The sequence below is a fragment of the Ornithorhynchus anatinus genome, chromosome 1, assembly GCF_004115215.2.
Source record: "Ornithorhynchus anatinus isolate Pmale09 chromosome 1, mOrnAna1.pri.v4, whole genome shotgun sequence".
NCBI lineage: Eukaryota > Metazoa > Chordata > Mammalia > Monotremata > Ornithorhynchidae > Ornithorhynchus > Ornithorhynchus anatinus.
The window spans coordinates 29,341,559-29,413,647 of NC_041728.1; the positions used below are offsets into that span (position 1 = coordinate 29,341,559).

The following is a 72,089-nucleotide window of genomic DNA, read 5'->3' on the forward strand; positions in this document are numbered from 1 at the left end:
CACATCTTCTCTAGAGGCCTTCCCTGACTAAGCCCACCTTTCCTCTTCTCTTAGAGAAGCAGCATGGCTTACTAGGAAAGAGCACGAACTTGGGAGTCGGAGGTTGTGGGTTCTAATCCCTGCTCTGCCATTTGCTTAACTTCTCTGAGCCTCAGTTACCTCATCTGGGAAATGGAGATGAAGACTGCGAGCCCCATGTAGGACAACCTGATTACCTTGTATCTACCCCAGCGCTTAGAACAGTGCTTGGAACATAGTATGCGCTTCATAAATACCATTATTATTATTATTCTCCCACTCCCGTCTGTATTACCCTGACTTGCTCTCTTCATTCATTCCCCTCCCAGCCCCATAGCACTTATGCACATATCTGTAATTTATTTGTTTATATTCATTTCTCTCCCCCTCTAGACTATAAGCTCAATATGAGCAGGGAAAATGTCTATTATATTCTTATAGTGTACTCTCCCAAGTGCTTAGTTCAGTGTTCTGCACAGAGTAAGCTCTCAGTAAATATGACTGACTGACAGACTGACGATAAATATCCTTGACCGATTGTTCTTGCCTTCCAGGGCTTTACCCCGTCTCCAAGCTGAGACCGTCCTAGATGATAGCTACCATTTTGTTGGGTCTGGCTAACAGGCTCGGCCTGTCAACGGTCAAGATCTTGGTCGTTCAGTACCTTGGTCCAACTCACATCGCCTTTCCGGTTGAGGAGGCTGACATGCCCTTGCCCCTGAGACTCTCTCAATTTGTCAGAGCGCTCCAACTGGGCGAATGCTACTATTCCTGGAGTACCTCTTCACCTTCTGAGTCCCGAGCTCATTCAGTCGCATTTATTGAATGCTTACTGTGTTCAGAATACTGTATTAAGCACTTGGGCGAGTACAATTCAGCTATAAACCGGACACATTCCCTGCCCACAATGAGCTTACAGTCTAGTTGCAGGGAGGACATCAATCCAAATAAATGACAGATGTGTACATCAATGCTGTAGGGCTGGGAGGGGGGAAGAGCAGAGGGAGCAAGTCAGGGTGACGCAGAAGGAAGTGGGAGAGGAGGAAAGGGGGGTTTAATCTGGGAAGACCTCTTGGAGGAAATGTACCTTTAATAAGGCTTTGAGGGAGGGAGAATAATTGTCTGTCAGATTTGAGGAGGGAGGACATTCCAGGGCAGAGGCAGGACGTGGGCTAGGGGTGAGCGGTGAGATAGGTGATACTGAGGAACAGTGAGGTTAGCGTTAGATTGAATGAAAGGCCTAAGCGAGGCCACAGGCAAGAAGCAAAAGAATCTTCAAACCCAGATGTCTGTCAAAATAAACAGGAAAATCCTCTCTCGGACTCCCCGGAGCAAGCGGCTTGCCAGAGAGTCGGTGTCCAGGGTTCCAGTTCTGGGAAAGCGTGGTTCCCGCCAAACTCTTCCAGTGAACGTTTCAAGGGGCTGCATTTTTCTCCTCGGGACCCATCCCTGGATGATTCGGGAAGACTGAGGGAGCTGAAGAGCTTCCCACTAAACTCCTCCCCCCTCCCCCAACTCCACCTCCCCTCCCTATCCATCCTGATGAGAGATTAGATTTCATATCAATCCGGCTTTTTTATCGAGCACTTACTGTGCGCAGAGACCTGTATTAACGTTTGGGAGGGTACTGTGCAGAAGAGGTGGCAGACATGTTCCCAGCCCACAAGGAGATGGCCGGGTGGGAATCTGAATTCAGAGATTGCTGCCTTAACAGAAGCCCCGTCCTCGGCGGGGGCCGATTCCCCCGGCCCCCGCCGAGAGCAGAAGGGTTAGGGCACGAGCTGCCCTTTCCCTTCCTCGTATTTAAAGTGAGGGTAGCCAAGGGCAACAAGAGGGGCCAGGACAGCATCCTTCTTCCCCAGCCTGATAGCAGAGCTCTCTTCCTTCCTTCTGCTCATACTCAAAACAAATCCTGCCTCAGAACAATAGCGCGAGGGGGAGCCCGGCCGGGAATTTATGATGTCGTCCTGTGGCCCGAGCCCTGCTTGACATTATCTGACACCGACGTCTGAGTGAGAGGAAATTTGGCAAGGCCTTGGGCCTGTTGGTCTTCCCACCCGGGCAGCTGGGCCTGTTCCCCCTCTTTGGCGGACAGGGCGAGAAGGGGCTCGGAATGGACGGGGATGAAGTGAGCTGGAGTTTCATCGCGCTGATGGACCCCGCTATCCTCCTGTGGTCCACGGGCTGGCACCCTGGTGCTCGCTAATCCAACCGGCTGTTCCTCCGAAGGACAGCAGAGTGGTCTACTGGAAAGATCACGGACCTGGGAGTCAGGAGACCTGAGTTCTAATCCCGACTCCTCCACTTCTCTGCTGTGCCATCTTGGACAAGTCCCTTCACTTCTCTGTACCTCAGTTACCTCATCTGTAAAATGGGGATTAAGACCTTGTCCAATCTGATTAGCTTGTATCTACCCCAGGGTTTAGTACGGTGACTGTTGAATTATACTCTCCCAAGTGCTTAGTACAGGCTCTCCACCTAGTAATTGCTCAAAAAATACAATTGATTGATCGACATCTTATTCTACATTTCCACCCCTGATCACTCACTCACTTTCTCCGCAGTCTCGCGTTTCTACCTGCCTTTGGGACATCTCTCACTTGGATGTCCTCCTGACACCTCAAACTTAACATGTCAAAAGCAGAGCGCCTTATCTTCCCTCCTAAACTCTGCCCTCCCCTTGACTTTCACATGACTGCAGACGGCACCATCATCCTTCCTGTCTCACAAGCCCATAACCTTGGCTTTATCACCCTCTCATCTCTCTCATTCAACTCACATATTCAATCTGTCACTAAATCCTGTCAGTTCAACCTTCACAACACTGCCAAATTCCACCCTTTCCTCTCCGACCAAACGGCTGCCACGTTAATCCAAGCACTTATCCTATCCGGCCTTGATTACTGTATCGGCTTCCTGGCTGATCTCCCTGCCTTCTGTCTCTCCCCGTTCCAGTCCATACTGCACTCGGCTGACCAGCTCATTTTTCTACAGAAAGGTTCGGTCCTTGTTTCCCCCCCTCCTCAAGAACCTCCAGTGGTTGCCCATCCACCTCCGCATCAAACAGAAACTCCTTACTATCTGCTTTGAAGAAGTCAATCACCCTGCTACCTCGCCTCACTGTTCTCCTACTACAACCCAGCCCGCACACTTTGCTCCTCTAATGCCAACGTGCTCACTCCTCTAATGCCGACGTGCTCACTGTACCTCGATCTTGTCTACCTCACCACCACCTCTCACCCACATCCTGCCTCTAGTCTGAAATACCCTCCTTCATTTCCAACCGACAATGGCTCTCCCCACCTTCAAAGCCTCATTGAAGGCACATCTCCTCGGACAGCTCTTCCCTGTCTAAGCCCTCATTTCCTCTTCTCCCCCTCCCTTCTGCCTCACCACTGCCCTTGGATTTGCTCCTTTTATTCACTTCTCCCTCAGCCCCACAGCATTTATGTACATATCTATTTACACTAATGTCTGTCTACCCCCCTAGACTGCATGCTCGTTGTGGGTAGGCAAGACGTCTACTAACTCTGTTGCATTCTCCCAAGTGCTTGGTATGGTGTCTGCACAGTAAGCACTCAATAAATATGATTGATTGGTTAATTGGCTAACAAATACCACTGAAAAATGCTGAAGGCTTGAACAAGGAAACAAAATCCCTTTCCGATGATTGGTCTCGACTGGTGAGAGGGGCTCAGGCCGAGGCATAGGGAGGCTAGGGGGTCACCCACAGTGAGGGGGTCTGGAGGCCCCGCTCATCAGCAAGAAGGCACATCTCCTCCAAGAAGCCTTCCCTGACTAAGACCTCCTTTCCTCTTCTCCCACTCCCTTCTGTGTCACCCTGACTTGCTCCCTTTATTCATCCCCCCTCCCGGCCCCACAGCACTTATGCACATAACTGTCATTTATTTATTCATATTAATGTCCATCTCCCCCTCTGGACTGCAAGCTCCCTGTGGGCAAGGACTGTGTCTGTTATATCGTACTCTCCCAAGCTCTTAGTACAGTGCTCTGCACACAGTAAGTGTTCCATAAGTACAACTGATCGATCAATTGATTACGCAAAGCTGAGGCACCACTGATTGGGTGGGGCACGGTCCAAGGCGGAGAAGGGGAACGGAGACATCACTCTGTCAGGCTGTGGTTGCCGTCTACTCTCATCCTGGACTCTGTGTGCCTGAGGATGCTTTTTCAGGTCTGTTGGGGCAACTCTGAGTGGGTCCCAGTGCTGGTAGGGCCGGACGTGGCCACCCGGATGGTCAGGGGAGAGCCGGAAGTGGCCGGGCCTTTCTGGTGCTGCTGATGGGTCGGTGAACACACTCAGTTCTTAGTGCGGCCACGGGCCCAAGAATGGCCAGTCGTCCATCAATGTTCTTGAGACTCGTTATTCTGGAACCGGGAGAGGGACGGTGTCCAACCTGATTAACTTGTATCTCCCCCAGGGCTTAGTGTGACCCAGAGTAAATGCTTAACAAATACCACAGTAAAAATAATAATAATAAATAGGAACATTCATTCATTCAATCGTATTTACCAAGCGATTCCCGTGTGCAGAGCACCGAACTAAGTGCTTGGAAAGTACAATTTGGCAACAGATAGAGACAATCCCTACCCAACAACGGGCTTGCCTCCGTCGGGGAAAAAGGTGATGGTGGTGGCCAACCGCAGGCTGGAAACCTTTAGCAGGGAGGTTATCAGACAGTTGAACTGAAGAAGCTGGTGCGGCTGGCTGGAGTGAGAGACCACTACATCTGTGAGTGCCCCCGCCCCAATCCGACCCGTCAACTGTAGGCTTAGATCCTTAAGGAACCAGGTCCCTTCCTTCAGAGGGCAGGCGCGACCCGTCTGAGGAGCAGAAGCGGCCTACACACGCTGCTGGGGACAACAGTCTTTGCGACATGGCATTTTCCTTAACCGAGGGCTTCCTTTGCAAGATAGCAACCCACGCTTCACACCCAGGTCTTTTGTAACCCAAGCCTTCTTCCTCCCTCCCCTGCTTCCCCTTCCCCTGTTCTCTGTCTCCACGCTTCTCTCCCATCCCCCTACCTGCCTCAAGCTCATTAGACAGATTCTGCACAAACTCCCCCCACCACACAAGCACACACACACGGTATGGAAACGGGAGGTAGCGTCCACAGAAGACTCTCCAAAGGCGCGGTCGGAAAATACGCCAATCTGCTCATTTCCCAGAATGTCTTGGGGCCAGACGAGCGTTCTCAGAGTGGGCAGCCTCTCATCATGCGTCTCGTCCTTTTCACTTCCCGGTTCTCGGGGCTCTGCCCAGTGCTGCCGTTCATGTTTTCCTTCCTAATTTAAACTACGACGTGTCATTTCCTTGTGCGAGGTCTGCTTCCTGGTCAGGTCTCATTGCCTTCCTCCCCCCAACCTTTGCCAGGGTACAGTAAACACGCCGGGACTCTCAGTCTGAAGGGAACTCGAGTCCTAGTTTTCTGACCTGGTGAAGACGGAAGAGTCTGAGTTCTGCACATGCCACCCGTCAACATCTGCAAATCATGAAGAGAATGGAGGGCCTCTTTCCAGAGAATCAATCAATCAGTGGCATTTACTGAATAATAATTTGGTATTTGTTAAGCGCTTACTATGTGCAGAGCACTGTTCTAAGCGCTGGGGTATACAGGGTAATCAGGTTGTCCCACGTGAGGCTCACAGTCTTAATTCTCCTTTTACAGATGAGGTAACTGAGGCACAGAGAAGTTAAGTGACTTGCCCACAGTCACACAGCTGACAAGTGGCAGATGTAGGATTCGAACCCATGACCTCTGACTCCCTAGCCCGTGCTCTTTCCACTGAGCCACGCTGCTTCCCATACTGAATGCTTATTGTGCGCAGAGCACTGTACCAAGCGCTTGGCAGAGCGTGGTACAACACAATTTGTAGATAGTTTGGAGAATTCCAGCACGGCCTAGTGGATAGAGCAGGGGCCTGGGAGTCAGAAGGACCTGGGTTCTAATCCCGGCTCTGCCTCTTGTCTGCCGTGTGACCTCTTACGCAGACTGTGAGTCTCATGTGGAGCCTGATTAACTTGTTTCTACCTCAGCACTTAATACAGTGTATATAGTAAGCGATTAACAAGAACCACAATTATTATTATTATTATTGTTGGAAGGAGGAGGAGGATTCCCTTCTCAGGGTCACACCTGGAGAATTTCCAGTCCTCTACAGTATCAACTACGGGACGGAGAGTCAAACAGAGGCATATCCATGCCATTCCTAGCTTGGCCACTGGCTAGTCAGTGGAAGGCAATCTGCTACAAGTCAAATATCACCTGTTCTGGACGGCAGCAGCACGGGAGAGCGTCGAGGGTGGAGACTCAAGTTCATTCATTCATTCAATAGTATTTATTGAGCGCTTACTATGTGCAGAGCACTGTACTAAGCGCTTGGGATGAACAAGTCGGCAACGGATAGAGACGGTCTCTGCCGTTTGACGGGCTTACGGTCTGATCGGGGGAGATGGACAGACGAGAATAATGGCGATAAACAGCGTCGAGGGGAAGAACATCTCGTAAAAACCGATGGCAACTAAATAGAATCGAGGCAATGTTCAATTCATTAACAAAATAAATAGGGTAATGAAAATATATACAGTCGAGCGGACGAGTACAGTGCCGTGGGGATGGGAAGGGAGAGGTGGAGGAGCAGAGGGAAAAGGGGAAAATGAGGCTTTAGCTGCGGAGGGGTAAAGGGGGGGTGGCAGAGGGAGTAGAGGGAGAAGAGGGGCTCAGTCTGGGAAGGCCTCTCGGAGGAGGTGAGTTTTAAGTAGGGTTTCGAAGAGGGAAAGAGAATCAGTTTGGCGGAGGTGAGGAGGGAGGGCATTCCGGGACCGCGGGAGGACGCGGCCCGGGGGTCGACGGCGGGACGGGCGAGACCGAGGGACGGCGAGGAGGTGGGCGGCGGAGGAGCGGAGCGTGCGGGGTGGGCGGTAGAAAGAGAGAAGGGAGGAGAGGTAGGAAGGGGCAAGGTGACGGAGAGCCTCGAAGCCTAGAGTGAGGAGTTTTTGTTTGGAGTGGAGGTCGATAGGCAACCACTGGAGTTGTTTAAGAAGGGGAGTGACATGCCTAGATCGTTTCTGCGGGAAGATGAGCCGGGCGGCGGAGTGAAGAATAGACGGGAGCGGGGCGAGAGAGGAGGAAGGGAGGTCAGAGAGAAGGCCGACACAGTAGTCTAGCCGGGATATAACGAGAGCCCGTAACAGTAAGGTAGCCGTCTGGGTGGAGAGCAAAGGGCGGATCTTGGCGATATCGTAGAGGTGAAACCGGCAGGTCTCGGTGACGGATAGGATGCGTGGGGTGAACGAGAGAGACGAGTCGAGGATGACACCGAGATCGCGGGCCCGAGAGACGGGAAGGACGGTCGTGCCATCGACGGTGATAGAGAAGTCTGGGAGAGGACCGGGTTCGGGAGGGAAGATGAGGAGCTCAGTCTCGCTCACGTTGAGTTTTAGGTGGCAGGCCGACATCCAGGTGGAGACGTCCCGGAGGCGGGAGGAGACGCGAGCCCGAAGGGAGGGGGAGAGGACAGGGGCGGAGATGTAGATCCGCGTGTCATCTGCGTAGAGATGGTAGTCGAAGCCGTGAGAGCGGATGAGTTCACTGAGGGAGTGAGTGTAGATGGAGAACAGAAGAGGGCCAAGAACTGACCCTTGAGGAACTCCAACAGTTGTCTGCGCGGAAGGTGGCGATGGTAAACCATCCAGATTTTTACCGAGAAAACTCTCTGGATCCACTACCGGAACGATGGCAGATGGAGGCGGGGCGTTCTGGGAGAACTGTGTCCACGGCGTCGCTCTGGGGCGGAGTCGACTCAACAGCCTAAGGTACGACACGTAGTAGTATTGCTATTATTAATAATAATAGTGATGGCATTTGTTAAGCGCTTACTAGGTACAAAGTACTGTTCTAAGCGCCGGGGGGGATACAAAGTTATCAGGCTGTCCCACGTGGGGCTCGCAGTCTTAATCCCCATTTTCCAGATGAGGTAACTGAGGCACAGAGAAGTTAAGTGACTTGCCCCAAATCACACAGCTGCCAAGTAGCGGAGCCTGGATTAGAACCCATGACCTCTGACTCCCAAGCCCGTGCTCTTTCCACTGAGCCATGCTGCTTCATTATTATTATGAGGTAAGTGAGGTACAGAGAAATTCAGTGACCCACCCAATGTCACACAGAGGACACTAGAACCCAAAAGCTCATACGTGTGGTAGCGCTGGTCTAAGCTCATTCGTGCTGCAAGTCCTTGTCAGCCAGAAGAGCGGCGTTTCTGAATCAAATCAGAGAAAGGGGTACCATTCCTTCCAAGGCCGAGGGAGACAGAACTCATTCCCGAGGAAGAGGGATCATGGCTGTAGGATTTAGCTTGGCTTCCTACCACGTGGAAGAGACGGATTTCTAGGGAGATTTCACTGGGAACAGCCATGGCTTGTGGAAGGAGCCTCCTCAGAGGAATCTAACACCGCGCCCTGAAGCCAGAAGACAATCCCGTGTGCAATGGAGATAATGTACGCCCTGAGCTGGGATCCCGGTGGTCTGAGCATGGGGGGCAGATTAGGCATATAATTGCGGTATTTGTTAAAAACTTACTACGTGCCAGGCACTGTACTAAGCACCGGGGTAGATCCGAGCAAATCGGAATGGACACAGTCCCTGTTCCCCCTGCGGCTCGTAGTCTCAATCCCCATTTTACAGATGAGGTAACTGAGGCACAGAGGAGTGAGGTGACATGCCCAAAGTCACACAGCAGACAAGTGAGGGAGGCTGAATTAGAACCCAGGTCCTTCTGACTCCCGGGCCTGTGCTCTATCCACTGTGCCATGTTGCTTCTGGCATGACCTAGTGGAAAGAGCCTGAGAATCAGAGGACCTGGGTTCTAATTTCGTCTCTACCTCTTTACTGCCACGTGACTTTGGTCAAGCCAATCGATCAGTTGTGCTTATTAATAATAATAATGTTGGTATTTGAGCGCTTACTATGTGCAGAGCACTGATCTAAAGCGCTGGGGTAGATACAGGGTAATCAGGTTATCCCACGTGAGGCTCACGGTTAATCCCCATTTGACAGATGAGGTAACTGAGGCCCAGAGAAGTTAAGTGACTGGCCCACAGTCAGGCAGCTGACAAGTGGCAGAGAGGGGATTCGAACCCATGACCTCTGACTCCCAAGCCCTGGCTCTTTCCACTGACCCACGCTGCTTCTCGAATTGCTTATTGATTATTGACTGCTAACTGTACTTAGCACTTGGAAGAGTAGCTCACTGTGGGAAGGGAATGTGTCTGTTAAATTCTTCCACTGTACTCTCCCAAGTGCTTAGACCAGTGCTCTGCACACAGTCAACCAGCAGTGAAGCAGCAAGGTGGGGTGGTTAGAGCACAGGCCTGGGAGTCAGAGGTTCATTCATTCATTCAATAGTATTTATTGAGCACTTACTGTGTGCAGAGCACTGTACTAAGCGTTTGGAATGAACAAGTCGGCAACAGATAGAGACGGTCCCCGCCGTTCGACGGGCTCACGGTCTGATCGGGGGAGACGGACGGACGAGAACGATGGCGATAAAAAGAGTCGAGGGGAAGATCGTCTCGTAAAAACAATGGCAACTAAACAGAATCGAGGCGATGTACATTTCATTAACAGAATAAATAGGGTAACGAAAATATATACGGTTGAGCGGACGAGTACAGTGCTGAGGGGAGGGGAAGGGAGAGGTGGAGGAGCAGAGGGAAAAGGGGAAAATGAGGCTTTAGCTGCGGAGAGGTAAAGGGGGGATGGCAGAGGGAGTAGGGGGGAAGAGGAGCTCAGTCTGGGAAGGCCTCTTGGAGGAGGTGATTTTTAAGTAGGGTTTTGAAGAGGGAAAGAGAATCAGTTTGGCGGAGGTGAGGAGGGAGGGCGTTCCGGGACCGCGGGAGGACGCGACCCGGGGGTCGACGGCGGGACGGGCGAGACCGAGGGACGGCGAGGAGGTGGGCGGCGGAGGAGCGGAGCGTGCGGGGTGGGCGGTAGAAAGAGAGAAGGGAGGAGAGGTAGGAAGGGGCAAGGTGACGGAGAGCCTCGAAGCCTAGAGTGAGGAGTTTTTGTTTGGAGCGGAGGTCGATAGGCAACCACTGGAGTTGTTTAAGAAGGGGAGTGACATGCCCAGATCGTTTCTGCGGGAAGATGAGCCGTCATGGGTTCTAATCCCAGCTCTGCCGCATGTCTGCAGTGTGACACATCTGTCTGCTCGGGTAGGTCACTTTACTTCTCTGTGCCTCAGTTACCTCATCTATAAAATAATAGTAATAATAATGATGGGATTTGTTGAGCACTTCCTATGTGCCAAGCACTGTTCTAAGCTCTGGGGTAGATACAAGGTATGGAGAGTGAGACTGTGAGCCCCACATGGGACAGGGACTGGGCGCAATCCGATTTGCTTGTATGCACCCCAGCGCTTAGAAAAGAGAAGCAGCGTGGCTCAGTGGAAAGAGCCCGGGCTTGGGAGTCAGAGGTCATGGATTCGAATCCCCCTCTGCCACTTGTCAGCTGTGTGACTGTGGGCAAGTCACTTCACTTCTCTGGGCCTCAGTTCCCTCATCTGTAAAATGGGGATGAAGACTGTGAGCCTCACGAGGGACAACCTGATGACCCTGTATCTACCCCAGCGTTTAGAACAGTGCTCGGCACAAAGTAAGCGCTTAACAAATACCAATATTATTATTATTATCATTAAAAGTGCCAGGCACATAGTAAGCGCTTAACACACATCAATTAATAATTGATATTACTTACTTATATTTATTAATATTAATAAACACAATAGACTGACTGATTACAATGTAACAGAGTTGGTAGACACATCCCCTGCCCCCAGTGAGCTAACAGTCTAGAGGGCCACGTCACTTCTACGTGCTTCAAGTTCCTCATCTGAAAATGGGGATTCAATACTCGCTCACCCTCCTGCTTTGAATGAGAGCCTCATGTGGGATAGGGACTGGCCCACCGGATGATCGTGTTCTTAGTATGGGCGTTTGACAGATAGTAAGCGGTTAACAACTGTCAAAAAACTTATTATTAGCCGGAATGGCAGGACAGGAAATGGTCCCCCGCCCTGCTTTTCTCATCGATTCGGCACTCTCTTCTTTCGTTTTGATTTCCAGAGCCCAAGTGCTCTGCACACAGTAAGCACTCAACAAGCACAACCGACTGACTGAGTCACCTCTCTGGGGTCGAGCTCCCCTGAGGTGCAGGTGGGGGCTCTGAAATACCATAAGCAGTATCTGGGAAGATTATCATGAAAAACAGTGTTGTCTAGTGGATAGAGCACAGGCCCGGACATCAGAAGGTCATGGGTTCTAATCCTGGTTTCTCCACTTGTCTACTCTGTGACCTCGGGGCAAGTCACTTCACTTCTTTGTGCCTCAATTACCGCATCTGGAAAATGGGGATTAAGATTCTAAGATCCATATGGGACGGGGACTGTGTCCAACCTGATTTGCTTGTATCCACCTCAGGGCTTAGAACAGTGCCTGCCACATAGTAATCACTTAAATACAACAAATATTATTATTTTTATAAGAAAAGAGTGGTCGGGTATTGTGTGTCAGGAGTTCCATCCATCCATTCGATCATTCACTTGTATTTACTGAGTGCTTACTGTGTGCAGAGCACTGTACTAAGAGCTTGGAAAGTACAATTCAGTCACAAATAGAGACAATCCCTGACCCCGACTGGCTCACAGTCTAGGAGGGGGAGAGAGACATCGAAACAAGTAAAAAGGCATCAAAGGCTTCAATATAAATAAATAGAATTATAGACAAGTGCTGTGGGGCGGAGAGGGGGGTAGAGCAGAGGGAACGAGTGGGGGCAATGGGGAGGGGAGGGGGAGCAGAGAAAAAGGGGGCTTAGTCCAGGAAGGCCTCCTGGAGGAGGTGAGCTTTCAGTAGGGAATCACTGCAGGGGGCAGCTGATGGATGAAACGGAGCCTGGGGTCCAGACCCGAGCCGCTCACTTCAGAACCCGGACTTCCGGAAACTCGCCTTCCAGCTCCACTCGTTCCCTGTGACCAGACGGCGCTCCGTTTCTCCACAGAACCCTGCAAGCTACCCCGAAAACAACTCTCCCAGCTGCAGGGAGAAACTTTCCCTTATTATTCTTTCAATAATGAATTCCTGCACCAAGCGGCCCGGCCCCCATGTGTTTTCAGTCAAGTCACGAAGCGAGTGCATCCCTGAGACACTTCCAAAAGACGATGGACGTAACAGATTGACGTCTCACGTTGACAAGAGCTGGCCGCCGCGTTTTCCTCCAGCTCTTTTCCCACTGGGATCTGGATTCTGAGATGAGGGATAATTTTAGAGAATCCCATAGGAGAGACAGTGTGATTGCCCCAGGTTCTTGCCTAATTTTCAACTACTTAGAAGTCCAATTTTAAAGGCTGTCATGCTAGATACTTTTCACGATGCTAATAATTGTGATATTTAAGTGCTTACTATGTGCCAAGCACTGTGCTAAGTGCTGAGGGAGGTAATAATAATAATTATTGTGGTATTTTTAAAGCACATACTATATGCCGGTCACTGCATTAAACACTAGGGTGAATACGAGCATATCGGGTAGGACACAGGTCCCGCCTGTCTGAGGCTCACAATCTCAATCCTCATTTTACAGACGAGGTAACCGAGGCACAGAGAAGTGAAGTGACTCGCTCAAGATCATACAGCAGTCAAGTGGCAGAGTCAGGACTGGAACCCAGGTCCTCCTGACTTTCAGACCCGCCTATCCACGAGGCCATGCGGCTTCCCAGGGAGCAGACAAGACAAGCACTTCTCCTAACCCACCCTGACAATTGCATCAGCCTCCTTGCTGACCTCTCTGTCTCCTGCCTTTCCCCACTTCAGTCTTCCGCTGACCTACTCATTTTTCTACAAAACTGTTCAATCCATGTTTCTCCCCTCCTCAAGAACCTCCAGAGATTGCCCACCCGTCTCCGCATCAGACAGAAACTCCTTACCGTCGGCTTTAAAAGCACTCAGTCGCCTTGCCCCTCACACCTTACCTCCCTGATTTTCTACTACAACCCAGCCCGCACACTTCTCTCCTCTAATGCCAACCTACTCGCTAGACCTCGATCTCGTCTATCCCTCGATCTCGTCTATCCCTCGACCCCTTGTCCACATCCTGCCTCGGGCCCGGGATTCCCTCCCTCTTCATATCCAACAGATGATCACTCTCCCTACTTTCAAAGTCTTTCTAAAAGCACATTTTCTCCAAGAGGCCTTCCCCCACTAAACTCTCGTTTCCTCTTCTCCCACTTCCTTCAGCGTCATCCTTAGACTTGAATTTACATCCTCCATTCACTTTCCCCTCAGCCCCACAGCACTTATGTACATATCTGTAATATATTGATTTATATTAACGTCTGTCTCCCCCTCTAGACTATAAGCTCAGTGTGGGCAGGGAACATATCTTCCAACTGTGACATGGTACTCTCCCAAGTTCTTAGTACAGTGCTCTGCCTAAGTAAGCACTCAAAAAATACATTCGATTGATTGATTGCCACAGTTCCTGTCCTATGGGTTTCCTAACTTAAAGGACTGGGAATCACAAAGAATCATGTGATTTCAACTGGATTTAAACTTTTTCAAACCCGACTGACCCTTGGGACTAGAGTTGGGAGCTCTGGGCCTTCCGTTCTTTCACACTCAGCCCAGGCTCCTGTTTCTGCCCCGAAAGAAGGTCCAGAACCAGGATCATTTTTGGTCTAAAGCATATCCTGAGGGCAAAGGGGTGTCAATGGATAACCCTTCCACCCTTCTCTTTAGAGAAATAGTTTCACCGAATGTCTCCCAAAAGGAAACTGATTTTAATCATGTTAAAGAATGTTTCTAGGCCACCTGTCTTGGAGTTCAAAAGCCCTTATCGCTAGCCCATATGTAAGCCTAACAACTTCCTTGGGAGACCCTCTTTTCCTCATTCTTCAGTTAGGAGTACTTGGAGGTCAGCGACTTTGTCTACACCTCATTCAGATTTTTTCCCTAGTGCTTAGTACAGTAGTTTACACGGAAGTCCTTAATAAATCCTATTTCTTCTCCTCCTCCTCCTCCTCTTACTACTTCTACTGCTGCTGTTGCTACTATGGAGAAGCAGCATGACGGATAGTGGATAGAGCCCGGGTCCGGAAGGCAAAAGGTCATGGTGCTGCCTGCTGTGTGACCTTGGGCAAGTCGCTTTTCTTCTCTGTGCCTCAGTTCCCTCATCTGTAAAATGGGGATTAAGACAGGAAGCCCCACGTGGGACAGCAAGTCCAATCCGATTTGCTCGTATCCATCCTAGTGCTTTGTAGAGTGCCTGGCACACAGTAAGCACTTAACAAATACCAGAATTATCATTGGTAGTATTAGTAGTATTATTATTACTAATACTACTGCTGCTGCTGCTATTAATACTAATATTATTAGCACTGCCATTCCTAGTGCTCCTGCTACTGCTAGTAATATTCCCACTACTAGTGCTCCTGGAAGCAGCATGGCATAGTGGATAGCTCCCAGGCCTAGGAGTCGGCAGGTCATGGGTTCTAATCCAGGCTCTGCCACTTGTCTGCTGGGTGAACTTGGGCAAAACACTTCATTTCTCTGTTCCTCACTTACCTCATCTCTAAAATGGGGATTGACACCGTGAGCCCCACACGGATTGGATTATTGTGTCAGCCTCCTCTCTGATCTCCCTTCCTCCTGTCTCTCCCCACTCCAGTCTATTCTTCATTCTGCTCCTCAGATCATCTTCCTACAGAAACGCTCTGGCCATGTCACTCCCCTCCTTCAAAACCTCCAGTGGTTGCCTATCAACCTCTGCATGAAACAAAAACTCCTCACTCTGGGCTTCAAAGCTCTCCATCACCTTGTCCCCTCCTACCTCACCTCCCTTCTCTCTTTCTACTGCCCACCCCGTACATTCCGCTCCTCTGCCGCTCACCTCCTCACTGTCCCCTGTTCACGCCTTTCCCGCCGTCGACCCCTGGCCCACAACCAACAGCTGTCCTGGGATGTCCTCCCTCCTCACATCTGCCAAACTAACTCTCTTCCCCTCTTCAAAGCCCTACTGAGAGCTCACCTCCTCCAGGAGGCCTTCCCAGACTGAGCCCCCCTTTCCCTCTGCTCCCCATCCTTATCCCTCCCCCCGCCCTCTGCTCTGCCCCCTTCCCCTCCCCTCAGCACTGTGCTCATTTGTATATATTATTACCCTATTTATTTTGTTAATAAGGTGTATATCTCCTTGATTCTATTTATCTTGATGATGTTGTCTTGTTTTTATGTTCAGTTTTGCTTTGCTGTCTGTCTCCCCTGTTTAGACTGTGAGCCCGCCACTAGGCAGGGATTGCCTCTATCTGTTGCCGAATTGTACATTCCAGGTGCTTAGTACAGTGCTCTGCACATAGCAAGTACTCAATAAATACTATTGAATGAATGAATGAAATGACCGGGACTGTTTCCAACCCGATTTGCTTGTTTCCACCTCAGTGATTGATTAATAATAATAACGATGGCATTTGTTAAGCGCTTACTCTGTGCCAAGCACTGTTCTAAGCACTAAGGGGAAAACAAGGTAATCAGGTTGTCCCACGTGGGGCTCACAGTCTTAATCCCCATTTTTCAGATGAGGTAACAGAGGCCCAGAGAAGTGAAGCATCTTGCCCAAAGTCACACAGCTGACAAGTGGCAGAGCCAGGATTGGAACCCATGACCTCTGACTCCCAAGCCCGCGCTTCTTCCACCGAGCCACGTTGCTTCTATAGTACATGCCTTGCACATAGTAAGCGCTTAACAAATACCACTATTATTTTTATTATTACAATTACCCCTTTTTCCTTTACTGCTATTATTTCTAGCATTACCACCGTTACTGCTTCTACTATTCCTAGCAGCTCTTCTACTACTACTTTTATTACTACTAATTTAGACCCAGACAGGAGGCAGAAAGATGCCAAGCATTTAGAACAGTGCTCTGCATATGGTAAGCGCTCAATAAATGCGACTGAATGTAGCAACTCACTGGAGATCCTTCATCAAGCGACAGGGCTGCAAACTGGACGTCTGATGTCCCATTCTCCAGTCTTGTGAGCGATATCCAGCTGACAGTCCAAGCGCTTAGTAAAGTGCTCTGCACACACTAAGTGCTCAGTAGTTGCCTGACCAGGGGATCAAACATCCTTCTCCCTGGAGCTCTTGGGTAAGGACATTTTGTTGCTGAAGATACCGGTTAATGGCTCTTTTCATTAGGAAATAACTACAGATATTGACTTGTCTAATGCTATCGAGTCATCTCTGACCCATGACGACCCCATGGACGTCTCTGCCCAAATGCCCCGCCTCCACCTGCCATCTTTCTGATAGTGTGTCCGTAGAGTTTTCTGGGTAAAAATATGGAAGTGGTTTACCACGCCTTCTTCCACGCAGTCTCTGCCCTGGACTTTCTCCCATGCCACCGCTGCCCGGCACAGGTGAGTTTTGACTTGTAGCAGATGGCCTTCCCCTCGCTAGCCACTGCCCAAACTAGGAATGGAACGGGTAGGCCTCTGCTTGATCCTCCCTCCCGCAGACTGAGTCCTGGAAACTCTCCGAGTGCGATCCTGAGAGGGGAACTACAGGCATACCTCAGGTTAAAGCCACCCCACAATCCACACAATCCTAGGGCTCAGCCTTTGTTTGTCACCTCAACAATCCAGCGGATTGATTGGTTGATTGAGCTATTGAACTAACTGGCAGAGAGCACTGCTTCCCTCTCGGATTCTTGGCGCTGTTCTTTGGAAGGCCTGGTTCTTGCCTCAGGGGCTTGGTGGAGGGCCGAGATTTGGCTGGGGCTTGGGCTGTTGTTTTTCCTTCAGATGAAACAGACGGTGAGTAATGTTGAAGCTCTAGCGGGCGATGCCCTTCCTTCCCCCTTTCCTTCTGAGCCCCGAGCTGCTGCTCTGGCTAGGTCCTTAGCTGCCAGAGAGCAAGAGGGCAGACGGCCCGGAACGCTGGGACACGTCCATTTATCAGTCAATCAATCACACGTTTCGAGAGCTGAGTACGTGCAGGGCACTGTTTTGAGCACTTGGGAGAGTAAACACAACAATATAACAGATGCATTCCCTGCCCGCAAAGAGCTTATAGTCTAGACGGGGAGACAGACATTAATATGAATAAATAAATTACGGATATGTACATAAGTGCTGTAGGTTGGGGGTGCTGAATAAAAGGACTAGTCAGGGCAATACAGAAAGGAGTGGGGGAAGAAGAAAGGAGGGCTTAGTCGGGGAAGGCCTCTTCGAGGAGATGTGCCTTCAATAAGGCTTTGAAGGTGAGGAGAGTTATTGTCTGTCGGATATGAAAAGGGAGGGTGTTCCAGGCCAGAGGCAGGACGTGGGCAAGAGGCCGGAGGCGAGACAGACGAGATTGAGCTTGGAGTTAGAGGAGTGAACTATGCCGGTTGGGTTGTAGTAGGAGAGTAAGAGAGGTGAAGTAGGAGGGGGCAAGGGGACTGACTGCTTCAAAGCCGTTGGTAAGGCGTTTCCACAACCACCGGAGGTTCTTGAGGAGTGGGGAAACTTTTGTTTAAAATTTTTTACGGTATTTCTTAAGCGCTATGTGCCAGGTAATGACCTAAGCGCTGGGGTCGATACAAGCTAATCAGACTGGACACAGTCCATGTCCCCCATAGGGTTTACAGTCTTAATCCCCCTTTTGCAGATGAGGTAACTGAAGCCCAGAGAAGTGAAATGACTTGCCCGAGGTCACACACAGCAGACAAGTGGCAGCGATGGGATTAGAATCCAGACCCTTCTGACTCCCAGGTCCTTGCTCTATCCACTAAGCCATGCTGCTTCTCACTAGGACACGCAGCTTCTCAATTGAAAACCTGCCCTGGGTTTGTGATGATCTATTCAGGCATCTTGGACAAATGTTTTCCAAACACCGCCCTCCCACCCCCACGTGACTCTCTCTTTAGCCCTCTGGGGAGTTTCAAGATCAGGGCTCACTTCATTTATAATCCTGAGATGGACTGCTTCCCAGCTGGCGTTGCAAATAATGAAGATTGTAGTATTCGTTAGGTGCTCACTATCTGTCAAGCACTGTTCTCAGCGCTGGGGTAGATACAAGTTCCTCAGATCAGAGCCCTCCCTGTCTCACATGAGGCTCACGGTCTAAGTAGGAGGGAGAACAGTTATTGAATCCTTATATTACAGTTGAGGGAACTGAGAAGTGAAGTGACTTGGCCCAGGGTACATAGAAGATAAGTGGCAGAGCCACAATTAGGACCGGGGTGTGATAGGGTCCCCCTCTGCAGGAGAGAGGACTGACCTCCAGCATTGTACAGGTCGTGGAGCCAGTCCACACAGAGCCAAGAACAGGGAACAAGAGAAGCAGTGTGGACTAGTGGATAGAGACTGTCTCCCCGACTACCCCTAGCCCACGTCCTGCTTCGACTACCCCTAGGCCACGTCCTGCCTCCGGCCTGGAGCGCCCTCCCTCCTCTAATCCGTCAGACAACCACTCTCCTAGACCTCAAAGCCTTATTGAAGGCCCATCTTCTCCAAGCAGCCTTCCCAGACTAAGCCCCTCTTTTCCTCATCTCCCATTCCCTTCCGCGTCCCCTTGACTTGCTCCCTTTGCTCTTCCCCCTTCCTATCCCCAGAGCACTTTGGCCCATATCTGTCATTTTATTTATTGGTATTCCTGGGCGTCTCCCCTGCTCTAGACTTGTGACCTCGTTGTGTTCAGGGAATATAATAAGGATGGCATTCGTTAAGCGCCTACTATGTGCCAACCACTGTTCTAAGCACTGTATTGTACTTTCCCAAGTGCTTCGTGTACTCTGCCCGTAGTAAGCGCTCAATAAAAACTATTGAATGAACGAATAGAGCATGGGCTTTGGGCCCCAAGAATAGACCCTGGATTCTGCGGGCTCCTCATTAGCCCCCATTACCATTCCCTAGATCTGCAGGCTCTTTTGGGGTCAGCAAGAGCCCCTGTTTTGTGATGTCAACAATATACGGGACTCTGACTAGAAGATACAGAGCAAGCCGCTATGAAGGGAGACATTTTTACATCGTTTTTCTACTGGAATCGCCACTCTACTTAAATCCAACTTGGATGCATAGTGCAAAAGCCAGTGGGCAGTATCAACCAGTGTCACACAATCTCCGAAGATCGTTGAAGGCAGGGAATGTGTCCATTTATTGTTGAACTGTACTCTCCCAACCACTTAGTACAGTGCTCTACACAGAGTAAGCTCTCAATAAATATGACTCAATGAATGAATGCAGAGAAGCAGCATGGCTTAGTGGAGAGACCACAGGCAAGCAACAAGCGCTCAATAAATGCGATCGAATGAATAGCGATGATAATAATAATGGTACTTCCACGGTCCTTGGGAAGTGATAATGATGATGATAATAATAATAATCGTGCTTGTTAAGTGCTTAGTATGTACCAAGCAGTGATCTCAGCCCTGGGGTAGATACAAGGGAATCAGGACACAGTCCCTGTCCCACAAGGGGCTCATTGTCTCAATCCCCATTTTACAGATGAGATAACTGAGGTCCAGAGAAGTGAAATGACTTCCCCAAAGTCACCCAGCAGACAAGTGGCAGAGCTGGGATTAGAACACAGGTCCTCCTGCCTCCCAGGCCCAAGCTCTAGCCACTAGACCATACTGATGAGCTGTGTCTCTCTACTTATTGTGTCACCGGGCACATCTCTCCCACCGTGGGGTTAGTTCCAGCCTTATTCTCTGAGTCACCTTCCCCGGGGAATTCTCAGGTAATCCTCTCCCACAGACCTCTGTGTTGCCTGGACAGGGCATGTCGAAGCAAGTCTTCCCCGGGTTATCGGCCGTCGGGGCCTGCTACAAACCGCAGTATGGAAAACTGGCCCTGCCCCGTCTGCTCCTCTCATTCTACTGAGCTCACTGGGCCTCAGTTTCCTCAACTGTAAAAAGGGGATTAAGAGCGTGAACCCGGCCCAACCTGATTGACTCGTATCTACCCCAGTGCTTAGAAGAGTGCTTGGCACCTAATAAGTGCTTTGCATATACCGCAATTATTATACTTATTATTATCATTATTGCCTTCTGAGGACTCTGGAAGCACCATTATTGTTATCATTATTACTCATTCATTCAATCATATTCACTTTACTGTGTGATGATGATGATGATGATGATGATAGTGTTTGCTAAGCGCTATGTGCCAAGCACTCTTCTAAGCACTGGGGCAATAATAATAATAATGTTGGTATTTGTTAAGCGCTTACTATGTGCAGAGCACTGTGCCAAGCGCTGGGGGAGATACAGGGTCATCAGGTTGTCCCACGTGAGGCTCACAGTTCCCCATTTTACAGATGAGGTCACTGAGGCACAGAGAAGTGAAGTGACTTGCCCACAGTCACACAGCTGAGAGTGGCAGAGCCGGAATTCGAACCCATGACCTCTGACTTCCAAGCCCGGGCTCTTTCCACTGAGCCACGCTGCTTCTCAGGTAATCGGCTTGTCCCATGTGGGGCTCACAGTCTCAATCCCCATTTTACAGATGAGGTAACTGAGGCACAGAGAAGTGAAGTGACTTGACCAAGGTCACACAGCAGACAAGTGGCAGTGCCAGGATTAGAACCTACGACCTGTGACTCCCAAGCTCATGCTCTTGCTACTAGGGCACACTACTTAGCACTGTACTAAGCACTTCATTATCATTATTATTGTTATTATTATTACATCCTGAGGACTGTGGCCCCTCTTTGCCTCCAGCCCTACAACATTTGAGGAGAGGCAGGATGGTTTCCCCTTTGGTGTCTGCAGTGATCTACAGACTTCACTGGCCAGGGGTCCGGTAGGCAGGGAGTGGGTCTTCGGGAACGAGATTCCTGCAGATGTGACAGATGTTCAAGGGGTCACCTGCAGTCTCGAAGAGACCCTCCCGCATGCTGGGTCAATCCCGGCTACGTGGGCATGTGAGCTTGGTATTATGGGTAGAAGGTGCTGAATAGTAACAATAATAATAATAATAATAACAATGGTATTTGTTAAGCGCTTATTATGTTCCAAGCACTGTTCTAAGCGCTGGGTAGATACAAGGTAATCACAGTCTTAATCCCCATTTTACAGATGAGGTAACTGAGGCACAGAGAAGTGAAGTGACTTGCCCAAAGTCAAATAGCTGACAAGTGGCGGAGCCGGGATTAGAATCCACGACCTCTGACTCCCAAGCCCGTGATCTTTTCATTAAGCCATGCTTGTGGGTAGGAGAAGCTTAATATCAATAATAATAATAATGGTATTTGTTAAGCACTTACTGTGTGCCAAGCACTGTTCTAAGCTCCGGGGCAGGTACAAGGTAATCAGATGGGTGCCTTGTATTGCCCGCTGCTATCAGAACCCGGGAAGGGCGGGGAACCTGGGCATCTTCTGAACCCGACTGCCCTGTTAGAACGCTGGCAGCTCTCCTCTGGAACTAGCTCAGGTACCCCAACCTAGTGTGAGGTCTTTGGTTTCCCTGTAAGCTCCTTGAGGAGCTCCATAAGCTCCCAGAGAAGCAGCTTGGCCTAGTGGATAGAGCACAGGCCTGGGAGTCAGAAGGACCTGGGTTCTAATCCCTGCTCTGCCCCTTCTCCGCTGCGACCTTGAGCAAGTCACTTCACTTCTCTGTACTTCAGTCACCTCATCGGTGAAATGGGAATTAAGACTGTGAGCCCCTTGTGGGACAAGGACTGTGCCCAACCTGAATATCTTGTACCTAACCCAGTGCTTAGAACAGTGCATGGCACATTTTAACTGCTTAACAAATGCCACTATTTTTAAGGGCAGGGAGAACATCTCATAAATGTAGTCTTTCTTAGGCCCTTACTAAGGTCACGCACTCTACTAAGCACTGGAGTAGACATAAGATAATCAGGTCAAATACAGTCCCTGTCTCCACAGCATTCACAGACTGAGGAGGGAGAAGAGGTATTGAATTCCTATTTTACAGATGGGGAAGTTGAGGCCCAGAGAAGTTAAGAGACTTGCCCAAAGTCACAGAGCAGGCAAATAGAGGAACCGGAACTGAAATCCAGGTCCTCTGACTCCCAGGTCCGGACGAGGTCACGTAGCTACTGCCTTGAATGCATCTTATTCTTCTAAGAACACAGTACAGTGCTCTGCATAAAGTAAGTGCTCAATAAATACCACTGATGACCTCATGACCTCTCTCCCACGCCCTTTGGTGCATTCGCTCGTTCTCTGTTTCGGGAGGTAAAATCGCTGAAGGGAACGGCGGATGGCTTGTGATTAATGGGTTACCTTTCCCACCCCTCCCTGTCTATGGAACATACAAGTTGGCTGTGGGTCATCTTGACTCACAGTTCAAATACTACAAAGAAAGCCAACCAGGTGCTCAAATATCCTTTCCCCCGGAGGTCTTTGGGAAGACTATTTTATTGTTGGGGATAATGGTTAATGACTCTTTTCTGTTTAGGAAGTGACTACAGGCATATTTCAGTTGTGTGACTTTGGACAAGTCACCTAACTTCTCTGTGCCTCAGTAACCGCATCAGTAAAATGGGGATTAAGACTGCGAGCCCCATGTGGGACAACCTGATTCCCCTGTATTACCTTGGTGCTTAGAAGAGTGCTTGGAACACAGTAAGCGCTTAACAAATACCATCATTTATGCCATCAAGTCGTTTCCAATCGTTTCGGTAGTGGATCCGTGGAGTCCACTACCGCTTCACTAGTTTTTTTTCAAATCTGTTCTTATATTCCTCAACTGCCATTTTAGTTCTCCTTCTTCATTTTTGCCCCGGGGTGCTCTCTTGCCCTTTCCCCAGAGCACTGGTGTTCCTGTGAGAAGCACTTATTTTATCCTGCTTTGATTATTGTAAGAGCCTCCTTGCTGACCTCCCTGCCTCCTGTCTCTCCCCATTCCAGTCCATACTTCACGGTGCTGCCCGGGTCATTTTTCTACAAAATCATTCAGGCCAAGTTTCCCCACTCCTCAAGAAACTCCAGTGGTTGCCCATCCACCTCTGCATTCAACAGAAATTCCTCACCCTCGGCTTTAAAGCAATCACCTTGCACCCTCCTACCTCACCTCGCTACTCTCCTACTACTACCCAGCCACAACCCTTCGTTCCTCTAATGCCAACCTACTCACCCTAACTCAATCTCGTCAATCTCGCCGCCAACCTCTCGACCACATCCTGTCTCTGGCCTGGAATATCCTCCCACTTCATGTCTGACAGACAATGACTTTCCCCACTTTCAAAGCCTTTATCGAAGGCCCCTCTCTTCCAAGAGGCCTTCCCCGGCTAAGCCCTCTTTTCCTTTACTTCTACTTCCTTTTGCATTTCCCTGACTTGCTCTTTTTATTCATCCCTGCTCTCGGCCCCACGGAATTTATGTACATACCTGTAATTTATTTATTTGTATTAATGTCTGTCTTCCCCTCTAAACTGTAAATTCATTGTGGGCAGGGAATGTTTCTGTGGTATTGTTATACTGCTTTCTCCAAGCACTTAAGACAGTGGCCTGAACACAGTAAGCAATCAATAAATATGTTTGATTGATTGATTGATTGATTGATTGAAACAGCACACGGGACTGGGATTGAAGAGACCTGTTCTCTAATTTCACCTCAGCCACTTACCTTCCCTGTGCCTCAGTTTCCTGTTCTCCCTCCCTCTTCGATTTTTGAGGCCCAAGTGGGACAGGGTCTGTGTCCGATCTGGTTATCTTTTATTTATCCCAGTGGACATTAGTGAGGTCCTAATGAATGCTGTAGTTATTATTCTATTATATATGCTATTTTACTTCCTTCTCTCTGTAATGTATTTTAATGTCTGCTCCCTGCTAGATTTTAAGATCTTTGAAAGCAAGCACTCAGCACTCTCCCGAGCTCTTAGAACAATCCTCCGCACGCAGTAGGCATTCAATAAATACCAACGAATTTAGTTCTCTCTCAAACCTAGGCAGGTCAGACTTTGCAAAGACCTTACAGTTGGTTAAAAATCCAAACGGGTTGTAAATACAATAGCTTTAAGAGACTGAATAAGGGTGGGGGAAGAGGTTCATTTCAAGATTTACAAGTTACAGGACAGTGTGTGTATCCTGTCCTAGCAATCTCATTCCAACTGATATAGCGATCTGATCTTTCAAGTAATGTCTTCTTACCTCAGAATATCAGGTGGATAGTCACAGTACAGAACGGGACACCCAAAGAATCAGTCAATCAGTGGTATATATTGAAAGCCTACTCCACACAGAACACTGTACTGAGCATTTAAAGTGGGTAGACACATTTCCTGACCACAATGAGCTTGCAGTCTAAAGAACAACTGGAAGGGGGGAGTGTCAGAAATACAGGCAGCAGTAGATATTGGTAATGGGAGACTAGATTACAAGGCACAGAGAGAGGAGTTTTTTATGTTGTTTAAGTGCTTACTATGTACCAGGCACTCTACTAAACTAAATACAAGTCCATGTACCACGTGGGGCTCACAATCTTAATCTCCATTTTACAGCTGAGGGAATTAAGGCACAGAGAACTGAAGCGACTAGCCCAAGGTGATAAAGTAGAAATCTCGGTGGATCCTGGTGGATGTGGGATTAGAACCCAGGTCCTCTGACTCCCAAGCCCTCGCTCTTTCCACTAGACTATTCTGCTTTTTATTTTGAAGTGGCAAGTGACAAGTGGCAGAGCCGGGATTAGAACCCTTGACCTTCTCACTCCCAGGCCCCTTGCTCTACACTCCACCATGCTGCTTTTCACCCCACTTGCCCCTCTCCATCTCCCCCCACCCCCATCATGTCCTCCCATCCCTGTCTCTCATAGAGAAAGATAACTTCGCCATGGTGGTATTCCATTGGTTTCCTTCCCTGGGGTAAAATCTCAGTTACGCCAAAGGCCCCTAGCTGCCAAGCATTCCCATTACCCATTTCATTTTCTAGACCTTGCTTTTTTGTCATTTGCCACTTTGCCAATTTTCCTGTCTGTTGGGCCCTTTAACTGACTCTCCTCCTTTGAACACGTTTTCAAGCCACCTGTCAATCTGGGACTCATGCTCTTCTGCCCTCACTCAGTTAATCGATAGGTGGTATTTACTGAGACCTTTCTGTGGGCTGTGTAGCTTAGTGGAAGGAGCATGGGCTTGGGCATCAGAGGTCGTGAGTTCTAATCCCACTCAGCCACTTAGCTGTGTGACTTTGGGCAAGCCACTTAACATCTCTGTGCCTCAGTTACCTCATCTGTAAAATGGGGATTAAGACTGTGAGTCCCACATGAGACAACCTGATTACCTTGTATCTACCCCAGCCCTTAGAGCAGTGTTTGGCATATAGTAAATGCTTAACAAATACCATCATTATTAATAAATACCACCAGTATTACTTATTACAGTGGAACAGACCATAACATACTTACAATCTAGAGGAGACAGACCTTGATAGAAATAATTTATGACTATATACCTAAGTGCTGTGGGGCTGAGGGGTGAATACTTAATGCCCAAAAGGTAAGTATATAATAGATAGATGACACAGAAGGGAGAGGGAGCCGAGGCAAAGAGGGTTTAATCGGGGAAGGTCTCTGGAGGAGATGGATTTTGGAAGGCAGGGAGAGTGGTGGTCTTTCAGAAAGGGGGAGGGATTTCCAGGCCAGAGATAGTACGTGGAAAAGGGATCAGTGGCAAGACAGACAGGGATCGAGGTACAGTGAGTAGGTTGGTGCTAGAGGAGCGAAGCAAATGTGCCATATGTACCAGTAACTGGTTTAAGGGCTGCTTTTCTTCCTTTCACATTCATAACGTCATCAGTCTTGTCCCACTTTACCTCAGGTGCAGGCTATCTCCCAAGAACACTTGCTCTCCAAAGCCTCCCCCCTCGCAGTTACTAATGTATTTATCCTCTTCTCCTCTGCATCATAGCCTCAGAAGCAGCAGCATCCAGCGAGCACTTGCAGTGTGCAGAGCACTGCAATAGGTCCTTGGGAGCATACAATAAAAGTAGAAGGTCTGGTCCCTGCTCTTGAGGAGTTTATTTACTACACCTGGCTCACATATTGACACTCTGGAACTCAAGCTACCTCTTAAGCTCTGCTTTAGGAATCATAATAATAATAATGTCGGTGAAGTGCTTACTATGTGCCACACACTGTACTAAGTGCTAGATGTTTTTTCAGTCAGCTGTAAAGGCGGGGAAAGTTTTCAATCAATCAAACTTATTGAACGCTTACTGTGAATGCTTAGGAGAGGGCAATAAAACCGAATTGGTAGACATGTTCCCTGCCCACAAGAAACTTTTACAGTACAGAGGTTTGAGCTGCCCCCATTTTCAAGGAGCTAAATTTTTTCCAATAACCATCAGACTCCTGGATCAGTCTACTCACCGATTTCACAGCCTCCAGCTTCTTCTCCCTCCAAGCCGTCTACCTAGTTCTCCTGTAAGATGGGAATTAGAACCTGAATCTGTTACTTCTTAAAACCCCTCCAAGAAAATGCAGCCAGGTAAAATACCCATCTTATAAATGCAGAGGCTGAGGCAGAGATCATTTTAGAGAATTAGCCCTTAATTTAAACTTGGAGATTTGGTTGACTGTTGCCATGAGACTCAATGCTAATCACCTGCCTCTGCTTCCTCCGCAAACAAAGTATGGCAGTGGAGCTATTTTAAGGTTGGACATCCTCAGATGATTATATATCTGTATACATCTGCATGCATCTGTACTTTATTTCTCTATTTATATTAATGACTATCTCCCCCTGTAGACTGTGAGCTCGTTGTGGGCAGGAATGTTTCTATTTGTTGTTATATTGTACTCTCCCAAGGACTGAGTACAGTGCTTTGCACACAGTAAGCGCTCAATAAATATGACCTAATGAATGAGTATGTAGTTCCACAGTGTGTCTCTAGACTGTAAGCTAGTCGTGGGGAGGGAATGTGTCTACCAACTCTGCTACATTGTACTCTCCCAAGCGCTTAGTACAGTGTTCTGCACAAAGTAAGCGCTCAATAAATATAATTGATGAATGCAGCTTTAAGGAAAAGTTGTAGTACACACTCTGTGGCCAAAAGGGCATACATGTGCACCAGTATTTCTTCCAGCATCTTGTAACTCTGTCTTCAAGCAGAGGCTCCTCAGTGGCACAATGTCTGGCCCAAAGACTTGTTCAATCACCTCACCCCCTCCTACCTTACCACCCTGATTTCCTACTACAACCCAGCCCACAAACTCTGCTTCTCTAATGCCAACCTACTCGCTGGTCCTCGATCTAATCTACCTCACCGCCAACGTCTCGTCCATGTCCTATCTCTGGCCTGGAATACCCTTCCCCTTCCCATCCAACCTAGGATCATCCCTCCCACCTTCAAAGCCTTATTGAAGGCACATCTCCTCCTGGAGGCCCCCCTTGACTAAGCCCTCACCTCCTCTTTTCCCACTCCTTTCTGCTTCACCCTTGCATTTGGATTTGCTCCCTTTATTCACCCCTCTCTCAGCCCCACAACACTTATGTGCATTTCTGTAATTTATTTATTTATAGCCATCTTTCTCCCCCTCTAAACTGTAAGCTCAGCTCATTGTGGGCAATGAAAGGGCCTACCAACTCTTTTATTTTATACTCTCCCAAGAGCTGAGTTCAGTGCTCTGCACACAGAAGGCACTCCATAAATACAACTGATTGACTGATTTTAGAAAAGCTGGTCGGCAGCTCACCTCTGCCCTGATAATCTTCCTTAAATATTGTTTGGCCTGTGCCTCTATGCTTCTCAAAAATCTCCAAGGCCAGTCCATTCCTCTCTACCTCAAGCGGACCTCCCATTTTATTCACTCCCGAGCTTGACATCATTTGTCTCTCAATTATATCATGGCCTGTTTCAACCTTTCCTCCAAACTCACGCTCTTTACTCTTCCCTGTTCTCAACTCTGACAGTTGCTCACATCCTTCCCTCTGCTTGGACTCTTTCACCCTCCAAATAAATATAAAATTATTCATATTAACATCTCTCTCCCCCTCTAGACTGTAAGCTTACTGCGGGCAGGGAGCGTGTCTGCTAACTCTGTCTTAATGTACTCCACCAAGTGTTTTATAAAGTGGTCTCAACACATTAAGTACTCAGATCGATGGAATTGATGGTGATCCAAAACTAGCTAGCAGAATCCTCACCACATCTGCAAAACCCTACTAAAATCCCACCTCATCCTGGAAGATTTCACCAAATCCTATATCACCTCAATCCAATGACCACCCTTAAGTTGTACCCGTCCCTAGCACCGATATGTAGTCAATTATTCCTCCTAGTTGTAAACGATAGCCTGCCTATCACCCACATTAGATGATAAGAACCTTCAAGGCAGGGTCTGTGTCCTTTACTTCAGGTGTACTTTCCCCATTGCTTTGTACAGTGTTCTGCATACAGAAAGGGCTCAACAGGTTACCGCCGATTACTTGATTATGAAGGAACTTCAGGCCTTCATCATTTGAAGCAGCGTGCTAGTGGTTAGAACTTGTGCCTGAAGTCAGAGGAACTGGGTTCTTATCCCAGCTCCGCCACTTGCCTGCCATGTGATCTTGGGGAAGTCACTTAATTTCTCTGGGCCTCAGTTCCCTCATCTGTAAAATGGATTAAGACTGTGAGCCCCATGTGGGACAGAGACTGTGTCCAATCTGATGAGCTTATATCTACCCCAGCACTTAGAGTTGTCTTTGACACGTAGTAAGCGCTTAACAAATATCATCATCCTCATCATCACTGATCCTGAAGTAATGACAGGCCCCTCTGTAAACCTGATGACCCTGTATCTACCCCAGCGCTTAGAACAGTGCTCTGCACATAGTAAGCGCTTAACAAATGCCAACATTATATTATTATTATTATACCGCCCTGCCTCCGGCTTCTTCCCTCTCCAGTCACTCTGCTGTCTGGATCATTTTTCTCAAACGTTTTCTTGTAGTCATCTTCCCTTTCCTCAAAATCCTCTGAGGGTTGTCCTTCCTTCTCTGCATCAAGCAGAAACTTCTCACCATGGATTGCTACAGTACTCTGCACATAGTAAGCTCTCAATAAATACCATTAATGAATTGATTGATTTTAAGGCAATTAGATTTCTCCCTCTACTTATTCTTGCTCCTCTCCCACTACACCCTAGCTTGTCCTTTTTGCTGCTTTCAAGCCTACTTACTCACTGTACCTCCCTCTCATCTTTCTCACTGTTGACTTCTTCCACTCTCTCCTTCCTTCCTAAAGCACCTTCCCCCAACCAGTGGACAACTGCTCTCCCCATCTTCAAAGCCCTTGTAAAAATCACATCTCCTCCAGGAGGCCCTCCCTGATTCATCTCTCACATCTCTCCCTGTTTCGTCCACTATCCAACTTCTACATTTTGGCATCACCCAGGTCCTTGGGTACTAACATCCTTTCCTGCCCACCCCCAGTGAGATCACTTAGATACATAAATCAAAGTTCTACTTGTAATTTATTTTAATGTCTGTATACCCTGCTGGATTGTAAATTCCTGTCTTCTGACTCTATTGTACTCTCCCAAATGCTTAGCTGATCACCTGATTACAATCTGATACCTTCCATCTGCCCGTGTTTAGACCAGTGCTTGGCACACAGTAAGGGCTTAACAAATGCCATAAGTATTATTATTATTATTAAAATGAGAGGGAGAAGATGGAACAGGCTCTTTCCATGAACTAAAAATGAAAGGTGAAAGGTCAGAGAGGACCTGACTGACATCTTCAAAATTATGCAGATGGTGGACTGGGTTAGTATGGAACTGAGGTTCACCGGATCTCACACCACCAAGAGGAAGGTCACTCGTTGACATTTGGAGACGGTATTTACAAAACCAACTAAAAGTTTCTGTTTTGTCACCCAACTGGGAGCAGAAGAATATCAGCAGTGTTGCCCCGGGATGTGACGTGGGCCGAAAACAGCCGTCTGAGAAGGTTTAGATAAATGCACTAAAGACTGCTCCGGGGAGGGCTATTAGAGGGAAAACTTGCAGATGTCAGGGGGTGATCCGTAACGTCGAATGGCCGAGCGGTATGTCGAGGAGGGCAAAAGGGCTAAGACTGATGAATGAGCAGAGTGTTACAGTGTGGGCAGTGAAAGGAAACAAGAACGGCCTGTTCTGTGGATCGAGGAAGGACCAAGAGAGAATATCCAGTCAAAGAGCAGCTTTCTCCTTTCCCGGTTTCTGTCTCCTCAGTCCATGCTCTGATTCTCGATCTGGACAGAGGCGTGTATTCCCTGGCCTCACATCCTGCCGGTCTCTCGCTGGGAAGCAGCCTCAGCAGTACATCCTGTTTGTTTAGTGTGCGACCCCCCCCCACCCTTCCCCCTTTGTCTGCAGCAGAGCAGTAGGGAGAGGGGATTCCTCAATGTCCCTTTTCTGTCAGCTTTGAAAGCAGATCCCGGCACACCTGACTGTGCTCAATAGCTGGAAATGGCCAGGATGTCCGATGGCAGAAGGCTCTTGTTTTAAGCTCTGCGTATCAGGAAGGGTGAGTTGGGTCTCTTCGGACCTGAGCTGGAGGGGGCAGGATATGCTCCAGCAGGAAAGACAAACAGAAAAACTGGAATTGGATTCTACTGGAAAAAAGGCCACCAGTACCTCAAGGGGCAGAGAAACTAGCCCCGCTGACAGAACTGGTGTCTGATTCCTGCTTCTCAGGGTACTCGCTCTGAAATTTCCAGTTTCTCCCTTCTATTTAGACTGAAATCCATGTGGGATAGGAACTGTGTCCAACCTGACTAATTTGTATCTACCCCAGGGCTTAGAACAGTGTTTGACAGAAAGTACCTGCACTAAACAGAAACGCCTTACTATTGGCTTTAAAGCACTTAATCACCTTACCTCCCTGCTCTCTCACTATAACCCAACCTATATACTTTTCTCCTCTAATGCCAACCTACTCACTGTCCCTCGATCTCGTCTATCTCCCCATCGACCTCTCGCCCAGATCCTGCCTCTCTCCCGGAACGCCCTCTTTTCTCATCTCCGACAGACAATGACTCTCCTCACTTTCAAAGCATTATCGAAGGCACATCTCCTCCAAGAGGCCTTCCCTGACCTTCCCTGACTAGGCCCTCGTTTCCTCTTCTCCCACTCCTTTTGTGTCGCCTTTGCACTTGAATTTGTTTCCTTTTTATATCCCTCCCTCAGCCCCACAGCACTTATTTACATTCCATGTAATTTATTTATTTGTATTAATGTCTGTTTCCTCCCTCTAGACTGTAAGCTAATTGTGGGCAGGGAATGTGTCTACCAATTCTGTTATGTTGTAACACCAAGTGCATAGAGTAAGAGCTCCATAAACAAGATTGATTGATTGATTGATTGATTGTTTGACAGAAGGTGCTTTAACAAATATTTTTTAAAAAATACCTGTAAAACATCTAGGACTTCTTGGAGGGCTAAGGCAGATTTGGGAAGACAGGGAAGGGCACGTTTTGACTTGGGAGTCAGGGATTGGAATGCCAATGCACTCCATGAATACCAAATCAACAGGGACCTAAAGAAGGGGACTTTAAAAAGGAAGAGGGAAGGGAGTGGGAATATTAGCAGATGGGTTTAGATCATGGAAATATTGATTTTTTTAAACATATTTCACTAGTGCTTTTTTTCTGAGGGGAAGTGAAGGGGGGTCTGTGAGCTCATTGTGGGCAGGGAATGTGTCTGTTGTTGAACTGTACTCTCCCAGTCACTTAGTAAAGTGCTTTGCACACGGTAATTGCTCAATAAATACAACTGAATGAATGAATGAATGAGGGCTTTGGATCTTTTCCACTTATTATATGCAATCACACACCCTCCTTTGTTCACCAAGACAAGTCAAGCAGTTAGTGTGTTAATAAAAATAATAGCTGTGGTATTTGTTAAGTGCACTGTAGTAAGTGCTGGGGTAGATTCAAGATAATTATCATTACTATTATTATTACGGTATTTGTTAAGCACTTACTATGTGCCAGGCACTGTACTATGTACTGGGGTGAATACAAGCAAAGTGGGTGGGACACAGTCCATGTCCCATGTAGGGCTCACAATCTCTATCCCCATTTTACAGATGAGGTTACTGAGACTCAGAGAAGTGAAGTGACTTGCTTAAGGTCAATACAGCAGACAAGTGGCAGAGTCAGGATTAGAGCCCATGACCTTTATACTCCCAGGCCCGTACTCTATCCACTACGCCGTGCTGCTTCAATCAGATCAGTGGTTACAGTCAGTCCCTTCTCCACATGGGGCTCACGGTCTAATGGAGAGGGAGAACAGGAATTTCATCCTCATTTTACAGACGAGGAAATTGAGGCCCAGAGAATTTAAGCCAATTTTTCCAAGGTTACAGAATAGCCAAGTGGCAGGATTAGGACCACCTCCGCTGGCTTCCCAACTCGTGTTCTTTCGACTAGGCCACAATGCTTCTAATCAGAAATGTCCACTTTTATTTTTGTAATGGTATTTGTTACACACTGATTATGTGTCAGGCTCTGTACTAAGTGCTGGGGTAGATACAAGATAATCAGGTTGGGCACAGTCCCTGTCCCAAAAGACGCTCACTGTCTTAATCCTCATTTTACAGTTAGAGTAGCTGAGGCCCAGAGAAGTTAATTGGCTTGCCCAAGGTCAACACAGCAGTCAAGCGGCAGAGCCGGGATAAGAACCCAGGTCCTCCGATTCCCAGGCCTGTGTCCTTTCCACTGCGCCATGCTGCTTCCGCTTTTTTTCATATCAGTACATCATAAACCCTTACACAGCCTCTTGCTCAATCCAACGGGCTGAGAAGAACTCACCCAAAATGGCTCTTGACGAAAACAACCTCGAGAAAATGGCCTATCCTTTTTTCTCTCGGTGTCTGTTCCACCACCCTGCTGGAGACATCCTCAAGCCCCCGAAGGTACTGGAGAAGCCCGGACACCGGTTGTAGGGACTGAGGTGAATCTGAGAAGACCACCAGTGCCCGAGGATAGGCAGAAAGCCGTGCGTAGGAGAAGCCCCCATAAAGGACTCCCAGTAAAACTGTATCTGCTGGGCTTCGGGGCTCTTCGGAACTTAGAAAATCATCCCAAGAGCCACCAACTGGCCATGCGGGCCTGAGGCCATCGAGTTCAAAAGAATAATTTCATCTTTTGAGAACACAGACTCTTCACTGAATACTGCATGAATCTGCGTCTTTGTACTGTGAGTTGAGAATCAAGAAACCTCTTGTTCCACTCAATTAAAGCAGCGAGACTTGAATTTATCGCACAATACTATCGAGGCTAATGACCTCCAAATACCACTAATGTGGTAATGTGGAATCTGTCTGTGGAATTTAAAGCTGTCCGTGAATTCAGAAAACCATCCATCTCTTATAATTGTGCTATTCCTATCACACACCTGAAATTTTATTTCTGACTTGATTACACTTTTGAGCCCCTAAGTCTTTTCCTCCTAGTCTTATCTCGTTGCGAGCAGAGTATTTACAGACTCTGCTATTTTTATTCTCTCCCAAGCGCTTAGTACACCCAGTAAGCACACAGTACTGCACAAAGTAAGCACTCAATATGATTGATTTTGATTTTTGGACATCGCCTTTTTCAAAAATGTTCCCTCCTGTTAGAAATCCTTGTTAAACTGCTCCCACAAAGGACAACCTTAATTGATTAACAAAGCTAAAACGTTTCCTGGATAAAAAAAAAATAAGTACAAACCATTATTATTATTATTGATGTCCCAATGGGGAAAAGCTGTAATACCCCCATGTTGAGAAGTCCAAAGAAAGACTGTTCTTCCTTCACGCTCCTGGTGGAGCCTCAAATCGTTGGATAAATGGTACAGGAAAAAGACCGTTACCATCTCCATTGCAATCAGCTAATTAATTCTCACTATCCCGGCTTCCGTTTCCTTCTTGCAAAGTTTCGTTTCATTTTACAGATCAGACCCGCTCACTCTAGACAAAGGTCACAGTGTTTTGTGGCCTCTCTTGGCTTCCCCCTCCCCGTCCCCAACCCCGCGTGAATCCCACCAATGGTTCAGACTCTCAGCAGCCCCCCGGGATAAAGCCTCCCATTCACACACTCCCTCCTCTCCCCTGCACAACCGACCATGCCCCCACAGGGCTGCGTGCATAACCCGGGGCTCCAAGAGGCATTTACGGCAAGGGACGAGGAGGCAGAGGATTTACCCGGGAGCATTTTGAGAGCTCGGCACGGGGGCGAGAGAACTCCAACTCTGAGCCTGACGAGGAAGTGATCTGGCATCTTCCAAGAGGCCGACCGGTGATGAACAGTCAGCATTTGAAAACTGTCCTTCATTCCTTGAGCAATGAACATGGGGAAGCAGAGAGGACAAAGCTTCGCGGGCGCGTAAGTGCTCGAGAGAAGCAGTGTGGCCTAGTGGAGAGAGCCCGGGCCTGGGAGTCAGAAGGATGTGGGTTCTAATCCCGGCTCTGCCGCTTATCAGCTGTGTGACTTTGGGCAAGCCACTTTGTTTCTCTGGAGCTCAGTTACCTCACCTATAAAATGGGGATTAAGACTGTGAACCCCACGTGGGACAGGGACCGTGTCCAACCCGATCAGCTTGTATCTCCCCCAGCGCTTAGTACAGTGCCTGGCACATAAGAAGCACTTAAGAAACGCCATTAAAAAAATTAAAATCCAGGAATGGGGAGTCTGGAAGGAAGTGTTCTCGATCCCTCTTGTAGCGTAGCGGGGCCTCTGTTGGCCTGAGTTCAGGAAGGGTCGTCCAGAGATCAGTGCCGCTCCCTGAGTGTGAAAGACAACTCACAGATGGACAACTAGTGTGTCGAGGAGCCAAATCTTAGGGCGGGAGCCCGGGAGTACGGCCACAAATGAACCCCAAGGGCGGAGGGACTGCTCTGGGCCCGTCACCTCTGCTTCAAACAGAAACTCCTCACCCTCGGCCTTAAAGCAGTCCAACACCTCGCCCCCTACCTCACCTCACTACTCTCCTACCACGACCCAGCCCGCGCACTCCACCCCTCTAATGCTAACCTTCTCGGTATACCTCTATCTTGTCTAATTTATGGCCGACTTCTTGCCCACGTCCTACTCTGGCCTGGAACGCCCTCCCTCCTCACAGTCAACAGACAATGACTCTCCTCACCTTCAGAGCCTTATTGAAGGCACGTCTCCTCCGTGAGGCCTTCCCGGACTAAGCCCCCCCTTTCCTCTTCTCCCGCTCCTTTCCATGTCGCCCTGACTTGCTCCCTTCATTCATCCTCCCTCACAGCACATGTAGCACTTAGGTACACATCTGTCATTTTATTTATTTGTATAGATGCGTCTTCCAGCCCCTAGACTGTAAACTCACTGTGGGAAGGGAATGTCACCGTTAATTGTTATGCTTTCCCAAGCGCTTCGTACAATGCTCTGCACATAGAAGTGCTCAATAAATACAACTGAATGAACAGTGCCTGGCTCATAGCAAGCACTTAAATACCATTAAAAAAAAGAAAGAGAGACAGAGGTCCCAGACTGAATGGAGGTCTGGCATCGGGGATCCAGTGACAGTGGAGAGCGCAGACTGAGCCCTGCTAATTCCCAGAGCTTCTCAGAGTTGCCCAGCTGGGTGCTCTGCCCCCCTCCTCTCCTCCAGACCCCCTCCTCTTTCCCCCTCCACCCCCATCCCAGGCAGACCTGACTGTCACCACCTCCTCCCGTCGTCGATGATTACTTTCGTCGATGACTGAGCGTCGGTCGATTGACGTGTCCACGACAGAATTTCAGTTTTCTCCATTTGATCGTGTTATGCCATCAAACCAGAGGTTCCCCGTGACCGGCATTAGGAGAAAGATGTCTTAATCCAATGCAAATGGCCAAAGTACAAGGGTCTCCCATCAGCATGCTCCCTGAAATTACTGTTATGCATTTTTAACCCGCTTTTTATTTGCAAAGGGATTTTTAATCAAGGCAGTAAGCCGAATCCACACTCATAACAGTGAACTGGCCCCCTTTTGCCAAAAAGTGTTCAAGTGGAGACTGCTTGTCCCTGTAAATACAGTTTATTCAATAACCTCTGGGGTCCTCCTGACTTATGAAATGACCCCGATGAGTGATCCCAGACTGGGAGAATATCTGCCTACTGGTAAAGAGGGGATGTTAGCAGAAAAGACTCTGGACCAGGGAGTCAGAAGACCTGGGTTCTAATCCCAGCTCTGCCTGTTGACCGCTGTGTGACCTCGGGCACTAAATGATAATAGAACTTCAGTATTTTCTTTAATCTTCCCAGCATTTAGCACAGTGCTTGCCACATAGTAAGTGCTTAATAAATACAGCCATGATTAAGAGCTTGCTGACCTTCTAAGGATATTCAGAGGATCTGGGTTCTAATCCCGGCCTTTCCAAAAGGGAAAAGAAGCCAGAGAGAGACAGACCAAGAAGAAACACACATACACACACACACACACACACTAATCATTAGCTATTTATGGGATGACTTTCCTAGCAGCAACTTCTGCTCCAACTGTTTGTAAATAATTTGTGTCCCTCTGCCTGTCTATCTTATTGAGAGTGGGGACTGTGTATTCTGCTTCTTTCCCACTCTCCCTAGTGTTTAGAACAGTGCTCTGCTCTCAGGAGACATTCCACAAACATATTGACTGATTGATCGAGTCTGCCGAGAACTGCCCTGGACACTTGGGAACACAAACCAGAAATAAACGATCAAGTCTCTGCCCTTCAACTGCTTAGAGTTTAACGGAGGACACAAACTGCAAATAGACAAAAGGTTAGAGAGGAGATGCACAGATAACGATGAGGAATAGTGAGAGCAACAACCAGGAGAACCATAAAGAACCAGTTACATATCAGTGTTAAAGATGTCGAAGGTATCACCTCGCTGGTTGCTACTTCACTGAGCTGTTGATTCTCGGCTGTTAAAGGGACAGGTCCCTCCCCACCCATCTCCTGGCTCAGCCCTTAAAGTCAGGGCGACCCAAATTGAGCCCTTCTCCAGGAGGGTGGTGGGGCAGAAGCTAGAGCTGGTGGTCTCTCATCCAAAGCAGCGTGGACACTCAGGTCACTCGAGGCTGGGCTCGTGTGCCAGGAATAATCCTGGAGAAAATTCCCAAGAAATCAGGAGGGGAACAAAGAACCCAACCAAAACCTAGACTGGCAAACATGCTTTAGTGGCCAATGACCCAGTGCTTTTCCCAATGCCAGAGAACGGTGGGCTTCAGCCGTTAAGCCCGCACCTCCACACAGATGACTCCCAAGACCCAGAAGCAAGTTATTGCCCAGCACAGCTCTGGCCTTGGAAGATGGACCGGCTCCCAAACTTTAGATTCTCTCATGACCTAGGATGGACCGCATTTGAAGCACATCAGGGTCTCCGTTCCGTGTCCAACCAAGCTGAGGCAGAGGGAGAAGTGGCGGGACCTGAATTCACACCTTGGGTCATGCCATCGGCCAGAGTAGTACCTTGGGCTAGGCTTTACTGGCAAATTGCACACTGGTACGTGGGCAGTCCACGACTCCTGCCCAAGAGAGGTAGGTGGCTGGATCGGATGAACGGGACTTTGCCGACCGATCGCAACTAGGCCCCCCACCGCCGGGAGACCCGCTAGAATGGACGGAGATATCAGGCTAGGGGGAGGGCCAGTGGAGTAATCTCAGGGGTGGCACAGACGAAGCATCGGAGCGGCCGCGGTTCGGTTGGCTGCTTCCCAAGTTGGCCCCCATCTTGAGGCGTTGATCAAGGGGCCTGGGGAGACCAGACCGAGACCAACCTGGACCGAGACGAACATCGGCTCCAGTGTATTTTCAGGCCCTAGCTTTCAAGAGGGGCTCAGACTCCTCCTCCCAGGATCCGGTCTCTTGGCCGGTGACCTCCTTGACCCGATGTGTAGAAAGCTCCCGTCAGAGCCGCCGTCCAGAAATGTCGCTCCGCCCGGCACACCTGTGCGGTAGGGGGTGGCTCGTGGGGCCTCGGGCCGGGTTCATGGGCTCGGAGCCACCCTTCATTGCATCAAGCCGAGGAGACGATGAGAGCCAGGCACCAGAGTGTGTCATCTTAGATGGGGAAAGAAGGGCGGAAGCAGGAGGGGATTTGACAAGAGATCCACAGGCCGCTTCTTTCTCTATTGCAAATCTGAGGAGAGGAAAATCGCGCCTTGGCAGGGGCAGTCTGGAGTAGCACAGAGACAGAGAGAAATAGACCCACAGAATGTCCTTTCTGCTCTTTAAGATCCTGTTTGGCTCTGCCTTGGATAAACGGTTCAGGAAAAATAACTGCACTTAACTTGTTTAAGGAAATTTGATCACCTTTCCATTTAAATGAAAGAAAAAAATGCTCTATTTTAGCCCCTGAAATATTCTAGGATCCAAGATCTACCTCTCTTCTCTAATATGGTAATTTGTTAAGCACTTACTATGTGCCAGGCAGTGTTCTAAGCACTGGGGTGGATACATTTTACAGATGAAATAACTGAGGGCAGAAGTTAGGTGACTCACTCAAGGTCACGCAGCAGACGAGTGGTGGACCCGGGATTAGAACCCAGGTCTTTCAGACTCCCAGGCCCATGCTCTAATCAAAAGCCCACAGACAAAGCCTCCTTTCATGCGTCTACATCCTTTCACGCCCAGCTTCCGCACTCGGTTATGTACAGGATATTCTGACTGAACATTTGGTTTATTGATTCTACTTTTGCCGTTGCCAATGTTTGTGTGTCTGATTCTCCCATTAGGAGGTAAACTCCTTGTAGGCAGGGACCATGTCTTGCGCTTCTGTCCTACCTTCTCAAATACTTGGAGCAGCGCAGCGTGGCTCAGTGGAAAGAGCCCGGGCTTGGGAGTCAGAGGTCATGGGTTCGAATCCCAGCTCTGCCACTTGGCAGCTGTGTGACTGTGGGCAAGTCACTTCACCTCTCTGGGCCTCAGTTCCCTCATCTGTCAAATGGGGATTAAGACTGTGAGCCTCACGAGGGACAAGCTGATTAACCTGTATCTCCCCCAGCACTTAGAACAGTGCTCTGCACATAGTAAGCACTTAACAAATACCAACATTATTATGATTATATTGCACTCAGTCCCAAGTGCTTACTACAGTGCTCTGCACACAGTAAGCGCTCAATAAATATGACTGAATGAACTTGACTTTCCCCACAGAAATGTCTCCAGGTCCCATTTGATGGCTTGTTCTTGCATGGCCCAGTGGTAAGCCTCTCTAAATCAACCAATCAGTCATATTGATTGAGTGCTCACTGTCAGCAGAGCACTGTACTAAGCACTTGGTTGAGAACAATATAACAGAGTTGGTAGACCTGTTCCTTGTCCACGGCGAGTTTATAGTCTAGAGAGGGGAGACGGACAGTAATATAAATAAATGAATTATAGATATGGACATAATGATGGCATATGGTAAATGCTTACTATATGACTAGGATTGTTCTAAGAAAGTCAATCAAATTGGGACGGTCCCTGTCCCACATGGGGCTCACACTCTTAATCCCTGTTTTTACAGATGAGGGAATCGAATCACAGGTGAGTGAAGTGATTTGCCCAGGGTGACACAGCAGACAAGTAGAGGAGCCTGGATTAGAACTCAGGTCCTTCTGATTCCCAGAGCTGTGCTCTACCCACTAGGCCATTCTGCTGTGGGGTTGAGGGAGGGATGAAACAAGGGAACAAATCCAAGTGCATGAAGACTGTAAGCTCCTTGTGGGCAGGGAATGTGTCTACCAGTTTTGTAACATGGTACTCATAAGCGCTTAGTACAGTTCTCTACACACACAGTACTCAACGAACTCAGTTCTCAACGAATTCCAGTGGTTGTGAGCATTAATGCTTCAGGTCCAGACCGGTCCAGGCCTGGGCATAGCTTAAAAACGGGCAGCCTAGGCGGACCGGATACTGACCAAACTCCCCGAGAAGCCAAACCGTCCTGCTCTGCCCTTCCAGCCCAACCCGACTTTCGTCTTCCCAACACCGGATTTCTGCCGCCCGCCCTGAGCTCGTGGGTTAGAGTTGAGGATGACTTCGGAGGAGAAAGACTCTTTGAAAAAAACATCCACTCCTAAATCAACATCCCCACCCTCTTCGCCCCCGCTCCTCCAGAGATTTGAGCGGGGCTCGGTCTCTACTGACTCAGACAAGAATCCGCTCCCGCGAGAACCGGCTCGGAGAGAGCCAAGCCCCGGAGTCTCCCTTGGCCTCCTGCAACATCAGCAAAAGAGGACTGCTGGTTTCAATTATCGAACCCTTATTCCCGGCCGTGACGCCAGGAGCCAAGAGATCCCAGCTGGAATCTCGGATCTAGGGTGGAGCTCGCAGTGTTGGCAGGGAGGGCAAATAGCTTTGGACTTTTTTTTTAAGAATGGTATTTGTTAAGCATCTACTATGTGCCAGGCACTGTTCTAAGCGCTGGGGTAGTCACAATCTAAGTTCGTTGGCCACAGTCCAGGTCCCACATGAGACTCGCGGTCTTAATCCCCATTTTACAGATGAGGGAACGGAGGCAAAGAGAAAGTGAGTTGCCCAAGGTCACGCAGCGGACAAGCGGTGGAGCCGGGATAATGATGATAATAATTGCGACTTTTATTAAGCGCTTGCTATGTGCCAGGTTCTTTACTAAGCACTGGGGTGGATACAGGCAAATCAGGTTGGGCACAGTCCTTGTCCCATATGGGACTCACAGTCTCAATCCCCATTTTACAGGTGAGGGAGCTGAGGCATAGAGAAGTGAGGTGACTGGCCCACGGTCACGCAAGTGACCGTGCTAGAGCTAGTATTAGAACCCAGGTCCTTAGAGAAGCAGCGTGGCTCACTGGAAAGAGCCCGGGCTTGGGAGTCAGAGGTCGTGGGTTCGAAACCCCACTCTGCCCCTCGTCAGCTGACTGTGGGCAAGTCACTTCACTTCTCTGGGCCTCAGTTCCCCCATCTGTAAAATGGGGATGAAGATTGTGAGCCTCACGTGGGACAACCCGATTACCCTGTATCTACCCCAGCGCTTAGAACAGTGCTCTGCACCAAGTAAGCGCTTAACAAATACCAACATTATTATTATTATTATTATTCTGACTCTCTGGTTCGTATTTTATCCACTAGGCTGTGAGGCAGAGGGCTTGCCTCCGACGGGAGCGGGCGTGTGGGAGAGGACCAGAGTGGAAAGTTCTGCAGCGGCCTCCTGCTTTGGGGGACCCGCTCCCCGGAACCCCAGTTTGGCACGATGTCCGGGCTGGGCTCCCGTTCACCGACAGGCCAAGGCAGAGGTTCCCCTGCTAGTCGGACCCCCGGACACTCACCACTTGCCCATCTGGACAGCCACCAAGTTTACCATGCTCTGCGGCACCAAAGGAGCAAGTTAATCAATTAATCAATCGATCCTATTTATCAAGCGCTTACTGTGTGCAGAGCAGTGTACAAAGCTCTTGGAAGAGGACAATACAACAGAGCTGGTAAACCATTCCCTGCCCACAATATAATTGTGTTTGTTAAGCTCTTATTATGTGCTAAACGCTGGGACAGAGGCAAGATAATCAGGCTGGACACAGTCTTCATTCCGCATGGGGCTCACAGCCTAAGTAGGAGGCAGGAAAGGTATTGAATCTCCATTTTAGGGATGAGAAAATGGAGGCCCAGAAAAGCAGTGTGACCTAGCGGAAAGAGCACGGATCGGGGAGCCAGAGGATCTGGGTTCCAATCCTGGCCCCGTCACTTGATTGCTGAGTGACCTTGGTGTCCCAAGGTAACCCCGGGGTACCTACCGTCTCAAGGTCAAATGCTAGGGAGTCAGCAAGGCAGAACTCGGAGGTGCGGGCGGGATACCGCCCCCACAACCAAAACTGCTAAACTGACAGCCCAGGCCGGGAATACAGAAGTTGTCCCTCGCCCCTGTGCCAATCAAATTAGGTGAGGAGGAAGGGAAAGGGTGGAGATTGGATAAACTGAGGCTGGAAGCTGGAATGGCCTGGGAGCCCAGGCGATAAATACCCGCGGCCTCTGACCTTCTGTGCAGAGGATCGAGACTTGGAGCGGCCAGCTGCGGATCACCTCTGCCCAGAGAGTGAGACGCCCGGTCTACCTGCACCAAGTGAGGAGCCGTGGGATGGGGGAGGGTCCCGTCCCGCTGAACACTCATGGGGCTGGAAGCTAGGTGCTTCACCGCTGATGTGTAACACATAAGTGGATTCCTCCCGAGTGGGAAGCGCTCGTGGGTGGGAGGTAGCTGCCTCACCACATGCGAACAAACCATAAGTGAATTCCGCCTGGGTGGGACTTGAGTGTTTTGCCACATGTAACACGTAAGGATATTTCTCCCAATAGAGAAGCTCTAATAATCATATTCCTGCTGAAAGCGAGGTTCAATTTGCTGCATCCAAAATAGTCAAATGATTCAATTTGCCTCACGGAATAAATTTTGTATAAAACTCAGGTTTTCTATCTCCGCGCTCTCCCTCTCTTTCTCGCCATGCCGATTCCCGAATGACCCCATCCCCGGGCGACGGGTGACGTTTGGACAAGTCACTTCACTTCTCTGTGCCTCAGTTCCTGCATCTGTAAAATGGGGATTAAGACTGAGAGCTCTTTGTGGGACAGGGACTCTGTCCAACTTGATTTTCTTGTATCTACTTTAGTGGTTAGTGCAGTGCCTGGCACAAAGTAAGCCTTAACGAACACCATTTAAAAAATAAAAACTAAAAGCAATGTGCCTGGCCCAAGGTCACACCTCAGGCAAGTGGTAAAACTGGGATTGGAACAAAGGTCCTCCCACTTAGGGGCCCGTACCTTTCCGCTGACCACGCAGCTTCTGAAGGAATGTGGTATTTCTTAAGCGCTTACTATGTGCCAGGCACTGTAATAAGTGCTGCAGTGGATACAAGCAAATCCAGTTGGACACAGTCCCTGTCCCACGTGGGGCTCACAGTCCCAATTTCCATTTTATAAATCAGAATGCAAGCAAATGGAGTTGGACACGGTCCTTGTCCCGCAAAGGGCTCACAGACTTGATTCCCATTTTACAGATGAAGTAACCGAGGCACAGAGAAGTGACTCGCTCAAGGTCACACAGCAGACAAGTGGCAGAGCCCGGATTAGAACCCATAACCTTCTGACTCCCAAGCCCGGGCTCTACTTTCTGCACTCTCCCTCTTGAGCTGAACAAGAGGGTCTTCCGATTCTCTCAGGGCTCGGGTGGGCTCTCGGTTCCCTCTTCGGAGCCGAGGTGTCAAGAGTGCTGGGGGTCGGGCTGGGGTCCCCCTCTTTTCTTCCAAAAAGCTTCCAGGACCCGAGCCGGCCAAGGAGAAGCCTTGCAGAGGCACAAAGGCAAGGCCAACAGGATGGCATTACCATGTTAATGGGTTCCTTTGAGGGGCTCCCCCAAAAGAAGCAGTGGTGGGGCGTTGGAGAATAGTTCCGCTCCCTATTTTGCGGTGACAATAGGCAGGGAGGGCTCCTTCAAATCCTCCCAATAGCAGCCCACGAGACTCCCCCTCCCCCGAGGCCGCACAGCCCCTCCCACGGGGTTATTATCCCACCCGAAGCCCCTCGGAACAAAGAGGAGAGAGGAGCTGTAATCTCTCAGCATCCCGATCCTTGGGCGTACACAATGGGAACGGCACAGGAGCTGTCAAATTCAACTATAGCTTCAGCCTTTCTTCCGTTCCCCACCCCCGGGGTGGGGGCCTGCAGGTACATTCAGTTTTGGGCACCATCCGGCCTGCAGGTTCGGGGTGGAATACCGGCTCTCTGGGAACAGGAGGTGGGGGCTTCTCGTTCCCACACTCAACTTGCCCCAGAATGAGGCTGTCCCGTCCATGTGCTTTTCTCCCCTTCCGGCATCACTGGCTGCCTCTCGGAGCCCGGAACGGGTGGAAACTCTGTCCGGGGAATGGGCGATCCAGAGGTTCGCCCTTCCTCAGAGGCGGACACAGCTCTAGCCTCTCCTCCGTGCCTCACTACTCTCCGACTACATCCCGGCCTGCACGCTTCACTCCGCTAACGCTAACCTTCTCGCTGTATCTCCATCTCGTCTATCTCGCCGCCAACCGCTCATCCGCGTCCTGCTTCTAGCCTGGGACACCCCTCCCTCCTCACATCTGGCGGACAATCACTCTTCCCCCCTCCAAAGCCTTATTGAAGGTTCGTCTCCAAGTAGCCTTCCCTGACTTAAGCCGTCCTTTCCTCTTCTCCCACTCCCCTCTGCATCACCCTGACTTGCTCCCTTTATTCTGCCTCGCTCCCAGCCCGACAGTACTTATGTCCATATCTGTCATTTATTTATTTACATTAATGTCTCTCTCCCCCCCTCTAGACTGTAAGCTCGTTGTGGGCGGGGAATGTGCCTGTTTATTGTGGCATCGTACTCTCCGGAGCACTTGGTACAGTGTTCTGTACACAGTCAGCGCTCAGTAAATACATTTGAATGAATGAATGTCCCTGCCTCAGGTCCCAAGTCATGGAGTCACCTCTTTTCCGGCTCCCTAGCCCCCTTCTACCAAAACACCAAGAGCTCGTTCAAGCTAATCCAGGGACGGCTCATCGGAGTGCTTAGTACAGTGCTCTGCACCCAGTAAGTGCTCAATAAATACGATTAAATCAATGAACTGGGTGGGTGACCCTGGCCAGTTTGACTAAGCTTATACGGTCTTGTCCTCCAGCCTGGCTACCCAGCCAAGATCTGCCCCGACTGAAATCAGTTTACAATCTCTAAAATCCCTTGACCTTTCATTCAGTGTTTGCTAATTAGTAGAAACCTAACATTTTGAGAATTCTGTGACAGATCCACCCAAAAAAGTCTTACCAGGTGAGGGGCCCTGAACCAATAAAAGTCTGGCTTTCAGGTGGCTTATTAGCTGCCCCACACTAGAGAGTCTGTGTGGGATTTGCTCTGGGTAATCTGGTTTTAGAATCTCCTTTTCTTTGTCAGAAAGCAATATTTGCAATTGTTAAAGCAATATTTACTGCCGAGTTGATCTTGCTCACAGGGAGTCAGAGGGCAAAGGGCAGCAATCTAGGGTAATTATCTTAGGTTGAGGGTCTCCCTCCTCACCCCCTTCCCCTGTCTCCACCCTCCCTGGAGGGCTCCCTCCAGAGTAAAGAGGAGGGTTTGGGGTTCAATTACAGGGAAAGGTCAGGTAGCGCCAGCTTTACCTGCTCTTTTTGTGAGAACGTGCACTAAGACCAGAGAAAACTCTTCCCAGACTATCAGGAGGAACCCCGTTGGTAGCTTTGATGTCAAGTGTTCCTATCTGGGGGTACGGGAGAAACAGCGTGGCCTAGTAGAAAGCACCAGGCTCGGGAGTCAGAAGGCCTAGATTTTAATTTCAGCTCTACCACAATATTCTTATATTGTCGCATTGGATTCTCCCCAGAGTTTAGTACAGTGCTCTGCACAAAGTAAGCACTCAATAACTGACCGACCTTGGGATTAGATGGCTTCTCTAGGCATCAGCCCCGCTCAGGGTCACGCCCAGAGAGTCAATAATAATGATAATGTTGGTATTTAAGCGCTTACTATATGCAGAGCACTGTTCTAAGCGCTGGGGTAGACACAGGGGAATCGGGTTGCCCCACGTGGGGCTCAGTCTTCATCCCCATTTTACAGATGAGGTAACGGAGGCCCAGAGAAGTGAAGTGACTCGCCCACAGTCACACAGCTGACAAGTGGCAGAGCTGGGCTTCGAACTCATGACCCCGGACTCCAAAGCCCATGCTCTTTCCACTGAGCCACGCTGCTTCTCAGTACAGGACGGAGAGGCAGGCAGAAACCTACCCATTCCGTTCCTAGCTTGGTAAGTGGCTAGCGAGGGGAAGGCCGTCTGCTACAAGTCTACACTCACCCGTGCTGGGCAGCAGCGGCACGGGAGAGAGTCGAGGGCGGGGACTCACGTTTACTGTGCTGAAGGAGGCCATGGTAAACCACTTTTAGATTTTTACCAAGCAAACTCTGTGGATCCACTACCAGCACAATGGCAGATGGAGGTGGGGTGTTCTGGGAGAGATGTATCCATGGAGTCACTATGGGGTCGGAGGCGACTCGACGGCATAAGGCAAGACTCCAGCACTTAGTACAGTGCTTAGCACACAGTAAGGGCTTAATACTGTTACTAGTGATAACATTATTAATAGTGATAATTATTGATTTGTAATAATAATAACCCTTTGCGCTGGAGTGCTGGGCAGTGCCTCTACCTCTCCCTTGTCAGGGGCATCCCCCCAAAGGGCCAGCAGGATGGACAAGTTGACCCCCGTGAATGAAGGACTTTTCCTTCATCGCTTCCCAGGTAGTGATTCATTCATTCATTTATTCATTCAATCGTATTTATTGGAGTGCTTTCTGTGTGCAAAGCACTGTACTAAGCGCTTGGGAGAGTACAATATAACAACGAACAGACACATTCCTCTTCCTTCCCCCTGAAGTGGCTCTCTCCAAGAGGCCTGCCCCGCTTTTCCTCATCTCCCGCTCCCTTCTGCGTCACCCTGACTTCCTCCCTTGGCTCTCCCTCCTCTGTCCAGTCCCACAGCCCTCACGTATATATTAGAAGAGTGCTTGGATCAGTGCTCCAGCACAAGAACTGTTCTAAGTGCTTGGCACATAGTAAGCACTTAATACCATCATTATCTGTCATTTATTTGTACTGCTGTCTCCCCGCCTCTAGCCTGTGAGCTCAGGCAGGGATTGTCACTGTTTATTGCTGTATTGTACTTTCCCAAGCGCTTAGTACAGTGCTCACAGTAAGCTCTCAGTAAATACGACTGAATGAATGGATGGATGGATGAATGAATGGCCTTTTGGGCAGATGTGCAAGGAAGGGAGCCCTGCACATGGGTGGGACTCAATCACTCACATTTAGTGAGGGCTTCCTGTGTGCAGAACACTAGACTAAGCACTTGGCAGAGTGCAACACCACAATATAAGAGAAACATCCTCACGGTTTTGTGGATAGAGCACGGGCTAGGGAGTCAAAAGGACCTGGTTCTAATCCCAGCTCTGCCATCTGTCTGCTGTGTGACCTTGGGCAGATCGCTTTACTTCTCTGTCCCTCAGTTCCCTCATCTGTAAAATGGGGATTAAGACCGTGAGCCCCATGTGGGATACGGACTGTGTCCAACCCGAACAACTGGTATTCATTCAATAGTATTTATTGAGTGCTTACTATGTGCAGAGCACTGTACTAAGCGCTTGGAATGAACCTATCCCAGCTCTGAGAACAGTGTCTGGCACATAGTAAGTGCTTAAAAAATACCACAATTGTTATTGCCCACAAGGAGCTTAGAGTTTAGAAGAATGACAGCATGATTGCTGTTGCGAGTTTTGCAGGTCAAGTGGTCACTCCCACCTTGACAAAGGCCCTCATAGGATGCTACGGAGCACTGTAATTCCACCAGCTTTGAAACTGCTCAAAAAAATCAGGTTGGACATAATCCTTGTCCTACCTGGGGCTCAGTATTACTTCCCATTTTACAGATGAGGTACCTGAGGTAAGAAGTTAATAATTGTGGTATTTACTATGCACTGTATTAAGCACTAGAAAAGATCAAAGATAATCGGGCTGGACACAGTCCCTGTCCCACATAGGACTCATAGAGCGCAGTCTTCATCCCCATTTTACAGAGGAGGAAACTGAGGCCTAGAGAAGTGAAGCGACTTGCCCAAGGTCGCACATCTGACAAAGCTGGGATTGTATTGACCCCAGCGTATGAAATAATGTTTGACATTCAGTAAAACACTTCACAAATGACATTATTATTAGTTATGATATTTATGAAGGGCTTTTACTGTGTGCCAATCAGTCGATGGGGTTCATTGATTTCTGACTCTGGTTAGAAAGCTGTGCTAAGCGCTCAAGAAAAATACAGTAGATTTAGCAGACGTGCTCTATCCGCTAGGCCATGCTTTTTCTAGGAGGAAGACACCTTCACTTCCCACAACGAACTTACAGTGTAGTGTTTCCAGCACACAGCTTACAACTTGATGTGGATAGGGAGTGTATCTGCTTATTATTTATATTGTACTCTCCCAGGTGCTTAGTACAATGCTTTGCCCACAGTTGGCGCTCAGTAAATATGATCGAACGAATGAGTGAACCATTCTGGGAGCCATCCCCTTGCCTGCACCCTCATCAGGAGACCAACATTCCCCGATGATTTTTGTTTCACTTTGCCTTCACTTGGTTGATCGTAACCGGCGGCAACCCCCCCAGAGATATTAGGGATCCAGTGACTGAAGCATCGATCTTAAGAACCCACTGTGCAGTCTTACCTGGTAACATCAGGCCATTATCCTCAGTGGTGAAGGTGGACTTGGAAGAAGGAGCCAAAGGGATTTGGCGATGACAACCTGCAGAAAAAACACAGTCGGTTAAAAGGAGAACTCATGTCTTGGTTTTAGCTTTCTAGGAAATCAGAAGATGTCATCATTATATAATCAATCAGTGGTATTTACCGAGCCCTTCCCCAGAGCAGAACACCATATTAAGCACTTGGAAGAGTACAACAGAGCTGGTAGACATGTTCCCAGTCCACAGCAAACTTAGAGTCTAGAGGGGGAGACAGATATAATAATGTTACAGAGATGTGTACTGTGGGTCTGAGGGTGGGGTGAATATCAGGTGCTTTAAGGAAACAGATGCAAGTGTGCAGGTGACAGAAAAAGGAGAGGGAATGGGGGATATGAGAGCTTAGTTGAAGAAGACTTTTGGGAGGAGATGTGATTTTGATAAGGCTTGAAGCGGGACGAGACTGTGTTTCTGTCAGACACGAAGAGGGAGAGAGTTCCAGGCAGTGGGAGGACATGGGCAAGGGGTTGGTGGGGTTGAGATAGATGAGATCAAGGTTTAGAGAGTAGGTTGGGATTGGAGGAGTGAAGTGCGTGGGCTGGGTTGTAGTCGATCGAGTGCTCTAAAGCTCATGGAAAGGAGTTTCTCTTTAATGCGGAGGTGAAAGGGTAGATGTGGGCTGAATATTTTTTCCCTTCCTTTCCTCTCCACCCAAACGGCTACCTTACTATTACGGGCTCTCGTTATATCCCGGCTAGACTACCGTGTCAGCCTTCTCTCTGACCTCCCTTCCTCCTCTCTCGCCCCGCTCCGGTCTATTCTTCACTCCGCTGCCCGGCTCATCTTCCTGCAGAAACGATCTGGGCATGTCACTCCCCTTCTTAAACAACTCCAGTGGTTGCCTATCGACCTCCGCTCCAAACAAAAACTCCTCACTCTAGGCTTCAAGGCTCTCCATCACCTTGCCCCTTCCTACCTCTCCTCCCTTCTCTCTTTCTACCGCCCACCCCGCACGCTCCGCTCCTCCGCCGCCCACCTCCTCGCCGTCCCTCGGTCTCGCCTATCCCGCCGTCGACCCCCGGGTCACGTCCTCCCGCGGTCCCGGAACGCCCTCCCTCCTCACCTCCGCCAAACTGATTCTCTTTCCCTCTTCAAAACCCTACTTAAAACTCACCTCCTCCGAGAGGCCTTCCCAGACTGAGCTCCTCTTCCCCCTCTACTCCCTCTGCCATCCCCCCTTTACCTCTCCGCAGCTAAAGCCTCATTTTCCCCTTTTCCCTCTGCTCCTCCACCTCTCCCTTCCCATCCCCACGGCACTGTACCCGTCCGCTCAACTGTATATATTTTCGTTACCCTATTTATTTTGTTAATGAATTGTACATCGCCTTGATTCTATTTAGTTGCCATTGTTTTTACGAGATGTTCTTCCCCTTGACGCTGTTTAGTGCCATTGTTCTCGTCTGTCCGTCTCCCCCGATTAGACTGTAAGCCCGTCAAACGGCAGGGACTGTCTCTATCTGTTGCCGACTTGTTCATCCCAAGCGCTTAGTACAGTGCTCTGCACATAGTAAGCGCTCAATAAATACTATTGAATGAATGAATGAATTTTTGTAGAAAAATGATCCGGGCAGCAGAGTGAAGAATGGACTGGAGTGGGAAGACACAGGAGGCAGGCAGGTCAACAAGAAGGCTGATGTAGTAATCAAGGCCGGATAGGATAAGTGCTTGGATTAAGGTGGTAGCAATTTGGATGGAAAAGAAAGGGCAGATTTTAGCCTTGCGAAGGTTGAACCGACAGGATTTGGTGACAGATTGGAACGTGGGTTGAACGAAAGAGATAAGTCGAGGAAAACACCAAAGTTTAAGGGCTTTTGAGACAGGGAGGATGGCGGTGCTGGCTACAGTCATGGGAAAGGCACTAGGAGGATGGGTGGGAAGCTAAGTTCTGTTTTGCACACGTCAAGTTTGAGATGTCAGTGGGACATCAAAGTAGAGATGTCCTGAAGGCAGGAGGAAATACGAAGTGCCATGGAAGGAGAGACAGGGATCAAGGACTGGAGATGTAGATTTGGGAATCATCTGCATAGAGATGGTAGTTGAAGCCACGGGAGCGAATGAGTTCTCCAAGGGAGTGGGTGTAGAGGGAGACGAGAACCTAGATCTGAGCCCCGAGGGACTCCCACGGGAGGAACAGCCCGAGAAATACGAGGAGAGGACAGTGTCGGCGGAGCCAATAAATGTTTGCATTTGTTAACGAACAGTTGCCACAACAGACCCTTGAGCACAGAAGACCATGGGCATCCTTGTACACAAACGAACGAGTTCAAGTCCAGAGGGCTGGCATTCCTTGCCCAAGTCAACACAGAGAATTCTGTTGGAACAGTGGGGAGGTCTGAACCGTTCTTTTACTTACCCTGACTTCCTGGTGCTGCTTTGTTGACTCTGTTGCCTCTTGTTATTTGTAATCCCTTGTTACCTTGGTTTCACCTGTCTACCACCTCCTAGATTATGCACCTATTTGAGTCTGGTGTTACCTTGGCGGAGTTCGTAATAGGCAGGGAATGTGTCTGCTGATTCTGTTGTAGCTTACTCTCCCAAACACCTAGTATGGTGCTCTGCACATAGTAAGCGCTCGGTAAATACCATCGATCGATACCCTGGGGATTTCTGAAAACACTGCACATCTCCCCACTCCTCAAAAGAACTCCGACAGCTCCTCGCGCCTCTCTGTCTCCCTCAGGAATTCCTGATTGAGGGCTTTAAGGCCCTCAATCAGACCGTCCCCTCTGTGGAGAAGCGGTGTTGCCTAGTGGAAAGAGCCCAGGCCCGCAAGTCAGAGGACCTGCGTTCTAATCCCGGCTCTTCCAACCGCCTGCTGTTTAACCTTGAACGAGTCACTTCTTTAGGCCTCGGTTCCCAAATTTGCAAAACAAGGATTCAGTACCCGTTCTCCCTCCTACTTAGACTTTGAGCCCCAAATGGGACCTGGTTACCTTGTACCTACCCCAGTGCTTAGCACAAAGAATGGGCTTAACAAATACCACAGCTATTAGTATTATGGATCTTCGCGCCCCTCCTATTTCAACACCAGCTATTTCAACACCAGCAGCATGAGAAGAAAGAGCCCGGGCTTGGGAGTCAGAGGACCTGGGTTCGAATCCCAGCTCTGCCCCTTGTCATCTGTGTGACTGTGGGCAAGTCACTTCACTTCTCTGTGCCTCAGTTCCCTCATCTGGAAAATGGGGATTAACTGTGAGCTTCATGTGGGACAACCTGATTACCCCAGCGCTTAGAACAGTGCTCTGCACATAGTAAGCACTTAAATACCAACATTATTATTATTATTGTGTTTCGTTCATCTCAAGGCAACCTACTCACTCTCACCTTTCTTGCCACCAGCCTCTTTCTCATAGCCCTCCGTCTTGCTCGGAACTTCCCACCTTCAAATCCGACAAACTTCCTCTCTCCCCATCTTCAAGCCCCATCTGAAATTACATCTCTTTCAGGAGGTCTTCCCTGATTAATCTCTTATCTCCCAAACTCTACTTCCCTCGTAACTCAGCATTTCTTCTTCACGCAAACAATTGGTTCTCACGGGGCTCCTTATCATCATTGCACTTATAGATGTCTATTTTCACTTTTTTGCTTCCTCCTACCTGTAATTTATTTTAAAGCCTGCTCCCCCACTAGATTGTAAGATTTATGAGGCTAGGGCCCACGTCCGCTAAATCTATGGTTCCTCAAGCACTTAGTACAGCTTTCTAACCTGAGTCAAATCAATGAACAGCGATGGATTGGCACACAGTAAAGCCCTTCACAAATATCATAACTAATAATAATTGCAGCATTTATTAAGTGTTCTACTGAATGCCAAACCCTACTTTATACGCTGGGGTCGATACAAACTAATCTATCTTGGATCCCTCACTCACAGGCAGTTTTCACTTCACTGGTTTACCCAGAGCAGGATAAAATGACAGGACTAAGTTTAAGAAACAAAAAAAGTAAGCAGCGTGGCCTTGTGAAAACAGCAGAAACAGCGCTGGCCTAGGAGTCAGAGGACGTGGGTTCTAATCCCAGCTCTGGCATGTGTCTGCTGGGTGATCCCGGGCAAGTCACTTGGCTTCTCTGGGCCTCAGTTACCTTATCTGTAAAGTCAGGATTAAAACTATGACCCCCGGTGGGACAGGGACTGTGCCTGCCCCAACTACTTTGTATTTCAATTAGACTGTAAGCCCATCGATTAGACTGTAAGCCCGTCAAAGGGTAGGGACTGTCTCTGTTACTGATTTGTACATTCCAAGCACTCAGTACAGCACGTAGTAAACGCTCAATAAATACTATTGAATGAATGAATCTACTCCAGCTCTTAGAATGGTGCTTGGCACATAATAAGCACTGAACAAATACCACAATTACTATTATCATTATTATCTATTTCTGCCAGATATTGAAGAATTTTCTAAAGTGCCTATATATCCAGACAGTTGTTCTCAGTAGCATGACCTGCACATATTCCTCTCGGGCTTCCCCATCTTATCCCCCTTATCCATGCTCTCTTCTTCTTCCTCCTCCACCACCCCAGCACCCTCCATCCTGTTTAGAAATGAACCTTCTTGTTATATAAGCACAAGCCAATACTCAAGACACGCCAAAACCCAACCAGGAATCGACGGCCTCTTGATGCCGGGTCACCACTATTCACTTCATCCGTTCACGCTTTGGTACGAGGGAATCTGCAGCAGCAAGCTTTCCTGGCAAGGTTTTGGACCGTGTCCATCCCAAGTCCTCCGAAGAACCAAGCCAAGCAGCTAACGACCGTTGGAAGTTTAAGCCTTGCATGGCCACCGGAGTCAGGGGCCGGGATCCAGACGAGGATCGAAACCAACTTGCCTTGGGGCTTGTAAATGCCCCTCAGTGGGAGACCTTGAATAAGGACCAGGTGTGTATCCAAAGTGCAAATTGGGAGCAGCTGGCGAGGGAGGTATCCAGGCCTGGCACTGGAATACTTGCTAGGACTTCCTCGATGAAGGGGGAGGGGCCATAGGGCAGGGACTTGAGGAGTGCAAAATCCTTTACCTAATAAATGTGGTGTTTCATTCAATCGTATATATTGAGCACATACTGTGTGCAGACCACTGTACTAAGCTCTTGGGAGAGTACAATAATAAACAGACACATTCCCTGCCAGCATAGGGAGTTACCAGCGCAGAGAGGGATAAAGCCCCTTCTACAGCCCGGGGACCCCAGGCCCAAGTCAATCAGCGGTTCTTCCTCATGGACAGGAAGGCAGGATCAGAGATCCAGAGGCTCCACTGAACTGAGCAAAAGCAAACAGAAGTTGGTCATTTGTATTTATTGAGCGCTTACTGTGTGCGAAGCACTGCAGTAATACAGTATGATAATAAACAGAAGCATTCCCTGCCCATAACGGGCTTACGGTTTAGAGGGGGAGACAGACATTAATAGAAATAAATAAATAAGAGATACACACGTAAGTGCTGTGGGGCTGGGAATGGGGATGAATAAAGGCAGCAATTCAGGGCGATGGGAAGTAAATTGAAGAAAAAGAAAAGAGGGCTTAGTCAGGGAAGGCCTCTTGGAGAAGATGTGCCTTCAGGAAGACTCTGAAGTGGGGGGAGTCATTGTCTGTAGGATTTTAGGAGGGAGGGCGTTCCAGGCCAGAGGCTGGAGGAGGGCAAGGGGCCGGCAGTGAAATGGACGCAGTGGAGGTACAGTGAGAAGCTGGAGGTGGGTGGAGCTGGAGGCCGTTGGCCTCGCAGTCAGTCAGTCATATTTATCGAGCACTTACTATGCGCAGAGCACTGTACAAAGCACTTGGGAAAGTACAGTACAACAGAATTGGCAGATGTGTTCACTGCCCGTAACGAGCTTACAGCCTAGACGGGGAGAGGGACATTAATAGGACCGTTGATGGTTGCCTCTGTCCAATGGTGACATTTGGAAACTTGAGAGCCTCGAAGAACACCATTACCCTGTTTTAATAGGAATGTTTATAACTTGCATAGTATCAATCAGTGATATTAATTAAGTGTTTACAGTGTGACCTAGCAGATAGAGCGAGGGTCTGGGAATCAAAAGGACCCGGGTTCTGATCCCAGCTCCGCCACTTCTCTGCTGTGTGACCTTGGGCAAGTCACTTGATTTCTCTGGGCCTCAGTTCCCTCATCTGTAAAATGGGAATTAAGATAGTGAACCTCATATGGGACAGGGACTGTGTCCAGCCTGATGAGCTTGTATCTACTCCAGCCCTGTGTCTGGCACTAGGAAGCGGTTAACAAATTTTGTCTTGTGCCGTCGAGTCGTTTCCGAACCATAGCAACACCACGGACACATCTCTCTCAGAACGCCCCGCTCTCCATCTGCGATCGTTCTGGTAGTGCCAGAACTTTACCAGAGAGTTTTCTTGGTAAAAATATGGAAGTGGTTTACCGTCGCCGCCTTCCGTGCAGTAAACCCAAGTCTCTGCCCTCGACTCTCTCCCGTGCCGCTGCTGCTCGGCACGGGTTAGTTTTGACTTATAGCAGACGGCCTTCCACTCGCTAACCGCTGTCCAAGCTAGGAGTGGAATGGACAGGCCTCTGCTTGACTCTCCCTCCCGTAGCCAAGACCGGTGGAGTACTGGAAACTCTCCAGGTGCGACCCTGAGAGGCGGCTTAACAAATACCATTAAAAAAAGACCACTGACTAAGCGCTTGTTTATTGTTAGACTGTACTCTCCCAAGTGCTTAGTACAGTGCTCTGCACACAGTAAGCATTTAATAAATACGACTGAATTGATGAATGAATGTGTGAATGAGGAAATTACCATCCAAGAGAAGATGGTAGACCTTTGGGACTGAGATATGAATTGTTGGGGCAAGTGATAAGTCACTCTGGAAACCTAAAAGTCTGTGGGCTTAGAGTTCTCTCTCAATAAATTCTACCACTTACAAAGGACATGGAAATCTAGGAAAAGTCCAAATTCTCCAGAGAGAGGAACAGAGATTAGGAGGCGTGGGGTTATTTAGCATGACGAAGGAAAGGCCGAGAAATGATTTCATGATACTTTTGATTACAAGAAAGGCTCGATAGAAACGTATTTCTTTTCGTTCCGTTGTCAGGGCCAGCGAAAACAGGGAAGGATTTTAAGTAAGAAACTCAAGGAATTCCCTGACAGTTGGTTTGCTAGGCACCAGACTGTGTTAATGAGAGAGGTGGAGGAATTCTTGCCTATAGAAGTCTGGGCAAATAATTATAATAACAATAATAATAATAGTAGCATTTGTTAAGTGCTTACTATGTGCCAAGTACTGTTCTGAGCACTGGGGGAGATACACAGTAATCAGGTTGTCCCACGTAGGGCTCACAGTTTTAATCCCCATTTTACTGATGAGGTAACTGAGGCAGGGAGAAGTTAAGTGACTTGCCCAAAGTCGCACACCTGACAAATGGCGGAGCCAGGATTAGAACTCACAACCTCTGACTCCCAAGGCTGTGCTCTTTCCATTAAGCCACACTGCTTCTCGTGCTTACTGGTCATGTTGGCCCCCCTCCTCAAAAATCTCCAATGACGACCCACCCATCTCTGCACCAAACATGCATTAAGTAACAGAGTGAAAGAGCAGTGTAGCCTAATGGATGGAGCCCAGGCCTGGGAGTCGGAAAGACCTGGGTTCTAATCCCAGCTCAGCGTCTTGCCCGCTGCGTAACCTTGGGCAAGTCACTTCACTTCTCTGGGCCTCAGTTCCCTCATCTGTGAGCCCCGTGTAAGACATGAACTATGTCCAACCTGATGACCTCGTATCTACTCCAGCGTTTAGAACAGTGCCCGGCACATAGTAAACCCTTAACAAATACTATTTAAAAAGAGAAAAAAAAAAAAAACGTAGTCCAGGTGCCAGGGAACCAAGAATTAGAGAACCAAGAATTTTTTAGAGGAAGAGAATTAGACCTGTCCGTTAGACCCTGCGGGACACGATTTCTCCCAGAAACCCAAAGGAGCTCAAATGGGTCTCATTCATCTATTCAAGCGCTCAATAAGTAAGCACTCAATAAATATGATTGAATGAACGAATGAATGGCTCACAATCTTAATTCTCTTTTTACAGATGAGGGAAAGGAGGTATCGAGAAGTGAAGTGACTTATCCAAGGTCACACACCAGATATGTGGCAGACCGGGGATTAGAACCCAGGTCCTTCTGAATCTCAGGCCCACGCTCTATCCGCTAGGCCGCAATGCTTCTTTAAACTGTTTCTCCCGTTGGAAGATGAGCTATTCACGGTCATGGGTGATTCTGGTATTCTGTACTTTAAGCTCGTTATGGGCAGAGAACGTGTCTGCTCATTCTGTTGTACTCTCCCCAGTGCTTAGTACAGGCTCCCAACATAGTAAGCACTCAGTAAATACCACTGATTGGTTGACTGCACCACAATAATCAATTGGTGATATTGACTGAGCCCTTTTTATGTGGAGAACACTGCGCTTAGCACTTGGGAGAGTACAATCTAGTTGGCAGACATGATCCCTGCCTTCAAGGAGCTGAACAGTCAAGCGTGGGCACCCAATAAATGCTGTTGGTCCCACGACCGCTACCGGAGATGAAGCCACTTCGGTGGGTCGGGGGATCCTTCGGCATGGAGTTCGCCGTGGGTTCAGTTGGAAAGTTGCTCGGGTCCAAGATGCAGGGAGTCAAGAGGTGACCCCCGGCATCCAGCGCGGTGGAAAGCAGCAAGGCAAGAGCCACTGTGGCCTGAAGCGGTCGGCACGGGCCCGCCTAGATGTCACCCGTGGGTCATATTTGGTACGTCCTTGAAGGTGGCAAGGGGAAGGAGAGGGGCGGGCCTTCCCTGGCGGGCTGGCACGAGCTCGGCTCTTGCTACCTAGAATGCCCCACGTCATTTTTGGCCGGGCACGGAAACAGAGATGCAAACCGACAAGAAAGCTGGGCACCTACTGCTGGGTGAGGGCGACTTGGATGTGATTCTAATCCCGGTCCTGCCACACGTCTGCCGTGTGACCTTGTGGAAATCGCTTCACTTCTCTGGGCCTCAGTTACCTCACCTGTAAAATGGGGATGAAGACTGTGGGACGGGGACCGTGCCTAACCCGATTTGCTTGTATCTACCCCAGCTTAGTACGGTGCTTGGTCCATGGTAAGTGCTTAACAAATACCACAGTTATCATTATTATTAGCCCTGTGAGTTTGCAAATGGACCTCCTCTAGAAACAGATGAAGACAGAATAAGAACCAACAAGGGAAGTGTCTATCCAAGAGAAGATGGAGCTGTAACCTTTAAGCACTTTATTTTTACTGATATTTGTTTAATGATTACTATGTCCTGGGCACTGTACTAGATGCAAGATAATTGGGTCGGACACAGTCCCAAGGTCTTAATTCTCATTTTATAGATGAGGTAACTGAGGCACAGAGAAGTTAAGTGATTTTCCCAAAGTCACATAGAAGACAAGTGTCAGAGCCAGGATTAGAACCGAGGTCCTCTGACTCCCAGAACCTTGCTCTTTCCAGTAGGCCGTGTTTCTTCTCATATGATATTCATCCCATCCTCAACTTGATAGCACTTAGGTATATATAATAATAATAATTACTGTGGTGGCTAAGTGCTTACTGTGTGCCGGGCACTGTGCTAAGCACTGGAGAAGATACAAGCAAATCGAGTTGGACACGGTCCCGGTCCCACAGTCTTAATCCCCATTTTACAGATGAGGAAACTGAGACACAGAGAAAGCCAAGTGACTTGTCCAAGGTCACCCAGCAGAGAAGTGGTGGAGCTGGGATTAGAAGTTATGACCTTCTGATTCCCAGGCCCGGGCTTTATCATGCTGCTTCTCTCCTTATATTGCCTTATGCCCTTCTAATGCTTTTATTTATCTACCCATCTCCCCTTCTAAACTATAAACTCCTTGTAAGCACGGGACAAGTCTACCAACTCTATTGTACTCTACTCTCCCAAGTACTTAGTACAATGTTCTGCACACAGTAAGCATTCAATATACACCATTGATTGATTCATTGATATTGGTAAGGAATTGGGCTAAGGGTTAGTACAGAGTGACTCCTCTCCTTACGCTTTTCAAAAAAAAAAGTCATGGTATTCATTCATTCATTCATTCATTCATTCAATCATATTTATTGAGTGCTTACTATGTGCAGAGCACTGTACTAAGCGCTTGGAAAGTACAATCCAGCAAGAGAGAGAGACAATTCCGACCCAATCCCAGGCTCACAGGCTAGAAGGGGGAGACAGACAACGAAACAAAACAATTAGGCTTCAAAAGCAGCAAAAACTCATTAAACATGAAGCATCAAAACTTCATTAAACATTAAGCATCAAAAATTCTTGAAACATTAACTATGTGCTAAACATGGGCTTGCAATCCTCTAGAATGTATTTTCACTGTGAGCAGGGACATGTCTTCCAATTCTGCTCTAATATACTTTCCTAAATGCTTAGAATGCTCAGCACACAATAAATTCACAATAAACATAATTAGTCACAAGGCTTGGGAGTCAGAGGACGTGGGTTCCAATATCTACTCTGCCACTCATCTGCTGTGTGACCTTGGGCAAGTCACTTACCTCCTCTGTGTCTCAGTTACCACATCTATAAAATGAGTATTAAGACTGTGAGCCTCACGGGGGACAAGATGATTAGCTTGCGTCTACCCCAGCGCTTAGAATAGTGCGTGGCACATAGTAAGTGCTTAACAAATATCATAATTATTATTATTTATTGAACATTTACTGTGTGCAGAGCATTTTACTAAGCGCTTGGGAGAGTATACCTCAATGGTAGACACATTCCCTGCCCACATCAAGCTTACAGTCTAGCCAGGGATCAGCCGGTCCCTGTCCCACCAGAGGCTTACAATCTAAGACGTAGAGAGAGAGGTTATCTTATCTCCATTTTAGAGATGAGGACACAGAAGTACAGGGAGGTTAAGTGACTTGGCCAAGGTCACTCGGCAGGTGAACGGCAGAGACGGGAGCGGACCCTGGATCTCCTGACTCCCAGCCCCATGCTCATCCCCAAGCCCATCATCGATCCATCACCCTCACCAAGTCGTTTCTCGTGGACAAGAGGCACATGAGGAGAAAATCGAAAACCTCTTTGGAAGGGTAGGGAGACATGAGAAGTAGTGGAGTCTAGTAGAAAGAGCACAGGCCTGAGTTCTAATCCCAGCTCAGCCACTCGTCTGCCGGTTGATCTTAGGCAAGTCATTTCTCTGAGCCCAGTTACCTCATCTGTAAAAAGGAGGTTAGGACTGTGAGCCCTAAGTGGGACAGGGACTGTGTCCAACTTAATTATCTTCTATTTCCCCCAGTGCTTAGTACAGTGCCTGGCACATAGTAAGCGCTTAACAAATACCATGAAATAAAAAGCGGAACAAAAAGTTAAGTCAGAAAAGGGCCGACCAGCAGTAGCAGATGGATGGACGGTGGCCTTCCGATGCTGGTCTTCGGGATCAGCGGTTCGTTCATTCATTCGGTCGTATTTTTTGAGCGCTTACTGCGTGCACTGCACTGTACTGAGCGCTTGGGAGAGTACAAGTGCACTGCTTAGAGAAGTGGAAAGAGCACAGGCTTGGGAGTCAGAGGTCATGGGTTCTAATGCCAGCTCCGCCACTTGCCAGCTGTGTGACTTTGGGCAAGTCACTTCACTTCTCGGTGCCTCGGTTACCTCATCTGACAAATGGGGATTAAAACTGTGAGCCCCCCCTGGGACAACCTGATCACCTTGTACCCCCCGGCGCTTAGAACGGTGCTTTGCACATAGTAAGCGCTTAACAAATGCCATCATTTTTATTATTATTATTTACAATTCAACAGTAAACAGACACAAACACAGAGAAACCAACCAAGGGGGATGAGGTGAGGGGGAAATTTTGCCTGTGGGTTTAGGAGCAGGGGGTTGGGGGGGGATTCCACTGGCTCTTTAAGGGGGGGGGGGTGATTTAGCAAGGAGCAGCAAGGGTATTTAGTCGCTGGTGATTTCCCAGGAGAAATCCCCTCATTGTACGCCTGCTATATTTGCATCTGCATGGAAGGAGGACCTTGGAGGCGGGAAGGAAATCAGCTGAATCGGTAATGCCGTTCAACAGGGAGCCTATTATCTCCAAGGCTTCAATTAGATTCGTGGGCTAATAAAACCCATTGCTAAGCTAAACAAACCTTTCCTCTAGCCCTGCCAAATGTCTGCGACAGACACCCCCTCCCGTGCCAGGGTTTTTCCTTCTGGTCCAAAACTTAGAAAGGTTGTTTTTTCAGCTGTCTTGGAGCCCAAGAAAAGAGCCAGCGGGGAAAACAAGCCAGTCCATCTTGCGTCAGATCGTTCATCGGGATTTTGATAACCCCTCATCTTCTGTCCTTCCCCCAGGTTGATCTGGACTCTCAATGCCAGGCCATTGGAAACGGGCACCGTTCGAGGCGGAAAACTCCCCCGTTGAAATTCTGCCATCCACTGAGGAGGATTTTTAACCTGCGGTAGGATGAATTACCGGAACGATTGCAGATGGAGGTGGGGCGTTCGAGGAGAGATGGGTCCATGATGTCGCTACGGGTCGGAGACGACTCCACAGCGGAAGACAAGAACAAGCCCCGAAAGGATCTAAGAGGCCCAATGCCTGGAGAAGTTCTAGAGAAAAATGGGCATAGCTGAGTGACCCTGCCCAAGTCACTTACCTTCTCTGTGTCTCAGTTCCTCATCTGTAAAAAAGGCAATAAATACCTGCTCTTTTTCCACTACTGAGTGTGAGCCTGTGTGGAAACAGGAACTGTGTCCAGTCTCATTCTCCTCCATCTGCCACAGAGCTCGGCTCGCGGTAAGCGCTTGATCAATCATTCAGTGGTATTCATTGAGCGCTTTACCTTGTGGAGAGCACTGTACTGAGCACTCGGGAGACAATATAAGAGGGTTTGTAGACACGGGCCCTACTCGCGATGAGCTTACACTCTAGAGGCTTAAAAATTCCATGCTAATAATGGCTATTTTTTATTATAATCATTGATTATTAAGCATAATAATAATTGATGTTATTAGATCGGCCCCTTGTATTCCATCAGGCCACCGTGACGATAATTTATTCAGTTGTGCTTTCAGATATTTTTTTAATGGCACTTGTTAAGCACTTACTATGTGCCAGGCACTGTGCCAAGCACAGGAGTAGATACAAGATAATTAGGTTGGACACAGTCCATGTCCCATTTGGGGCTCACAGTCTTGAACCCCATTTTACAGATGAGGTAACTGAGGCCCAGAGAAGTTAAGTAACTTGCCCGAGTTTCATTCATTCATTCAAATCATATTTATTGAGCGCTTACTGCGTGCGGAGCACTGGACTAAGCATTTGGGAGAGTACAGTGTAGCAATATAATAGACACATTCCTCGCCCAAAACGAGCTTAGAGTCTAGAGGGGGAGACAGACATTAATATAAATAAACAAATGACAGATATGGACATATGTGCTGTGGAACTGGAAGGGGGGATGAATAAAAGGAGCAAGTCAGGGCTACACAGAAGGGAATGGAAGAAGAGGAAAGGAGCGCTCAGTCAGGGAAGGCCTCTGGGAGGAGATGGGCCTTCCATCAGGCTTTGAAGAGTGGGAGAGGAATTGTCTGATGGATTTGAGGAGGGAGGGTGTTCCAGGCCAGAGGCAGGACATATTAGAGGGGCAGGGGGCAATATAGATAAGATGGAGGTAGAAAGAGAAGGTTACCATTAGCGGAGTGAAGTGTGCAGGCTGGGTTGTAGTAGGAGAGTAGTGAGGTGAGGTAGGAGGGGGCAGGGTGTTTGAGTACTTTGAAGCCAATGGTGAGGAGTTTTTGTTTGATCTGGAGGTAGATGGGCCACCACTGGAGGGTTTTGAGGAGTTGGGAAATACGTCCTGAATGTTTTTGTAGAAAAATCAAGTATGGACCGGGGTGGAGAGAGACAGGAGGCAGAGGTCAGCAAGGAGACTGATACGGTAATTAAGCCGGGAGAGGATAAAGGTTTGACACCTGGTATGTCGGGAAAGCCACTCCCGCCTCAGGAGAGATGATGGGAACAGCAAAAAGGGCCGCGACCCAACTCAAAGCCAGGCAAAACTCCAGCCGGAGTCAAATCCGGTTGGGAGCTAGAGTGGTGGCCTAATTTCACTAACTCTCTAGAGCAGGTTCATCCAGAACTAGAACAACACTGGAGGCAGAAAAGAAGCGTTCAGGGATCTCCCAGGTAATTGCCGCCGGTGAACGAATGGGTGAAGGTCTATTTGGGGGTCTCTGTTCTGAGTTCAGAAACCGGGAGTCTCCCTTGGAAATATTACAGAGTATTCCCTGATCCGCCTCTTGTCTGCTGGGTGACGTTGGGCAAGTCACAACTTCTCCGGGCCTCAGTTCACTCCTCCGTAAAATGGGGATCCAATGCCCGTTCACTCATTCATTCATTCAATCGTATTTACTGAGCGTTTACTGTGTGCAAAGCAGGGTACTAAGTGCTTGGAAAGTACAGTTTGGCAACAGATAGAGACGATCCCTATCCAACGACGGGCTCTCAGTCAAGAAGGGGAGGAGACAGACACCAAAACAAAACATGTTCTCCCTTCCCCTTAGACCGTGAGCCCTCTGTAGGTCAGGGACTGTGTCTAACCTGATTATCTTGTAGATACCCCAGTGCTTAGGAGAGTGCTTGGCACACGAGAGCTTAACCAATACCACAATTATTATTATTTTTATTATTACAGGGTTCTACTTTTGGTGTCGTCGAGTCACGTTGCTCCAAGGGCTTTAAACACTAGGACCCGGCTTTGCCCTTTCAAAAAAAATGGTATTAAAAGCTGAGTATGTGCCAGCCACTGTACTAAGCGCTGGCATAGATAAAAAGCTAATCGCACTGAACACAGTCCGTGACCCTTTTGGGGTCACAGTCTTAATCTCTATTGTACAGATGCAGTAACTGAGGTACAGAGAAGTGAAGTGACTTGCCCAAGGGCACAGAGCAGACAAGTGGAGGAGCCAGAATTAGAACCCAGGTCCCTTTTACTCTCATTCATTCATTCGTTCGATCATATTTATCGAGCGCTTACTTTGGGCAGAGCACTGTACCGAGAGCTTGGGAAAGTACAATACAACAATATACAGTGACATTCCCTGCCTATAAGGAGCTTAGAATCTAGAGTGGGGAAGACAGACATCAGTACAGATAAATAAAATGACAGATATGTACATCATAAGTTCTGTGGGGCTGGGAGGGGGGAAGAGCAGAGGGAGGAAGTTAGGGCGTCGCGGAAGGGAGTGTGAGATGAGGAAAAGTGGGGCTTAGTCTAGGAAAGTGCCCTTGAAGTAAGTGGGATACTTACTTAAAGAAGGAGACAGGGGTACGGAAGTTTCTCTGAAGGAACAGGAGACTTTTGGAGGGAGGAGATGTTTGGGAAAGAAGGCAGGAGAGGAGGCTGTGGTCAGAGGGTAGGAGTTCAGAGTTGGAGAGGTTAGAAGTTCAGTGACTGGTGACGATGAGATTCAAAGTGTATCTAGCTTGCTGGGGAGGGTGACTTGGGAGCCAGAGATAGGACATCCACATGGTTAGTCAAGTCTCGGAGGAAAGAAGGTGAGAAAGGTCTCCAAGTTCCTCAGAAAACCGAAGGAAGGGCCGGGAGGAAAGGAGATGACGGCAACCAGTAATTGGAGTTTTGGATGGAGATGGATGCCATTCCTGGGTAGTTGGGTGGAGGGGCAGCCAGATGGTTCAGAGGAAAGAGCCCAGTACTGGGATCCAGAAGATCTGGATTCTAATCCTGGTTCCTTCACTTGTCTGCTGTGTGAGCTTGGGCAAATCATATGACTTCTCTGTGCTTCAGTTTCCTCATCCGGAAAATGGGGATTCAATGTCTGTTCTCCTTCCTACTTAGACCGTGAGCCCTATGTGGAACAGGAACTGTAACTGAACTGATGATCTTGTATCTACCCCAGTGCTCAGTAAAAATAGCAGTAATGATAATGTTAGTATTTGTTAAGTGCCTACTATGTGCCAAGCCCTGTTCTAAGCGCTGGGGTAGATACAAGGTAATCAGGTTGACCCATGTGGGGCTCACAGTCTTCATCCTCATTTAGCAAATGAGGGAAGTGAGGCACTGAGAAGTGAAGTGACTCGCCCAAAGTCACCTAGCTGATTAGCGGCGGAGTCAGGATTTGAACCCATGACCTCTGCCTCCTAAGCCCGCGTTTTCTCCCCTAAACCCCGCTGCTTCTCTACGTGGCACATAGTGAACACTTGACACGTTATTATTATTATTATTCTTTACTTACGGCCATCCCTGCAGTGATTTATAACTGATGAGATTCTCCTGGGTGATCTTCAACTTTATCGCAGGTTTATCTGTGGCCTGGAACTCTCTCCCCTTAACATCCAGCAGAACACCACTCTCCCCACCTTCAAATTCTTACTAAAATCACGCCTCAGCCAAGAGGTCTTCCCCGACTAAGCCCTCATTTCCCCTACTCGCTCTCCCTTCTGCATCGCCTGTCCACTTGGATCTGTACCCTTTATCCCATCCTCACAACACCTTTGTGCATATCCATAATTTATGTCTGTCTCCCTCTCTGGACTGCTAGCTGCTGATGGGTGAGGAATGTATCCGTCACTTCTGTTGCAGTGTACTCTCTCAAGCATTTAGTACAGTGCTCTGCGTACGTTAAGTGCTTAATAAATAGAACTGATTGAATGACTGAGTGATCTGGAGTTCACTGATATGGATGTAAAAGGTTTTTATGGGCAGGCGTCGTGTCTACCATCTTCCTCGTATTGTACTCCCCCAAACCCTTAGTAGAGTGCGCTCTGTATAAAGTAAGCGGTCAGTAAATAGCCTTGATTGATTTGCTCGCATCCACCTAAGGGGAAGATCAAGCCCTGGTACCTCCCAATCAACTGCAGTTGGATGGATGAAGATGAAGATAAATTCTTTCTCCTTTAGGCTCCGAGGTAACAGCCTTGAAAAAAAAATTCTACTTTATCTTCATTATTTTCTTATCCCAGAGGTGGAGGAAACTAAATTTCTGTCCCACATTCCCATGCGAAAACCACTCCAGTAAAACAAGAACCCAAGATGCAGCGTGGCCTAGTGGAATGAGCTTGGGCCTAGGAGTCGGAGGCCCTCGATTCTAATCCCTGCTTCCCCGCCTGTCTGCTGTGCGACCCTTGGGGAAGACACTTCACTTCTCAGTGGCTCAGTTTCCTCACCTGTAAAATGGGGATGAAGAGTGCGAACCTCATGTGGGACACGGACTCTGTCCAACCCGATTTTCTCGAATCTACCCCAACACTTAGTACAGCCCATAGTAGGTACTTAACAAATACCACATTTATTTTTATTATCATTCAACATACATGTCTAGGAAGAGCTGTCCAAGGAACCAGGAGGGAGAGGGAGTTGGCGCTAGGGAGGTAGGTGGCTCTAGAGAATCCTGGATATCAGCCAAGTAAACATAACCTCGGGGGGAATCATTCAGAACTCCCAAACCAAAGAGACACCAAAACAAACAGAGGAAAAGAGAATGGAAATTTGCACACACAAAGAGCTTCCTAAACAACAGATCTCACCACCCAGGGCATCTCCTGACAATTACAGTCAACAGCTGCTTAATCTCTGGTCCCAAGAAGAGAATCCCATCATAAGGAAGTGTCATCTTGAGGACAGATAGGAGCCTCTTGAGTTCCCTCAGGGCACCCAAAGCAATCTCAGGGGCTCCACTGTCCCCTGCTTTGATAAAAAGATAAAGCTGGGGCCGAGCCCTCCGTGGCAATTCGATCGACATTAAACAAGCCCTTCGCAATCCATCCTTTCATAACTGCAAAGCTCTCTGAGGTCCCTCTGATGAAGAAGCAAAGAAAGGGCAGATAACACACTGCTCAAAGCCCTCCAGCAGTGAGTCGATCAATCGTATTTATTGAGCGCTTACCGTGTGCAGAGCACTGCCCTAAGCGCTTGGGAGAGTAGACCATAACAGAGTCGGTAGACTTATTCCCTAACCCACAGTGAGCTTCGGCCTGGTTACATCCGATTTCCCACCCCATCCTGGCCAATTTCGATAATCATACTATTGAATGGTATTTATTGACTGGAATGGAATTATGGCAGACAATGGAGTTGGCAGACATGTTGAGTGACCACAGAGAGCTTTCATTAATGGCATTTATGGAGCACTTACTATAATAATGTTGGTATTTGTTAAGCGCTTACTATGGGCAGAGCACTGTTCTAAGCGCTGGGGGAGATACAGGGTCATCAGGTTGTCCCACGTGAGGCTCACAGTTAATCCCCATTTTACAGATGAGGTAACTGAGGCACAGAGAAGTTAAGTGACTTAATAATAATAATGTTCGTATGTGCTCTGCCCATAGTAACTCAGTTACTGACCTTCTGATTCTCAGGCCCGCGACCTATCCACTGAGCAGCTTGGCCCAGCGGGAAGAGCACGGGACTGGGAGCCAGAGGACTTTGGTTCTAATCCCGGCTCCTCCTCGTGCCTGCCGTGTGACCTTAGGCGAGTCGCGACGTCTCTGTGCCTCATTTTCTCATCTGTAAAATGGGGATTTAATATCTGTTTTCCCTCCTCCTTCAACTGTGAGCCACATGTGGGACTGGGATTGTGCCCGACCTGATTAAATTTTATCCACCCCGGTGTTTAGAACAGTGATTGACACATAGTAAACATTTAACAAATACCAGAAATATTTCTTATTAATTAAGCATTGTTGTTGTTGTTGCCAGAATTCGGCCCTTCTCAGACAGCTTCAGCTTGGTCGGGTGACTGTCTTCTCTGGCTTTGAACTCCCTGTGCACTGCTATTTTCAATGCACTGCTATTTTCAACTGAATCTTCTACCGTTCCAGTCTCTAGTGTGCGGCTCTGAGACAACCGAACGCTGAGAAGCAGTGTGGCCTAGTGGGTAGAGCATGGGAGTCAGAAGAACGTGGGTTCTAATCCCAGCTCCACCATTCCTCTGCTGTGTAACCTTGAGCAACTGCTCTGTGCCTCAGTTCCCCCATCTGTAAAATGGGGATTAAGACCGTGAGCCCCACGTGGGATAAGGACTATGCCCAACCTGATTAGCTTGTATCTACCCCAGTGCCAGGCACTTAGCAAAAAGACCATTTAAAGAAAAGAGAAAGGATTTGAGTGGGGCGGGGGTGATAGCTGCTTATTCTACACCTTTCACTGAAAAACTACAGTGACGCCTCTTAGTTGAGGTACCTGGAAGCCACGGATTAACCACAAATCTGATTCTCACTGGAAGCTTCCCCACCGAATCCTCTACCAGAGTATCTACCAAGAAGTGACAGAGTGTTCATTGGTGCTTCTTTTTATTCCTCCACCCACATTCTGGGGGAGGTGATAATGAGCATAAGAAATGGTCAGTGGGCAGCAGGAGGGGGAGGAGAAAGCGTGTATCACACACAAACTCAATAAATAATCAGCCTATGAGATCTGGAGATTTGTCCCGCTCTACGCAATTAGAAAACGTGATATAAACTGGGGAGGTGAAGATAATGCCCCAGATTCTTGCAGTAAGAATTGCTGTGAGTTTTTTTCTTTAACCTAATGACTCCTTGCCATTTCCTCTGTATTAATAATGTTGGTATTTGTTAAGCGCTTACTATGTGCCGAGCACTGTTCAAAGCGCTGGATAATGTTGGTGTTTAAGTGCTTACTATGTGCCAAGCACTGATCTAAGCGCTGAAGTAGATACAAGGTTATCAGGTTGCCCCATGTGAGGCTCACAATCTTAATCCCCACTTTACAGATGAAGTGACTTGCCCAAAGTCACACAGCTGACCGATGGCAGAGCTGAGATTAGAACCCATGACCCCTGACTCCTTAGCCCGTGCTCTTTCCACTGAGCCACGCTGTATTTAGAAACAGCCGGGCCTCATTCTAGTTCACTGATTTAATCGCATTTATTGAGTGCGTACTGTGCGGGGCACTTGAATAAGCTCTTGGGAGAGTACAGTATAACAAAAAAAAGGCACATTCCCTGCCCACAGTGAGCTTCCAGTCTAGTTGAGGGTATAAGGTAAAGGGGCTCTTGGGAGCCAGAAGGGAAGCATGTCTGGGAACAAGAGCACGAAAGTGTCTTTATCGAAACATCTCCTTCCGTCTGGGCTACCCAGATATAATAATGTTGGTATCCGTTAAGCGCTTACTATGTGCCAAGCACTGTTCTAAGCGCTGGGGTAGACACAAGGGAATCAGGTTGTCCCACGTGGGGCTCACAGTCTTAATCCCCATTTTACAGATGAGGCACCGAGAAGTGAAGTGACTTGCCCAAAGTCACACAGCTGACCAATGGCCGAGCCGGGATTCGAACCCATGACCTCTGACTCCGAAGCCCGTGCTCTTTCCACTGAGCCACGCTGCTTCTCTGGCCACCCGGTTCAATTATCGCCCAGCATGGATTCCTGGATCGAGTTCTTCTCAAGGTGTCTCCATTTTGGCTCGTTTTCCTCTAGACTGTAAGCTAGACCACGTCTTCCAACTCCTGTATTAGATCAACCTCTCAATCAATCAATCAATCAGTGGTGTTTATTGAGCGCTACTGTGTGCAGAGCGCTGTACTAAATGGTTGGAGAGCGTATTACTACGGAATCAATGGACTCTCTCAAGCGCTCAGTACAGTGCTCTGCACACAGTAAGTGCTCAACAGATACCGTTGATTCATTTTCCAATGGACAGGAACTACAGCGATGGTACCTATTCAATCCCCAAAGCTTCTCTAGCCACTTCCGCCGGATCGTCTTTCTGAAAGATCGCTCGGCATACGTCTCTCCTCTCCTCCAAATCCTCCAACGGTTGTTTCGCCTTCCTCCGCCACACCCGGCAAAGACCCCTTTACCGCTGACTTCAGGGCCAGTCGATCGATGGTATTTATTGAGCTCTGGCTCTGCCACTTGTCAGCTGTGTGACTGTGGACAAGTCACTTAACTTCTCTGTGCCTCAGTTACCTCATCTGTAAAATGAAGACTGTGAGCCTCATGAGGGACAACCCGATCACCCTGTATACCCCAGCGCTTAGAACAGTGCTCCGCACATAGTAAGCGCTTAACAAATACCAACATTATCATTATTATTATTATTACCGTACTATTCTAAACGCTTGGGAAAGTACAATACGACAGAGTTGGTTGACACATCCGGCAGTCTCCACTTCGCTTATCGGTGCTCCTTACCCGCCTGTGGTCCTGCTAACAATCTTTGCTCTGGTAATAATAATAATAACAACCATAATGGTATTTGTTAAGCGCTAACTACGTGTCAAGCACTTGTAAACACTGGGGTAGATACAACCTAATCAGCTTGGACACAGTCCCTGTCCCACTTTGAGCTCACAATAAAACTCTTCTAGTATCCTACCTCTTTCAAAAATCCTTCCCCAACTAATTATCGGCACCCCAAAGCAATCCTTCAGCTGCCCCTTACACTTGCCTTTATTTACTTACTGCCACCATCAGCATATATATGTATATTGGGTTGAATGTTCACCTTTATTTATTCTAATTCTAGCGCCGGTGAGTATTTCTGTCCGTTTCCCCTGTTGACTGCAAGTTCTTTGTGGTCAGGAAATAGATCTAAGCGTTTCTGTTGTACTTTCCAGGCACTTAGTACTGAATAAATAGTATAGTATTGAAGAAACACCATCGTTATTACCACTCCGATTACCGATACGCTCACCATACGTTTTAGGCTCTGGGAAAAACCCCAGTCCAAATATACTACCGACGAAGCCTCGAAGAAAACCACATGCCCCAGACCGAAATCAATTATGTCAGCAGCAAAATATATGGATTCCATTTTCTTTACTCTCCCAGATAAACCAGGGAAGGTCTGACCTAGGGGGGAGAAGGAAGGGGAGGAAAATGTGTAGTTTATGAGCAGAGCTGGAATACGGTGTGAACACCTTTGTTTATGGGTTTATTTCCCCTTCACCGTCCAAGGAGTTGGAAGTGTTTTGCTGAACTGAACAAGATCCTTGTGAGTCTGAGAGAGTTTTCTGTCTCCCTCTTTTCCATCTCTCTCTCTCTCTCTTTTCCCTCTCTCTCTCTCTCTCTCTCTCTCAGAAAAAGTGGAGTGAAGGGAGCGGGTATAGTGGTAGAGCATGGCCCTGGAAATCAGAAGTTCATGCGTTCTAATCCTGCTCCACCACTTGTCTGCTGTGTGGCCTTGGAGAAGTCTTCCCTTCTCTACCCCTCCATTACCTCATCTGTAGAATGGGGACGGAGACTGTGAGCCCCATGTGGGACAGGGACTGTGTCCAACTTAATTTACTTCTATCCACCCCAGCGCCGAGTACGGTGCCTGGCACACAATTATCGCTTAACGAACACGACAGTTATCATTATTCTTCAATGTCCTGATCCATGTTCCTTCTCCCCGCTTGGCCTTCCGCTGGGAAGGCGATGGGTCAGCTCCCTAGTCTGCAAGCAAGGGAGTGTGAACGTGGGAAAACTTCCTCTAGCTCTAACTTGGTTTTGGCTTGGGGCCTTATAATGAGGGTCTCAGTCTGCCCCTGGATCCCATAAACACAGCCTTAAGAGAAAGAAAGTTGCCAAAGTTCAATTGCATATCAAAGGAAGCCACAGAGCAAGACAACTCCTCCTGGAACCCACAGCTGCTCTACCCTCTGCCAAGCCACGACTCCGAGTTATGAAGTTATGAATACTCCATACAGCCAGGGCCAAAGCCACAACAGCCCGACCATCTCTTTGGGCCTTTACGTTTCCACGCACCGAAGGATCATTTGCTCCGGGTTGCTGCCCCGTCATTACAGGGTAAAAGCAGAAACGGCTCAGTCGCTGGAAACTGGCTTATTAAAATAATCCCGCCCAAGCAAAGGAAACACCACCGGAGCTCGCCGAAACGGACCAGGGGCCTTTGAACTCTCTCGCTCCGCTCTTCCCGGCTGGTAGTTGTTTTCTTGCCTCTCTTCCTCCCTTGGGGAGAGCGAGCACAGCTGGTTCGGTTTCGTTTTTCTGCGGGTTGGATTCTATTTCAATAACCTCTGCTTCCTGGTTTGGGGCACTAGTGTGGAGCGGTATGGGTTCCCAAAACTGCGGTCTTCCTGGCTTTAAAAAATATTTCGTGAACATTTCCCTTCCACCAAGACTTGAACTGCACAAAGGGACAACTAGGGCGAAAACAGCAGGCCTTGTGTAGATTGCTTCTCCCTAAGGCTGCCCCAGATTCGGGGTCAACACACCGCTGAACACCTGGATGATGTTTGCAGGGAGAAAAACACCCCACGGTGAGGAGATTCCGGGACCCCGGAATCTGGGAGGCCATTCGGAATGGGGATAAGCGGGTCGGACCCGCCCTTTTTAAAACAATGATAATTGTGGAATCTATCAAGCACTTGCATCCCCCCCAGCGCTTAGTACGGTGCCTGGCACACAGTAAGCTCTTAACGAATACCATAATTATTATTATTATTATAGTCGGTCAGTTGATCAATCCTATTTATTGAGCTCTCCCTCCCTTCAAAGCCTTATTGATGGCACATCTTCTCCAAGAGACCTTCCCTGACTAGCCCCCCATTTTCTCTTCTCCCAGTTGTCTCCCTGACTTGCTCCCTTTATTCATCCCCCCCCCCCTTCCAGCCCCACAGCACTTAGGTCCATATCTGTCATTTATTTATTTCTACGAATGTCTGTCTCCCCCAGTAGACTGTAAGCTCATTCATTCGTGCATTCATCCATTTAAACGTATTTAATAAGCTCTCACCGTGTGCAGGGCCCTGTACTAAGCGTTTGGGAAAGTGCAATGCAACCATAAACAATCCCTGCACACACCGATCTTACAGTCTAGA

General features: G+C 48.5%; 1 long non-coding RNA gene and 1 other non-coding gene across 2 annotated transcripts; both read right to left on the reverse strand.

Moving 5' to 3' along the window:
• Nucleotides 1-37,125: 37,125 nt before the first annotated feature.
• On the reverse strand, nt 37,126-48,295 carry LOC114814271. Its single transcript, XR_003762042.2, has 2 exons — nt 48,217-48,295; nt 37,126-38,106 (listed from the first exon to the last, which is right to left on the reverse strand). It is a non-coding gene; the product is annotated as an uncharacterized LOC114814271 (long non-coding RNA).
• Nucleotides 48,296-54,769: 6,474 nt separating this feature from the next.
• Nucleotides 54,770-54,907, reverse strand: LOC114816389. The gene has a single exon (XR_003764159.1). It is a non-coding gene; the product is annotated as a small nucleolar RNA SNORA7 (small nucleolar RNA).
• Between the last annotated feature and the right edge of the window lie 17,182 nt (nt 54,908-72,089).